The sequence below is a fragment of the Cryptomeria japonica genome, chromosome 3 (assembly GCF_030272615.1).
Source record: "Cryptomeria japonica chromosome 3, Sugi_1.0, whole genome shotgun sequence".
NCBI classification, from domain to species: domain Eukaryota; kingdom Viridiplantae; phylum Streptophyta; class Pinopsida; order Cupressales; family Cupressaceae; genus Cryptomeria; species Cryptomeria japonica.
In genome coordinates, this window is record NC_081407.1 from 32711842 (window position 1) to 32783930 (window position 72089).

Here is a 72089-nt window from a genome sequence, read left to right on the forward strand (position 1 = left end):
ACCATTGGAAACAAATGTACCCCAGGATCTGGATACTGACAAATTCCAAGCCATGGTGGTTCACATGACACGGCCTCATAATCTCACCTTTTCTTAACAGGATAACATTTCATTAAGCCATCCACACAATACTTCGCTCCATGTTGAAGTCTTGGTCTACAAACATCGAGTCAAAAGAGTATTAATAGATAGAGGAGCTGGACTCAATATTTGTAACTTAAAACTTATCTGTTCATTAGGCTTCTCTGAGCAGTCTATTGATCCACGCAAAAAGATCACTACCAAAGCATATGATGATGAAGAAAGATCATCCAAAGGAACAATGGTGTTGCCAATTCAAGTGGGACCAATACAAAAGGACACTATGTGCCAAGTCTTAGACATAGACCTCACATATAATAACTTATTGGGTCGACCTTGGATACATGAAATGCAAGCAGTAACTTCTACTTATCACTAGTGTGTTAAGTTCCCCTACAATGGACAGGAGAATTCTATATCAGCAGATCATAACCCTTTTCAACATTGTAATGCTATGGGGGCAGCCCAAGACAGTTTGGTTCCACATAACAGAGAAAAACAAATTTGCCCAGCACCAGATCTTCAGTGAGAAAAGTCTAAATCGCTATCTATGGATTTCAAACAGAAAATGAAAATCAAAGAACAAGGTATGGGAGAATACTCTTTGGAACCCCTGTGTCTAACCAACTTACCAGCATCGCCTAAATCTCATGGGTTACCTTCAATATCAACACATCAAGCAACACAACCCATCACCAAGTTTGATGGCAAATTCATTCAACTAGGCACACTAGCACATGAATCAGAGGAAAAGGACATCCTTAGTTGGCTATACAAGGATGAGGAAGAAGACAGAGCATCTACTATGGAAGTAGCTATACCGACACAACAGTATGGAAACGGCTACTTAATCATGTAACAAATGGGATACAATGGTAAAGGACCTATCGGCAAGCGTCAGGAAGGCGTCACAGAACCATTAGATCCTCCTTCCCAGTTTTGTAAAGACAAAACAGGATTGGGCTATGAACACACTCTACCACCAAAGAAGACACCAAGAAAATACCAAAAACCTCAATGGAAGGCAAAGAAGAAATACAAGGAGGACTCATGGCAAGAGGCACTATTTGAATCAACAGAGACAATACGCAAGGAATGTGAATACCAGGAAAAAAAGAAACATCAAGAGACATTAGTCATTCAAAAGGCAGAAGCACCTTGTGCAGAAGTACATCATGTTCAAGAACTGGTTTCAAACAAAGAAGAATCACTCCCTGATAACATCATTCCTCCCCGAGGAGAGACAGTATATGAGCAAATTCAAAGAGTGGAAGCAGGATCTGATACAGAATCAGAGAAAACTATCAGACTCATATCAATCATCAAGGACCTGTTTTCACCCTACAACATACAAGTCCATAGCACTACAAGAATCTGGGATAATACCTCAGAAACTGATTCAAATGAATATGAATGGGGCAGTTGTTCCAATGTTACTGAAGATATTGCTGCAAATAACAGTCATACACCCATTTCTCAAGAAGAACAAGGCACAAAACCTAGACTACTTGAATTTGGTCTACAGAATATCTATGACGCCAAGGAAAACTAGTTGCGACATTACGAGCAAATTTACATGGAAGATGATACCATCGAAGACCTTGGCAAAATCATTAAATTATTTAATATCCCAGCCAACCACGATGATACCTCCATCCTAACACTTTCAGCGACTGAACTTGACTCACCCAATGACTCTTTACCACTTATCTTTCCTGGCCTAATAGATTGGGACGAACCTGCAAATCATGACATACAAATTTTTCCAAACGATGATTCTATTATCCATTACTTGTGTACCGTCAACCCGGAAATAAACTCTACTAGTGAACAAAGTAACAACATTTGCAATTAGGGGAGTGTCAAGTCTCTCAGTTGCAAAAATGAACGAAATAAAGGATCTACTGCTGAAAACCAATCAATGGCAGCACTAAATCACAAAAAAAAGTAAAAATAAAGGACGCATCTACAGGTGAAAACCTTTTTAAGGCACCTAAATATGGGAGACTTGACACTCTTCCTAAACACTATCAGGAGCGGTCACCCATATTGATTGATCCCACTCAATCAATCAACATTGGTGCAATAGAAGCAGCAAAACACATACATCTAGCAGAATCTCTGACAGAAGCAAAAAAACAAGAGTTTATCAAAAAAATTAAAGAAAAACAAATCAATTTTGCTTGGTCACACGCAGATATGCCCAGGATTGATCCACATCTCATCATGCATCACTTATCTATTGCTCCAGGAGCTAAGCCAGTTAAGCAAAAACTAAGAATGATGAATCCACATGTAGCACTCATGGTCAAAGCTGAGCTAAAGAAACTATTAGACGTCGGATTTAATCGACCTATCGACTATACTGAATGGATCTCCATCATCATGCCAGTTTCAAAACTAGATGGCACCATCATGATATGCACCGATTTTAGAGATGTCAACAAAACCTGTCCAAAGGATGACTTTCCTTTGCCTAGTATCGACATAATTGTAGACCTCACAGCAGGCCATGCAATGCTATCACTAATGAACGGTTTTTCTGGCTATAATCAAATCAAGATAGCTCCAGAGGATCAAGATAAAACAGCATTTACCTATCCTTGGGGAACATACTATTGGAATGTCATGTCGTTTGGCTTAAAGAATGCTAGAGCAACTTATCGAGCAATGGCAACAATATTTCATGACATGATGCATACCTTCATGGAGGATTATGTAGATGATTTACTAGCTAAATCATTTACTCAAGAAAAACATCTGGGCATCTTAGAAAAGATTTTTGACAGATTGGAAAATTTTCAAGTCAAGCTCAACCCTAAGAAGTGTGTCTTCGGGGTTACATCAGGCAAGTTATTAGGCTACATTATCTTAGAAAAGGGCATTGAAGTAGATCCAGCAAAGGTACAAGCCATCATGGAGATGCCACCACCTAAGAACATCATCCATATCAACATCAGATCATAACAACTTGAAACAATGCAAATCAAATCAAGTTATCTATCAAACATCCATATCAACTTGTAAAACAACTCAAGTTCTGCATTCATATCAACTTGCAAAACAACTCAACTTTCACAGCCATATCAACTTGAAAAACAGTTCAAGTCCCACATTCATATCAACTTGAAACAATGAATATCAAATCAAGTTCATATCAAACATCCATATCAAAATCCACATCATATCAAATCCATATCGACATCAACTTGAAACATTGCAAATCAAATCAAGTTCTCTCCAAAATCCATATCAAAAACACCATATCAGAACTCATATCGGACAATTTATCAAAACAACGACAGCAGACACGTCGACTAACTATCACACCCATCCCGAAAAAACTAGCAAACACCAACCTATCTTTCTTCATCTCATAAATCCTCACCAAATCCTATTTTCCCCAATTTTTTATGCCCATGCACTGAAAACTTTTATCCACGCCCTACACTACTCGACATGCGCTATCCAAAAATCTCCATGTGCTACCGAATTAACCCTAAGCACTAACCTACACCTCTGCGCTACCCTAATCTATCAATGTGCCACCCAAAACACCCTAAGCGCTAAAACTTGGCTTTGCGCTATCCTAATCTGGCCCTACGCTACAAAACTACCTCGATGCGCTAGGTCACACCTACGCACTAGCCTAACCTACCCATGTGACCCCCTGCTAACCCTATGCGCTAGGTCTTCCCGATGCGCTACCCTTTTCCCCCTACATGTTAGCCTACGAACCCGTTACGCTAAAAGACGTCTATGCGCTACCCTAACCCCCCGTTGCGCTACCCAACCCTACTCAGACGCTACCCTAGTTCCTAAAACTCAACACGCTACCCTTTGTTTCATATGTGCTAGGGTACAGACCCTACGCGCTAAACCGCAAAAATCCACGTGAAAACTTGAAAAACATGATCAAAAACGATAAAACAAAAAGAAAAAAGGGGTCAAAATTGATGACGTACCAGTGGTCCATATGTGGCAGGCCTCCGATACCTTCGAACGTGCTCGAAACAATGAGAAGCATGAGGAACCGACATTTTGTCTTCTCTCCAAATGTCACTTTTTCCAAAGTCAACAAACACAAATGATACAAAAGAAATCACTTTTTACCTTTTTATGGGGTAAACGGAAATTAGGGTTACGTGGTGGAACATGTAAATTGCTCATGGTCTCACTTCTAACCCTAACAAACATCATTATCAGGAGATGAATCAAATTACCACATTCAACATAGACAAAATTTTTAAATGCAATCAAATTTATCAACTCAAATCAAATTTTTAAATTTTTTATTCATCTCCCAAGGGGGCATTATCAACATCATTTATCAAATCTGGGGCATCATTTATGAAATCTGGGGCACGACATAAACATCTCGATATGACTTCACACTGATCATAATCAAATTTTGACGACACATCATTTTTCTTTGAATCAACATGTGCACACACGTCACTTCAAAGAGGGGCAAAATGTAGACGTATAAAAATGACCATATTCCTAAATGAATATTTAATGTTCATTTTATTCTCATTCCTCTATTTAGTTAAATCTAATTTAATTAAATCACCCACATTCCTCTATTTTAATTAAATAAATTATTCAATTTATTTATGTAAATTCACTTGAGCCTTTTATATCATTTAATTGAATAAATCATTTTATTTAATTAAATCTCTTCTCTCTACTTTTTAATTAAATTTACACTTAATTAAATAGTTCACCCCAATTAAATAAATCTAATTTATTTAAATCTCCAACTTGCAACCAAAATGAAATAAAGCAATTTATTTTAATTAAATCCTATTATCCCTCACCCACTTGCATTTTCCAACATCTCCCACTTGCCTCCTAACCCTCTTCCTAAATTCTTCTAGAATCCCTCTAATCTTAATCAATTAAGCTAAACCCTTCATTTGTCCCTTTTCCCTAAATTTGAGGAGGTCACTTCTCAAATTTGGAGTAAAGTCTTCCAAAGGCATTAAAGCCTTTATGCCTTCAACAAGCTAACTTGTTCAGTTCCCCCAAATTTGGAAGGACTCTTACAAATTTGTCCCCAAAGTCTTTCAAACCATTAATGGTTAACTAACCCTTAGTGGCATGGCTAGAGACTATTTGCCTAACTCAACCTCATCTAACCCAGGGGTCTCATCAAGCATTCATTGCTTTGACCATGGTTATCTCCTTAACCCTTGCACAAAAGTTTACCCTTTGGGTAAAAGCTTTATCCAATGGGTAATCTAAACCTACCCTTAACCCTTACCTCCTAAGGTAACCATGAGGTCTTCTCAAGCATTTAATGCTTCTTACCTCTCCTCTCAAACAGTCTTATATTGACAATTGTCACCATTTCATTGGTGAGAATTGCAAACATGGATTGATAACTTTCAATCCTGACCTTTGATAAGATCATTCAATCCTGACCATCCATTGCCCTGTTTCTCCTATAAATAGAGCCCCCATCCCTTCATTTTAGGATCCAAGTCTTTAGCATCATAATTATACTCAATTGTAACAAGCATTTAGCCTCTCTTTGCAATAGGAATAAATCTAATAATCATTTTAGAGCATTTCTATTATCTTAGATTAAATCATATAACTAGTATATCATGTTAGGATAGTATTTTTACTAACCTTGTCATCTTATCATCTAGTTTAGTTCATTTGGTAAAATCATGCATAAATAGGATGCATTCATACTAAAATTTGATCAAAAGCATCCCTCGTTCTTGCATTTGTCATCCCTAAGTCACTTTGCTCAGTAATCTGAAAGCAAAGGCATTGGCTTGAGGGACCTTATGAGATAGAGAACCATGGAACACTCCTTGGGAAGTTGAGTTATTCCTCATGGCTCCATAACTTGCACCAAGAGTCCCATGGGTGTGTGGGCAAGTCTTTGACTATTTTCACATTTTAGATTTCATTGAACCGCTTTTCCCGCATACAATATCAAATGCAAAAATCAACAATGCAAACACCATATGAACACAGAGATTTTTCACGTGGAAACCCAACTGGGAAAAACCATGGTGGGAATTAGCACCCACAAAATATTTGCACTCTTTCAGAATGTGCCCGATTAAAAGCCTAGCCCGGTTAAGAGCTTACAATGTGCCTAGTGAAGAGCATACCCTATTAGGAGTCACCTGGTTAAGGGGTTTGCCTCAGCCCTGTTAGGAGTAACCTTGTTAGAGGATTTTAAACTCGAGTTAATGAGCCACCTGGAGAAGGGATTTACAATATAAGACGTTAGGATCTACCCGGTTAAGGGATTTCAAACCGTTGTAACTATTAGGGAACAACAGGGAAAATGATCTTATCACAACACTTCCTTGCTTGCTAGTATAGATCCTTTTCAGCACAACTCTGCTACACACATGCAGACACTTCAATATGGCTCGACAACACCTTCTCAAATCACCAACACAAAATCTCTTCTCCAACTCTCCCTAAATACATTTTTCAGTTAGGTCGGCTACATAACCCTCACTGCATCAACAAGATACAATGAGTTTACATTACAGATCATTACAACAAATTTCTAGACAATTTCCACCGTGGAATGATCACCGCACATCGATTTGATAAGCAATCAAACCCTTTTCACATTCTACTAAGCACTTTGTTGTTTCCCAAGAAATCTGATCCTTGTACGTGTTCAAACACCATCTATCATTACACATAGATTTTGACACGTTATCACTAAGTTATGAACATGATAAGATCCACCACCAAACCTTAAATCATTACCGGTTAAAGATTTGTTACCGGTATACATTCTTCTTCACAGAGTTCACAACAATCAATCATAACTCACTCAATACATTAAATCTGTTGATGCGATTTGGAACATAGGTGCATGTTCATGTCATCAACACTTTACTTCTCCCCCTTTGACAACAATGCCAAAAGTGCAAAGTGTCAAATTCATCTTTTGTTGCTATAGATTTCATCTTTGTTGCTCCCCCTGAGTTATAGCCATTTTCTCATCAATCCCCAATGAAAGATATTCAATTAATCCACTGGATCGATGTTGCAACAACATCTTAGTTGACCTTTTGTAGGGGTATAACCCCTAGCTTGCCTCTAAGATGCTCAAAGGTTGCTTTATGCAATGGCTTAGTGAAGATGTCAGCCAATTGCTCCTTGCTTGACACACGATCCATCCTGACTTTCTTTTCCTGCACTCTTTCTCTCAGAAAATGATACTTCAGTTCAATATGCTTTGTTCTAGCATTCAATATAGGATTATTTGAAATACTTATTGCACTTGTATTATCACAATATATGACCAACGGTTCTATCATAGTCTCCTTGAATCCTTCTAATACATGTGTCATCCATATTTCTTGAGTACAACTCATTGATGCATCTGCATACTCTACTTCTGTTGTAGACTGAGAAATGCAACTTTGTTTCTTACTAGTTCAGGATACCAATCTTCCTCCTAGAAAGAATGCACCACCGGTTGTGCGCTTTCAGTCATCTATATTACCTGCCCAATCAGCATCTGTGAACACCTTCAAAGAGAAGTTTCCTTTGTATGGATACCATAATCCATAATCAATAGTTCCTCTAAGATACTTGAAAATTCCCTTCACTGCCACCATATGAGTCTCTTTAGGATTTTTTCTGAAATCTTGCCACTATACCAACTGCATGAGCAATGTTTGGTCTGCTATGAACAACATAGTGTAGTTTGCCAATCATTGATTTATACTCAGTTTCATTCACTGGATCTGAATCATCTTCCTTGGATAAGCTGTAACCAGTAACCATAGGGGTTCCAACCGATTTAAAGTCTTCCATTCCAAAGGTTTTCAATACCTCCACATATTTGGACTGACTAATAAAGATTCTTCCTTTCATCTATTGCACCTGCAAACCAATGAAAATTTTGATTTCACATATCAAAGACGTTTCAAATTCCTTTTTCATTTCTTTTGCAAAAGTTAAACTCATGTCATCATCTCCTCCAAATATGATATCATCTACAAACACTTATGCAATCAATAACTTGTCTCCTTCTGTCTTCAAGTAAATGTTGTTGTCCTCACTAGTTCTTTGAAATCCAATCTTTATCAGGTGTGAATGGACTCTCTCATACCATGCTCTTGGAGCTTGCTTTAATCCATATAAAGCTTTATGAAGTTTGCACACCATGTCCTTGTCTTTAGTCAATGCAAACCCATCTGGTTGTTCAATGTAAACCTCTTCTTCTAGAATTTCATTCAAAAATGCAGACTTAACATCTATTTGGTAAACCTTGAATCCTTTAAATGCCGCATATGCAAGTAGCATTCTTACTCCTTCAAGTCTAGCAACTGGTGCAAAGGTTTCTCCATAATCCTCACCTTCTTCTTGTGCATATCCTTTGCAAACTAGTCTAGCCTTTTTCCTAACTACTTCACAATCTTCATTCAATTTGTTCTTGAACACCCACTTAGTACCAATTACATTTTTATCAGTTGGTTTGGGGACAAGTGACCAAGTGTTGTTCTTCTCTATTTAATCAAGCTCCTCATTCATAGCTTTTATCCAATCATTATCCTTGAGAGCTTCCCTCACTGTGTTAGGTTCAATTGTGGAAACCAAACAAGCACTTTCTCTGATCTTTCTTCTTGTTTGTACTCCAACATTCCTGTCTCCAATTATCGTATATGCAGAGTGATTCAACTTTACATATCTAGGTATAACATGTTCCAGTATAAAAGTTTCTTGTTCTTCTTCTTCATCTTCATCTTCCGGTTGAACAATATTCTCCACACTATTCTGGTCAGCATCATTTTGAACTTTCGGTTCAATAATCACTATATTTTATTCATCTACTGCATCAGACTTGCTGGTATCATCAGATTTCTTCGCAACTAGGGTTTCCGATCTGAATGCTCTTCCACCAATTCACTTTTCCACAAATCTTCACAATCCGCTATCAACTTTGCCATAGTAAAAGTCAAAAGCTCTTATATGTTTCTATCGCTCTCCAGATGTGCTCTCAAAAATGCTAAGTGAGAAATGAGACCATAAAACACCTTTTTATTTCCCTTTTGCTAAACCGGTTGAACATACCCTAATCAACGTTCAACCATAGAACTTGCTACTAGTTCACATATCACATCTAATTTCCCTGTTTGAAATGTAACCAATTTAGAATCAATTCATAACATCATATTGCATCAAAATATGCAGATTTGACTTACCGCATACCATTTAGGGGGTCTAAAAATGGATCTGACAATATGCTTCCCCTAAGCTTCATACATAGTTTAGCTTTCCGATGAGAGATTCTCTACACCGGGTGAAGAATTGGAGTCCTCCAATGGTTTCTCCTCACTTTTCTTCTTCCATATATTCACTTTTGGTTTCTTCCACATCTACCTTCTTCTTTCCTTTCTAGTCAACAAACTAATTAATAGGTTGGTTCATTCTAGCTCTACAAAACATTGCAATGTGCCCCGGTTAGTGACAGTGGAAGCATGTCATTCCAGATGCTCTTCGGGGTCCAACATTGCCTCTATCAGTTCTTCTCCGACAATTCATAGCTACATGACCATAGTTGTGATAGATTGAACATGTCACATTCCATCTATTCTCCATTTCATATGGACTAGACCGGCTAACATAAGGTCTTTGCCAAGTAGGGCTCCTTTGTTCATTGTAAGATCTCTGCCAAGTAGGGTTCCTTCGGTCATTGTAAGATCTCTGCCATTCACATTAGACCTCTAACCCATGTAAGATCTCTGATTGTTCACTCTTGACCTGCACTCAACAGCTCTATGCCTATACTTTTTGCAATTAAAGCAATAACCATCAAAAGTACTAGACTTATATCCTTCATATGCATTAGGTCTATATTCATTAAAAGTACTGGATCTACTTCTATAAACATTTGCAGTATGACCTACCTTATGACAATTAAAACATACTAGTTTGTAGGTTCTCTTGCCGCTGTTCTTCTTGGTCTTTTGTGCAGATTTGGCTTCATGCATGGTGTCCTTGGTATCATATGGCTCTCCTTGTTTACAGGTTGTCTATTCGAAGTCATGTGTATCTCCTTTCTGACTTTGCGTTTGAATCTGCTCATCAAACATAGCACTGCTCTTGTTGAAGCCAACTCCTTGGTAAGCTCCTCATTCTTCTTTGTGAGACTTTCTCTAAGAGGCATAGCCATGTCCAGATCAACTTGTATTTCCTCTTTTTCCTCTTTTTCCTCACGAAGATGTGCATGCAAGGTACCAATCTCCCTGTTCAGCTTAACGATCTCATGCTCCTTATCTCTTATTGTGTCTTCAATTGTCCTTTTGGCTTCCAACTCTTGGCTCATCCTGATGGTAAGGGCTTCCAACTCTCTCCTCACATTTGTCTTTTCATCATTCAATTTTTCCACCTCATTAGACAAGGCATCAATGTTTGCTTCCTCAGATAAACTGTTTTCACTGAGTTCCAACAACTAGTCAACCAATTTTCTTCTCTTACCTAATGAAGCTTTGTACTTGACCTTTAGTTCACCAAGGGCTTCTTCAGATTCTGCAAGCCTGTGTGAAAGCTCTATGTAGCTCATTGAACCTTCCCCCATGTTAACCTTAGAGATCCTTCCTAAGCGGTTAATCCTTTAAGGGAATTAGGCTCTGATACCAATTGTTATTATGAGGATCTGGTAACTAATGAGAGGGGGGTGAATCAGTAGTAAAACAATTATGCAATACTTCAAAAAACTACACCTGTAACTACTCAAACAATCTTCATAAGAAAATTTACCAAACCATTCACTCAAGTGTTCATCATTATGCAAACAATGTAAAGATATCAAATGCACAAATCAACAATGCAACCACCATATGAACACAGAGATTTTTCACATGGAAACCCAACTGGAAAAAACCACAGTGAGAATTAGCACCCACAAAATATTTGCACTCTTTTGGAATGCTCTGTTAGGAGCTCTACCCTGTTAGGAGTAACCTTGTTAGAGGATTTTAAACTCAAGTTAATGAGCCACCCGGTGAAGGGATTTACAATATAAGACATGTTAGAATCTACCCGGTTAAGGGATTTCAAATTGTTGTAACTGTTAGGGAATAACAGGACAAATGATCTGATCACAACACTTCCTTGCTTGCTAGTACATATCATTTTCAGCGTAAATCTGCTACACAAATGCAGACACTTCAATCTGGTTTGGCAACACCTTCTCAAATCACCAACAAAATCTCTTCTCCAACTCGCCCTAAATACACTTTTCAGATAGGTCGGTTACATTACCCTAACTACATCAACAAGATACAATGAATTTCCACCATCAAATGATCACTGCACATCACCGCACATCGATTTGATAAGCAAGCAAACCCTTGTCACATTCTACTAAGCACTTTGTTGTTTCCCAATAAATCTGATCCTTGTTCGCACTCCAACACCATCTTATCATTACACACGGATTCTAACACATCATCATTAAGTTATGAATATGATAAGATCCACCGCCAAACCTTAAATCATCACTGGTTAAAGATTAGGTACTGGTATACATTCTTCTTCACAAAGTTCACAACAGTCAACATAAGTCACTCAATACACCAAATCTGTTGATGGGGTTTGGAGCATATGTGCATGTTCATGTCTTCAACACTCCTGTAAAACCGCAACGTCTAACTCTTCACCAATCGTCTGTATCGGTCTCTCGATCATCGCTTTGTTCCTGTTTACCTTGTTGTCAACACAAATAAAGTCATCAAACAACTTACAACTATATCATCATCATCTAACAAACAATCTCCATCAACTTTACCAGTCATCTTCATCTCATCAACATCTTCATATGCCAACAATCTCTCCATCACTATCTTCATCAGTTATGCCAACACACAAGACCTTCATTAATGAAGTTATGAGTGGCAACGGTTTTCAATAAGTGTTATTATTTGTTGCCCCTGTAACACACCTCTCACCTTGAATGTAACTACCTTTTGGATACTAGAGAGTTGGACAATGGTACCATCACTCTTTTGTTCCTCTCTGAATGAACTTTCTCAATCATTGCTCTCTGAATTAGATTGCTAATTTGATTTTTCTTATGCAAATTCTTTAGCTGAAAAATACTTCAATTGCTTTGCTTACGCCTCAATGTTGCATTTGTGAGATGGGTCCCAAGGCTCCCTACAATGAAAGCACAATTTATTTCTCTTCAGGTTATTTAGTTGCTCGCTATCCAATTTATTAGATTCATTTCATGATTGGTTCGATCATCTATTAAAATATTTTTTATCCTTATCCTTCTTGTTAAAGAATCCCTTAGATTGAAATTTACTTCTAGAAGTAGAAGCCTCCACATCCCCAACCTTCTTGATGGCTCCCTACAAAGTGGGTGGATCGAGTGTCTTAATCCAACCTCTCAAAGTATTTGTTAGGCCATCCATGAAAAGACAATAAGCCTTTCCTTTGAAATACCTATGACCAATATTAGAAATCTTTACAAATCAGCAACATATGTATCTACAAAACCCCATTGTTTGAGCTAAGCTAACTCCTTGAAATGCAGCAATGGATCTTTCTTGTCAAACCTCTCAATAAGCCTCTTTGTAAACTCGACATAAGAGGTAATCTAATCATGACCCATAATAATCATCCCATGGTGCCACCACTTATGTACAATGTTATCTGGATGTATTGGTGCATACTTGATTGCTTCTTCTTTTGGCATAGGATTAAGTTGAAAATAAGTATCCACTTTTTGTACCCAGGATCTAGCTGAAGTCTTCCTTGGACCATCACAATATGGAAGGGTTAATTTCCCAACTTTTTCCCACAAATAATAGTTATGTGTTCTACCTCCACCACAAGGTTTATGCTTCATTCTAACATCAATATAGTCTCTAAGTGATATGGCAACTTGAAACTCAAGACCTCCATTAATCCAATCATGAATTGATTTTGCAAATCGGCAACCTGGCACTCATTCTCAACCTTAGGTTGAACCTTAGGTGGAGAAACTGGCATAAGAGATTTAGAAGTAAATGTTTGTGTTCACTTATTTGCATTTCCACCATGAATTGATTTTTCTCCTTGGCCATTGTTACCTCCTTGTGGACCATTATTAACTCCATTATTGCCACCCATATTGTTATTATAGTTAATATTCATACCCAATTGATGAGCCATAAGTTTTGCTAGTTGTCCATGGCACTGATTTGTCTCCTATGCTCTCTATTTTGCAGCCTATTGCCCTCTAAGAAGGGCATCCATCATGTTCAAAAACCACTCCTCCCTTGAATCTCTATCACCCATATTTTTTGTTCTATTTGCTCCTACTATTCTTTGTTCTTCTACAACCTAATTAGGATAAGACTTGATTCTATGAGTTTGTAGTTATGTGTATGGTTGATGATCAAACACTATTCTTTGTTCTTCTACAACCTAATTAGAATAAGACTTGTTTCTACGAGATTGTAGTGATGTGTATGGTTGATGATCAAACCCTAACATATCAACACTGTATCATTTTGAACCCTTCAAGATGGCAAGGTACACTTGCTTAGATACCACTATAAAATACACCCTTGGTTTTTTTTGTTTGTTTTCTATTTGTTTATTGTTTTGATGTGTTTGACAAAAGACAAAAGTGCAAAAGTGTAATATATAGATTTATTGCAGCAAATAAACAAGGAAATACTTGCAAATCCAATATTTCAAATGCTCACAACCAGCCATAATCTGAAAGTACAATATAGTAGCAAAACTAGATATACCCAGATGATTAAATCTCATTACATTCAAATATTTAGCATACCCATTTGCTAATTACATAGATATTGAGCAATGACAGCAAAGACCAACAACAAAATGATGACCAAAAAACCTAAGTACCACTATCAAAACCACCAAGAGAGACATCTTGATGTAGGAGGACGTAGCAAGGAAATAGATGCCACAAAATTGCTAATAATCACTTCAAAACCCAAATTGACCTCTCCTCAAACGCTCACGCTCCTTCCAGCAAGTGTACGGCTAGTTAGGAATGGTATGACCAGCCTCGGGGAGGATCTCCTCCAATCTGCTTCCAACAATATCTACTAAATCAATCTCAAGTTCTCTAAAGAACAAAATGAAGATATTAACCAACAACCAAGTCCAATTACAATTCCTATATGAAATCACCAAGTAATCTTCTAGATTGGGTCTTTCACCAATGTAGAAGACGATCCTTGCAAGGGTTTTTGTCCTCACAAAGTGACAAGATGAACAAGTTCATCCAACAAGAGAAATCTCCAAATATCCAAAACCAAGCCTACAAAAAATGAACTCTCAAACTTTGCCTACTCTCCAAAAGCCACAAATAGCCAAGGAGTCTTTTCACTTTAATTTTAAATCTTTCTCCCCAAAATTGGCACTCATCCCAATAAAGCCCCCCATCATTCAACTTCAACTTATGGCGAACTCCATCCTTTGCTAGGGTATAGGTATTAGCATGGCCATGTACAACACACCTATCAAACTGCCATGGCCTCCCTAAAACCATATGACATGCTTCCATGGGTATGATGTCACAAAGTACCTCATCACGATAACTGTCAATCTTGAATTTGAATAAATATTTGCACTCCACTTTATTATTTGGGGCACCCATATAGTTCTCAATTAAATAAATTAAAATAAAGATATAAATATTTTATAACTTATCGGTATCAAAATTAAAAGCACTAGACCAAAACAATATCGAGATAATTGCATCCATCGACAAAACTAAAAACAGTAACATTGACAACTAGCTTAGTTGAAGCCCAAACTGACTTACTAAAAATAGTATGGAAAAACTACCCAAAATCATTCCAAAAAAGGGCATTGTGCAAGTCTCGTCATCATGCATCCCCTAGCCCCAACTCATTATCCTACAAGAACTCATTGGCTAGGCCAATAGTCCATGATGTTGAAGTGCTTAAAAAGGGGACAATACAAAAATGTAGAAATAACACTTCTCAACCAATAACCCAATTGCTCGACAATTTTTTAAATTGTCTGTTATAACGTGCACAATGTTTTTAAGGCTCACTTCCTCAATGGTGGTTATGAAAATTTGCCTACTCTCCAAAAGCCACAAATAGCCAAGGAGTCTTTTCACTTTAATTTTAAATCTTTCTCCCCAAAATTGGCACTCATCCCAATAAAGCCCCCCATCATTCAACTTCAACTTATGGCGAACTCCATCCTTTGCTAGGGTATAGGTATTAGCATGGCCATGTACAACACACCTATCAAACTGCCATGGCCTCCCTAAAACCATATGACATGCTTCCATGGGTATGATGTCACAAAGTACCTCATCACGATAACTGTCAATCTTGAATTTGAATAAATATTTGCACTCCACTTTATTATTTGGGGCACCCATATAGTTCTCAATTAAATAAATTAAAATAAAGATATAAATATTTTATAACTTATCGGTATCAAAATTAAAAGCACTAGACCAAAACAATATCGAGATAATTGCATCCATCGACAAAACTAAAAACAGTAACATTGACAACTAGCTTAGTTGAAGCCCAAACTGACTTACTAAAAATAGTATGGAAAAACTACCCAAAATCATTCCAAAAAAGGGCATTGTGCAAGTCTCGTCATCATGCATCCCCTAGCCCCAACTCATTATCCTACAAGAACTCATTGGCTAGGCCAATAGTCCATGATGTTGAAGTGCTTAAAAAGGGGACAATACAAAAATGTAGAAATAACACTTCTCAACCAATAACCCAATTGCTCGACAATTTTTTAAATTGTCTGTTATAACGTGCACAATGTTTTTAAGGCTCACTTCCTCAATGGTGGTTATGAAAATGTGAGCAATATATGCACCATCATTCACCTCTCCTTCATAAACCACTACACTCAAAAACTTTGCCCCTATAAGGGATATTGCAATAACATTGATCAATGGTTGATTTTAAGTATCTTTTCATCCATTGGAAACAACAGACACCCCATTTCAGCCCACAAATCTCTTATAAATTTCAATCCCTCCTCTACAAACCTCACCTTTTTTTAGCCAATAAGGTGCTATGCACTTTTTCAAAACTTTTGCCCACATACCCTTTTGGAGTCTCATTAATTGCTTTCACTATTTATGGCCAACATGATGAATGAGCACCATTGAATACCAATCCATTCACATAGAGACATGAGCGTTTAGGCTTTTTAGTCAAACTTAGAAATCAATTTTTTTTATAAACCACCAAAATTCATCACCTAGGCATCAATCCCTGCCAAATTTGCTGCAAGTACTTTGAAGTTCATCCTGAACGAACCTACAGGTCTAGGGCAAGACCCGAGACATCCCCGAAGGCATGGACCCATTCAAACTGGTGGGCCCATTTGAGTGAACTGGTAACATAGTATTATTCCTGTAGCAACCACTACAATATGTTTGTGAAGGTGGTGAAAAGACAGGATGGCGAATTCATTGCATGTCATAAGGAGAGACCTGCAATGAAGGCAAAAAAGTCATTCGAAGATTAGGAAGAAAAACATGTGGTCCAATAAGACTACAATATCACAGGCCCTCACAATGGATAACAATGCACCAATAAAGCCCAACAAGCCTGTAGCAGCTAGCAGTGACAGAAAAACATCAATTCTATTCCTCAGTTTCATAGCTTTTTCTCTACTATTCATAAGTTGTCTGCTTACATTCTAACACTGCTTTATCATTTTAGACATGTCAAGGATTCAATTACTTCAACAGCATATATGCAATAATGTTAGCTGGACCTATAGATTGCATTATTTATGAGTTAGCTTTAATTAGCTCTATGGACCTGAAAGAAATAATTTGAGCTCACCAAGTACCAAGTATTTATGGCATCTCTGTTAACATTTGTAGAATGTTAATACAAAAGCTTGTTTCATTCTTTCAAAAGTCAACCTAAAAAGTAGATTAGAGTCGATGCAACTGTCAAACTTGAATGTCTACAGAAAAGGTCAGAAGTTAAATTTATTATCAAGGGCTGCATTACACACTAATTTCAACCTTATGCCTGGGTAACTACAAATTCTACAACTAGCAGTTACCAAACAATAACTTATTAATCAGTCACTGCAATATCTAGCTTAAAACATACTCACAATATTGATTTTATGTTTATATCAGTGTTCTAGATCGTCCGTTTTATCATTGGTTTGATCTGATAACATCATGGTGTTAGCACTCAACTAACAAAGCCAGAAATAAAACCATATTCACAGACAACAGATGATAATTGTTTCACTGAGAAGCATTTAGAGGGTTGGAATAATCCAACTAAAAGTTGACAAAGACATACAGTTAATTGAAAAAATCAGTAAAACTGCAATTGGGTATTATGTAAATGAAAGCAAAGCTTATTTTATGGAATTGCTAACGGTTTTGCATGAATTTTAGGGAACATTCTTGTGAAGCAATGTGGTATGCATACTCTGAAGATTGTTGTGTGGTATCTAAATATTTTATCATAATAGAAATCATTACATTGGCCCAAGATGTCTGCGGAACAAGTGGGATGAGCTAGGTATGAGATTTAGATTGAAATTTAAAATTAATTTTGAAAACTTAATACATAAACTATACCAATTTATATGGTAATGCAACTATATATGCTACATCACTTATAAAGCCTATAAAACTATTATAAAGGGAAAGGAAACAAGTAATAAACTTCATAATCACCCACAAAGGCAGAAAAATAAAATTAACTTTTACCCAGAAGCAAGCATGAACACCACTGTGCCTGAGAAAAGATAATATTTGCTTCTTAAAATGCTAGGAAAAGCACACAATATTCTATCCTATCCAAATGTAGTTCTAGAGATCTATAAACAGAAAAATGCTAGTATTATTACTTACTTTGCCAATTCCAAAGCGGCCTGTCAAACTAGTAAATTGTGTTTGCCAATTCCATGGTGATCTTTGAGATTAACTTGGAACAAAGAAAAGCAATCTTAGAGAACTGGAGCATACTTTACATACAAAATATTTGGAGCATGCAGCGCTTGCCTTTTCAGATATTCAATTATATTTACAAATTTTAACACTGCTTTTCTGTCTGCTGGGAAATCTAAGAAAGCTCCAAAAGTCTTGTCCCGGGAAGCTCCAGAGAATGTAGAAATTTTGGAAATTAGCCACGGCAGCTGAAATCGCTCCGAAGTCCAGTTTACTCCTCAAACTTCTTCATGGAAATAAAACTCCAATTAACTGCCATGCATAGGCTCATCATCAGTCTCAGTCATCAAGTGTCTTACAGGAAAAGAAATACATAGACCTGAATGAATTTACAGTTTAAATTCTTCCATCCAGAAAAAGAAGCGCAGCAATCCATGGCTGCTCATATGGAAATTCACAAAACAAAATCAAATTTGGAAGGTAATGAGGCCCTTACCAGAAAACAACACAATGTTTAAACCATTTTCTCTAAAACTAAAAGGCAAACTTTTAGCACAAAATGGCAATTAGTGATTATCAAGTTATGAGTTGGCACCTCTTTATGTCTGCACAATAATTCAGAAATCTTGTGCTCAGCATAGCAATCTCCAAATCCAAAGATGTCTCTAATATTCTGAATAAAAAACAACAGATATTGTTCCAACTTCAGTACACTCCTTACTTTGAAAGTCCGGAACTGACAAAATACAACAGAATATACTAGTCCTAAATTGCATTGTTTTGGATTAATTAAGTGTTACACAGTAAGTTCCCCCTCAGACCAACGGGAAGCCACAGCTGTAAACAAATGAAAGGCATGTCCATCAAGAGTGAATCAATACAGATTAAATAAAACTGTCCAAGCTATGATCCATCATGGACTTTGAGATACTAGAAAGAGCAATGACGTTAAGGAAACACAAAATGCAAGAGGATTTATATCTGATGGGGAGAAAATACAACTGTCCCTGCAAAGTCAACTAAAGAAGCAACCAGAATTAAGGCAGCCGTGGGGAGCTGTCATTCTTTGGTGGAAAATGATATTTTAACCAAACAAGAAAGAGTTCTAACACTTTTATGATTTTTTTTAATTTTGTTCCAAATAAAGAGATGAAAGTAACAATTACAATGTCTGATCAGGCCACACTTTCACGTCAAGAAGCTGCAACTCTGATTTTAGAAGTTTGATCCCATCTATAACAGCCTTGACACATGTATCAGAAACATTGTGACTCTTTAGCTTGCAAAAAATACAGAAAAGTTTGTCCTAAAAGAAGTTTGTAAAACAATGAGAGCAACATCATATCAACAGTAGACAGAGTCATGAAGCATCCAATAGGTTATAAGGAGGCTGCAAGTTGAACAACTTTTGGCAATTCATTTTCTCCAGGGAAGTATTGTGGTGACACTTGTTAATTTCCACCCCACTGAAAACTTCATAAATTTCAACTAAGATCCATCCATGGAATTAAATGAAATATTATTGGATTTCCCAAGGGCAGTGAATGGTAATATCAAGATAGATTATGAAGTAATAGTTAGGGAACAGAAATTGCAACTGGACAGCTATGATTATTTTCCAGTGTTCCACGTGGATGTGTCCCAGTGGTCCAGGTGATGTCCCCAACGTCCTGGAGACTTGCAGACTTGGAGTTGGCATCCCCTTTTTCCAAGACTGAACGGCCTTCTCTATTAAATGCAAACAAATACAAAAGACAATTTTATTAAGGAAAACTACTTTTTAAAAAAACCTACCAAGCTAAAAAGGTGAGGATTTCATTACTTTCTAAAGTTTTGGCTGCTTTTAATTTGTTCAAATTAATTCAATAGCCATCCCCCTGCTGTTCCTAAAAAAGAAAAAATTTATTGTCCCCAAACTGCATCCTTGCATCCCCATGTCCCCCCATCCAGGAAACTCAGAAAAAACAGTGTTATTTTCTAGTATTAATGTTGTAGATTTAGTAGGGGCAAATGTAGTAGTCATATGACCACAACGGTTCAATGCATTGATGAGACCAATATAGCAGTATGCACCTTGATGGGCTGTTCTTGGCAGTTGATCATAATTAGAGAATCAAAGCCCAATCCAAGTAGGTCAATGCTAGTGAACAAAACAGCCAAACAGCTTGCTATGAGTAAGCTATGTTTTAATTTCATTGTAATTTAATAAAAGGGTATATGCGCAGAGATTAAACAAGACAAAAGGAACTGCAGAGAATGAACGATGAGTTTACAGATGAATTTCAAGATATCCCTCATTTGCTTTCACCAAATTAGGGCAACAGCACAGCTACATTAGAAACATATCCAAAGTAGTCATCTCCTTCCTAAGAGTTACCCAAGCTAATTAATGATTTACCCTTAGGCTATCATTAGAATCACAGAACTCTTCAACAAGCAGACCTCAAATTAAATCAAAGAGCTGTGCAAATGATATTAAAAGATCATGTGATGCTGGTAGTTATGAAAAGAAATGTCAAGAATGAAGTGATGTAGAAAACCAAATTTTATGTTAAAAATTTTATAAGTGGTTAAGCATTCAAATTAGGCGGCATTAAAAGCTATATGCTAGTCTCACAATAAGAGACATCAGGGCTGTTGATTTTAATTAGGGAATGGCGGATTCCAATTGCCTTGGGCAACATTGGAATCCGCCCAAAGGGCTGGCCCCTTTCCTCAAACATGTAGGGCAGGGCCCTATACCTCACAGCAACATTAAACCTCATGCCACACAACTTAAACCCCACGCCACATACTCAACGTGTTGATAAAATAGGGCCGACCCTATTCACAAGGCAATTGCTAAAAGGGAAAAATATAATTAACGATAATTATAAGGAAAGCCGACCTATCTAAAGGCTTCGCTCCAAATATAAGTAGTTGTCAAACCTTATTGTTATTCACTAATCATCTTTCCATGCGAAATATACTTCCATTGACTGCGAAGGTTAAAAAAGCTAACATATCCATACTTCGGTACACTACAGCAAAGCACCTCTAGGTTTGGCGAAGCACATTCAGAAATCTGTGAATCATCATTGGGAGTCAGCAAACTTTTGTGGATGTACAGCGAAATCCTTGAAAGCACAGCAAACCCATCTTGAAGTTCTGCAATCTAGGTTAAAGGGGCAGCAAACATCAACGAAGTGACAGCAACCATCATTCATGTGACAGCAAGCTAATCTTTAAGGCAGCTACCTCAATCTGCTATCCTTCTTGTGACAGCAACGTCTGCATCTTCAAATACTTGAGATAAGTGTTGTAATGATTACATGACTATAATCCATAATCAGATCTGAGGATCTTTTCTGGCTGGGTTTTTCCTCCTTGGAGGTTTTCCCAGGGTAACTGTGTCTTGTTCTCATTTTGTTCATTTCTATGTTGTCACTAATTTCTAAATTCTTTCAGCTAATCAAACTAATTAGAAACTAAATATAAATTCTGAGTTTATATCAATCTAAAAGTGTTAAAATTAACATCGTATCAGAGCTATAGGCTAGATCGACTTTCAGATTTCAGAATTTAGTACTCCTTTATTTCCAGAGTGTTGTCTCATTCACATGTCAGGTCAATGGGGCTGAAAGTTGAAGATAGGCTTGATGGGAATCTCAATTTTACTGCATGGACGGTTCGAATCAGGTTGGCTCTAGAAGAAGAAGATCTTCTTCAATTCATAGAAACGAAAGAGCTAACTGAACCTACGGATGCAGCTGAGCTAAAACAATTCAAAAAGGATGTTGTCAAGGCCAGAAAGATTCTCATTGATTCAATTAAAGACCACCTAGTCACCTCTATTGCTTCATTCACTACTACAAGGGAAATGTTCAGCCATCTACAAAGTACATATGAAATTAACAATCTCAGTAGGGCAATTACTTTAAAGCAGCAACTACTTAATATCAAAATGGCAAAAAAAGATTATGTTATTTCCTACTTTATGAGAATTTCAGAACTAAAGAATCAGCTAGCTTTAATTGGACATAACATGGAAGACAAAGACCTTGTCATGATTGCTCTAAATGGTTTACCCCACTCATGGGAGTCCTTTATTCAAACCATAAGTGGTAGAACTAAGCTACCCACCCTTGATCGCCTTAAGAATGATTGCATTCAAGAAGAGTCTCGCCTGATCACAAGAGGGCAAACCAAAAGTCCTCATGTAGATGACCATCACATGCTTACTGCCCAATGCAAGAAAGGAGGAAATTGGAAGAAGCATTATCCAAAGAGAAATAGGGAATTCAGACCATCTAACTCTCAGCACCCTTGGAAGAAACCTAGAGATTTATCTCGTGTCTGATGTTTCAGATGTGACAAATTTGGTCACTATGCTAAAGAATGTCAGAATGATCCTACTCAAAGAGAAGCCAACCTAAATGAAGTCTCAAAACAAAATGATGACTTCTTATTTATCTCTACCCTGTCAAGCAGCATACCTACAAACTGTAATACGTGGTTGATTGACAGTGGTGCTTCCAGACACATCACAGGCAACCGTGATCATCTTTCAAACTTAGTAAAAGAGGATTCCAGCCTACACGTGGTAATTGGTGATGATGCTCGATATTCAGTAAGAGGTTTTGGCACTACTTCTTTAAATTTAGACTCTAGTATTTCACTGCACCTTAGTGACATCTTGTTTGTTCCTGGAATTAAAAGAAACTTTATTTCCATTTCTGCTCTAGAAGATAAAGGTTATCAAATTGCATTTTCTGAGGGAAAAGTTCTTGCTTGGCCTAAGAAATCTAGTTTTAAATCTGCTCATGTAATCGGTAACAGATATGATAGTCTTTATAAGCTCTCTACTAACCCTGTTCAAGCCCTCATTAATGGGGCTTGCGAATCCTGTGAGCTATGGCATAGAAGACTTGGACACTTACACTATCAAGCTCTTCCCTCTCTTGAAAAGTTAGTCAAAGGTATGCCTAAACTCAATCAAATTCATGATAATACTTGCAAAGGTTGTGCTATAAGTAAAAATGTTAAAAGTCCTTTTCATAAAAGTGAAAATAGAGCTAAAGATAAACTAGAACTTGTTCACTCTGATTTATGTGGTCCTATGTCTATAGCATCTCCTAGTGGATTTCTTTATTACGTAATCTTCATAGATGATTTCTCTAGGAAAACTTGGATCTACTTCTTGAAATCTAAAGAATCTGATGAAGTCTTAAGTAAATTTAAAGAGTTTAAGGCATTAACTGAAAACTCCTCTGGTAAAAGAATTAAATGCTTAAGATCTGACAATGGAGGTGAGTACACCTCCAGTAGCTTTTATGAATTTTGTGTTGAGTCAGGAATTAAGAGGGAGTTTTGTGTTCCATACAATCCTCAGCAAAATGGAGTTGCTGAAAGAAAGAATAGGACTATTGTTGAGGCTGCAAAGGCTATGATTCATGATCCAGATTTGCAGACCTTTCTATGGGCTGAAGCTTCTAGAACAGCTGTATATATCCAAAATAGATGTCCTCGCCATGTTCTAAAGAACACGACCCCTGAAGAAGCTGTCACAGGATCCAAACCGGACATCAATTACCTCAAAAATTTTGGAAGTCCTGTTTATGTTCATGTGCCCAAAGAAAAGAGAACCAAGTTGGAGCCCTTCGAGAAGAAAGGCATGCTAGTCAAATACAGTGAATCCTCCAAGGTCTTCAAGATCTATATCCTTGGTTAACGGTATGTCGAGGTAAGTAGGGATGTTACATTTGAAGAAGATATTGCTTTTAAGAAATCAAAAGGTTCTTGTGTTATTGATGAAGCTAATGACAATCAAGATATGAATGTTGATACTAAACCTGAGATTCAGAGGGAGCCTGTTGAACCTCCACCTCAAGAAGAACATAATGATCCTCCAGAGCCCATGAATCTCACTGATATCCCTAGTGACATTGTTGTTACCAAAAAGAGGCCTCTTTGGGTAAGAAACACCATTCAAGAAGCCGAAAGATTTGCTGCTCCCAATGGCACCTTCCGTGAAACCAAGAGACCTCAAGTATTCTCCAACTACATTGCATTGATGTGCAATCTCATTGAAACTGAACCTTGCAATGTTGAAGAAGCCTTGAACCATCATGCCTGGAAGCTTGCTATGGATGAAGAGTATCAGTCAATCATCAAGAATGATGTTTGGAATATTGTGCCCAGACCCAAAGGTAAATCTATTGTTTGCTCTAAATGGTTATTTAAAATTAAACATAATGCTGATGGTAGTATTGAAAAATATAAGGCTAGATTTGTAGCTCGTGGTTTTTCTCAAAAGGAAGGCATAGACTATGAAGAAACATTTGCTCCTGTTGCTAGATATACTTCTATTAGAACTATAATAGCTATTGTTGTTGCTAGAGGTTGGAAGCTACATCAGATAGATGTTAAGACTGCCTTCCTTAATGGTGTCATTGAGGAAAATGTCTATATTGAACAACCTGAGGGTTATGAGATTCAGGATAGAATAACTCATGTGTGCAGGTTGAAGAAAGCTCTCCATGGCCTTAAACAGGCTCCTCGTGCTTGGTATGAAAGAATTGATAAATACTTGTTAAGTCTAGGTTTTTGTAAAAATGATGTTGACTCTAACATCTACTTTAAGTTATCCAATGATGAAATGCTAATTCTAGTTCTATATGTGGATGATTTACTTCTTACTGGTAAAGATGAACTTATCGTTAGATGCAAGAAAGAACTAGCTTCAGAATTTGAAATGAAAGACTTAGGTCTAATGCATTATTTTCTAGGTCTAGAAGTATGGCAAAGACCTAACGAAATTTTTCTAAGTCAAGGAAAGTATACTATTGATATTTTGAAAAGATTTAGAATGATGGATTGTAAACCTATGTCTACTCCTATGGAATCTAACTTAAAGAAGTTAAATGTTTCTACAGCTAACTCTGATTTTGCAGATCCATCGGAGTACAAGCAATTGATTGGATCACTGATGTATCTAGTTAACACTAGACCAGACATATGCTTTGCAGTGAATGCTCTCAACCAGTTCATGAGCATGCCCAAACATGTTCATCTTGTTGCAGCCAAGCACATTCTAAGATTCTTGTGAGGCACAATTGGTTATGGGCTGAAGTATCCACTTAACACCCCAATAACCTTGGAAGGTTATTCAGATGCAATTGGGCTGGAAGCGTCAAAGACAGGAAAAGCGCTTCTGGCATTTGTTTCAGCTTAAGATCCGCAATGATCCCTTGGGCTTGCAAAAAACAATCCTCAGTGGCACTAAGCACTGCTGAAGCTGAGTATATTGCAGCAAGCGTAGCTTCTAGAGAAGCAGTATGGCTTCATAAGCTTCTTGCTAGGTTGTTTAATCAGCCTTGGGATCCTACAGTTATTCATTGTGATAATTAGAGTTGTATCAAAATGTCTATCAATCCAGTGTTTCATGACAGGTCAAAACATGTGGAAACTCATTATCACTTCATTCGATATATGGTGCAAAGAGGCGCCATTCAGCTGAAGTATGTCAACACTGATGAGCAGGTTGCAAATATTCTTACCAAGCCTCCGTCCAAAGTGAAGTTTGTGTACTTCAGGGACAGACTCGGTATTGTGGAAAATGAAACCCTGATTGAGAGTGAGTCTCAATCTCAGTGATACATTGTGTTGTATCAAACCACCCTCTGCAGGCAATGTAAGGTGGTATTGTAATCTTCTCAAGGAGAAGAGTAATTGTTAACCATCCTTTGCAAACAATGTAAGATGGTATTGTAATCTTCTCAAGGAGAAGAGTAATTGTTAACCATCCTCTGCGGGTAATGTAAGATGGTATTGTAATCTTCTCAGGGAGAAGAGTAATTGTTAACCATCCTCTGCGGGCAATGTAAGATGGTATAAAAGATCCTCTCCACCCTCTGCGGGCAATGTAAGGTGGATCCAGTCTATGCATGTGTGCGAGCTGATTATATTATGTAGTTCCATTGTATGCATGTGTGCAAGATGGAAGACTACAATATTTTGATTATGTAATCCATTCTTTGCTTGTGTGCAAGATGGAAGATTATAGTTATGTTTCTCCTCCCTAATTAAGAGGGAGTGTTGATTTTAATTAGGGAATGGCGGATTCCAATTGCCTTGGGCAACATTGGAATCCGCCCAAAGGGCTGACCCCTTTCCTCAAACGTGTAGGGCAGAGCCCTATACCTCACAGCAACATTAAACCTCATGCCACACAACTTAAACCCCACGCCACATACTCAACATGTTGATAAAATAGGGCCGACCCTATTCACAAGGCAATTGCTAAAAGGGAAAAATATAATTAAAGATAATTATAAGGAAAGCCGAACTATCTAAAGGCTTCGCTCCACATATAAGTAATTGTCAAACCTTATTGTTATTCACTAATCATCTTTCCATGCGAAATATACTTCCATTGACTGCGAAGGTTAAAGAAGCTAACATATCCATACTTTGGTATACTACAACAGAGCACCTCTAGGTTTGGCGAAGCACATTCAGAAATCTGTGAATCATCATTGGGAATCAGCAAACTTTTGTGGATGCACAGCTAATTCCTTGAAAGCACAACAAACCCTTCTTGAAGTTCTGCAATCTAGGTTAAAGGGGCAGCAAACATCAACGAAGTGACAGCAACCATCATTCATGTGACAGCAAGCTAATCTTGAAGGCAGCTACCTCAATCTGCCATCCTTCTTGTGACAGCAGCGTCTGCATCTTCAAATACTTGAGATAAGTGTTGTAATGATTACATGACTATAATCCATAATCAGATCTGAGGATCTTTTCTGGCTGGGTTTTTCCTCCTTGGAGGTTTTCCCAGGGTAACTGTGTCTTGTTCTCATTTTGTTCATTTCTATGTTGTCACTAATTTCTAAATTCTTTCAGCTAATCAAACTAATTAGAAACTAAATATAAATTCTGAGTTTATATCAATCTGAAAGTGTTAAAATTAACAAGGGCATCAGAGCAAATATCTAATAAAATAAAGTTCAGTGCCAAAGGTATTTACCCACATGCAAAAGACAAGTGAGAGTGGGAGAAGAATAAAAATCAACAAGTTTACAAACCTTAGAATAAGATATAGATTTGAAAATTGTTTATGTAAAAAGGATATGAAAAACAGTCCTCTTCCAAGTTCAGCATCCTTACTCCTCTTGAAATCTCTCATAACCTGTGCAGACCTTGGGAAATATGCGTCTTTGTGTTTATTGTCTGCCAAGCACAATAGTAGCATCTTTAGTGCTCTTGAAATCTATTCTAGCATAATTTCAAGTTCAATTTCTAAAAAATTGTGTTTTTAAATTTGGATAACATTTTTAAGAGTTCTATTTGGATATATTTTCTAGATCTCTTAAGAGTTTTCCTCGGCCAATTTTTTAATATTCTAGATCTCTTAAAATTTTCAATGTTCCATCTTTAAAAGAAATAAATGGAGAGAGCTAAGATTTTCTGATATTCTCCATCTCTAGGTTTTGTCCAGCTATAGTAGCAATTTTCAGTCTGGGGACATGAAATAATGATCCATGCAACTCCTGCACATCAGTTCGAACACAAGTTTGTCTCATGCCACATTATTCCCTAGCGCATATAACACTGCACCAAGATACCCTATAAATGCATTAGACACTGGCAGAAACATTTTATTGAATTTTTATTGTTGATTAATACATTGGGTGCAGTGCCTTGGATGCTAGATTATTCCCTAGTACAGTTTTCCCAAGGTAGATCTAGTGTCACTTGTGTTTTGGATGTTTCATTCTTCAATTCTTCTTCTCTCATTGTCTTGTTATCTTTCTAAGTGTTATTTAGATGTTGAAACTCTTATAAAATTTTGCATAGATCAAAAAACTTAGTAACTTTCCTCATTAAATTAACTATGATTTAGAGTGTATTTCATTACATGAAACAGGTTAACGTACTTCCTCCAACTTAACCAAGGCTTTTTGTTATCTCTATCCCTTTTGATCTCCATCCAACCCTAAGATAAACTTAGCAGCCCAAAAATCCTCATAAAAAACTATAAATAAACTTAAGATTTCAATTGCTTTGCACAAATCTAAGCAGGCACTAATTCCAACAGCTCCAAGCAAATCAATGTAAGAACATCACACGCACACCCTTCAATCACTCTTTGCAACTTCAAGAATGTATTTCAGCTTCAACAACAAAATTATCAACTCCTGCATCAACCTACACATGGGCAACACATGCACCTGCACCAATACGTTCAATTCAGATCCATACGCATCTAACACATAGCTGTGTCTATTCCACGTGATTTTGCCAACCAACTGGCACCATATAAGTCTAACATATTGATATGGCACAAACCCATCCATATGGGAAGCACAACACACACACGACACATCACCATATTCTGAAGGGTTAACTAAAAATCTGTAGTATAAATACACCTCATTATACATTTCTATAAACTAGTCAACAAACAAGTAATCCTTGTCACATTTTTCAGCCTAATCTGTTTGTACAGCAAGGTGTTTTGGCAAATCAGATCAACAACTTCCTCCTACCTGATCACAATAACATACTTTCTCACCATCACCTCTATAAGTATTTGTACATTCACACAATATCAATGAAAGAAGTACAACATATTCTTCATGTTTTTTGCTTGCCCTATTTCCTCCACTGTACCACAACCACCACTACTACGTGGGTGATATCTTTGGGATGTCTTCATTTTAAGTGGGGACATTTCTAGGGTGCTGCCCGACAAGGACATTGAAGGGACACTAAGACGTTCCCGACACCCTCAGGAAACTCAACCACATCCCTTGAATGTCTTAGAAACTCAGTCATCCCCCACATCTGGAATTTAAAAAAGGGGCATTTTTAAAAATTTGATCCACTAACCCTAACTTAATATTCTAATGGGCCCCACCACACTCCTAAACACTCAAAAAAGCTATAAAAATAGCCCTCATCATTTAGACCAATCAAATTCTTAAGCTTCACTATTAGTTCTCTAAAGAGTGAAGATTTGGCTAGAAACTAATACAGTGAGGACTTGGTGTCAAAGAAAACATAGTGATAAAATTATGAAATGGCATGTGCCATGAAGGTCTGTGTGGTGTCAAAGGCCTTTATTTGGACTTGGTAGTAGGGATCCGAAACAAGGAAAGAGCAAGGGGTACTGCCCCTAGACCCCATTGGTGGCTCCATCCCGAAAGCCCCACCAACTATCATCTCCTTTAAACCAAGGTCCTTGGTCCCCCTATCCCCAAAACCCATTCCCACAATCCTGGACTCCATGGGACATACCTATTAGTGCTCTTCCATAATTTTGTTGCTACACAAACAAAGTTGTTCTATAATCTCAAACAAAAATTGGAACAAATAATGTCATCATTATTTATATAGCATCACATCAATTTCATCCTGCCTGTCAATGAGATCTCATAATATCAACAATAATAATTAATTTGCAAGCAAGTTCAGTTCTTAGTGTTTGATGCTCACATAGAAACTAATTAACAACTATTTCCTTGTCCTTTCTACAGCACAATTTTTTTATTATCATGGATATATAATATACCTATATCAATGGTTTTTTGGGGGAAGGTCTTGCCATAACTTGTATTAACAATTGTCATATTCCAAACAGAAAAAAATAAAAACATGTGCAACGAATGGCATTTCTCAAAGACCTATTACTTTAACAAATATTTACATGCTTCCATTTCAAACTATCCACTCAAATACCCAGCGAAAACTTAAAGTGGATAAAATCAGAAAAAAATTATATAACTATATTTCATTACCCATTTCCAAGCATCTAGAAAGAATCAGCAATACCTTATAAAGGAGAAAAGCACATAATTTTGATGTTACTTTGTTTCATTACAACATTTCCAAGCATCCAAAAAGAATCAGTAACTGAAACATAAGATACACCTACAGACTAAGAGTTGCAGTGCAAAAAAATAATAAGATACCATCTAAATTTGTAATCTTGACCTGCTGTCCGTGGCATAGCTTCAATACTCCAGTTTGATATCAAGGTTTTAGAACTGATGTCATCTGCCCCATCTGCAGTGTTAGCTGGTCCAGATTCTTATTCGTTCTCCACAAGTTCCCTTTCTCAGATGGACTGTCATCTTCATCCTTACTAACACTCCCCTGACTCTCAGAATCAGCCCCTTCTGTGTCTTCTGCCTCTGGAATCTCAGTAAGAAAACGTTCCCAAAACAAATCATTGATTCTCTTCTTGTTAGACCCACTGCTCATGCCATTATCTGTACCATCTCTGATATTCTCGTGACCTTTGTCATTAGCCATCTTCTCTTCCAACATGACCTTTGATGCATGACCTGGAAATCTTGTCTCCATAGGTATTGCTTCTGAATTTGTCTCTCTGTTATCTGTGTTACGCCGTGCAAAACTTCCATCCTCAAAGTTGCCAGTGACCTTTTCCATGTCATCTGTGGTATTAAATTCAATTGGAGAAGAAAGAGGATTCAAACTTAAGTTACATGAAATATCAGAAGTAATGCATTCTACTGACCCTGTCAATGGTACCATCTCTTTAAGCTTTGACGAACAAGACAATTCTTGTAACTTAAAAGAGGAGTTCTGGTCTGCTAAAGCAGCTCTATGAATATCTGTGAGCTCCAAAGAGATGGGTGTATCAGGGAAACCATGACTTGCCTGAATCTCTGCAATAGTTACTTCTGGCGAGTGATTTGAGAGACTTCCACAATCCTTTGCTTCACAAAGAGTATCACTTGCAACATCATGGAAGAAATTTATTAATGTGTCTGATGATGTCTCAAGCTCTGCAGTCAAATCCTTGTTGTAAATTTGCATAAGCCCAGGCTTTGTAATATCAGTCATATGCGGATTATATTTTATTAATTGGCCATCCTCCCCATCACACACCCCAACGTGCAAGATGTCATCATGCTTTATTATTTGACCATCCTCATCACACTCCCTAATGTGCAAGATGATGTCGTCATGCTTGGGCAGTCGTCTTTTCTTACTAGCTGTAGCAATATCTAAACTCTTCCCATTTTTCTCAGCAAGGTGTGCCATAAATCTAGGATTCTGCATAGCCTTAGCTAAGAATGCCATTAGTCGTTCTTGTCGCTTTTCCATCTGTTGCAAGCGTTCCTCTAATGACTGTAGCCGAACCTCGGTGCCCTGCTGCTGATTCCCAAGCCTCACTAACTCCATCACCAGCATTTGCTTTTCTTGTTTGAGATTTGTAATTTCATCTTCCAATTCATGATTCCTGATCTCAGCATATGCCCCTGAACCTGAACTTTCTGCTAGATGCTGCTGCTGTTGGCTGTGGCTGTGAACAGGCTTGCGCCGGTGAATGTTTTTCAGCAAATGCCTATGACCTCTCGAAAAATCTTCATTTGCAAACTCCCACCGCTCAGGATCAATTTTGCGAAACCCCTATTCGGTTAAAAGAACATCAACAACAATGGGCTTAATTTTAAAGTTAAACTTAAAATAAAACTATGTTTAATATATAATTCAGGCTGACAAAGTATCCTCGGTCTCCAAAAATCACCAATTCATAAAAATTATTCCCCTATTAATAACAAACAAGGTGCACATTTTATGCAACTTTGATGCTGCTGCTGTCAGCAGTGGCCCTCAAAAAAACAAAGAATGTTGGTCAAGCAAATGCCCATGTAACTTTTAAGTGGCTCAGGAACATCAGCCACTCCATAAGTTATTTCTATTGTAAGGCATTATTATCCAGAGATTCCAGACATAACAGCAACTTTGAAACAATAAAACCCCCTTACACTAAGAAAAAGGAATTTCATCAGATTGATTTATTGCACAAACTTAGAAATACAATAAACTATTTGTATTCATATATTCAAAACAAATAAGTGAGTTGATGGACATTTTTTTTATAAAGGTGAATTGACAAAATAAAATATTGCACAGGCTTCGAAATGCCGTAAATCAATCATATTCATGTATTAGAAAAAATTATATCAACTATGGTACAAAATTATTTTGATGGGTGTTATGACACAATAAATTATTGCAAACCTCTAAGAATGCTGTAAATTGTTCATATATGAAAATCAGAACCAAGTTGAAACAATTGAGTGGGTGGAAAGAAAAATAAGCTGGTGAGGCTCAGGGCTCAAACAATAACCTATGTTTTTAGGAGACCCAATTTTAAAGCTTGGAAGCATGGATATTCTCCAGCAGTGGATACATACAGGTTGCAGGAGGAAAGCAATCCTAATGAACCAGGGAAATCACAGGATCAATTTTCCCACCCCCACAAACAGTAAAAACCTAGTCCCAATTCTGCATTAATGACAAGAAAATTTCTCCTAATCTGTTTGTAAAATTAATTACAATGGTGAAAGAACTGAATTTTTAATCATTGTTTATTAAATATGAATTTTAAAAAATTTCTCCTAAGCATGCTATAAGAAATCATATTTAGGAACCGAAACCACCATACCACTAAAGAAAAATTTTCTAATTTTTCTTTTCAAATTGAGCTGATAAGGCTCAGGGCTCACAAGCAACATCTCACATTTTACGGAGACGCGATTTTAAAACTTGGCAGCAGAGAAATTCTCCACTAGTGGATGCAAAGATTGGTGGGGGAAAGCACTTGTGATGAACCAGGGATTACATATAATCAGAGGACCAATTTTCCCAGCCCTGAAAACAATAAAAACCTAGTCTTACTTCTCCATGATGGTCAAGAAAGCTTTCCCTGATCTGTGTAGCTTTGTACAGTAGGTCCAGGGTACCAACCACTCCATAGGTTCTTTATTATCTAATTGCATTATAAGCAGAGCAAACTACCCATACTCAAAAAATTAATTACAATTGTGAAAGAACTGAATTTTTAATCATTGTTTATTAAATATGAATTTTTAAAGAATAAGTAACAGCACAAACTTGAAAAACAATGTAAAACTATTCATTCATAAATGAAAATATAAACAGCAAATTACCAAGCCGATTTTTCCTTAAAATGAGTTTTAATAGAATAAATTATTGCAAATAACTAAGAGTGCTACAAATAATTTGTATTTATAAAATGAAACCACAAAATTAATCGAAACAATATTATGATCAATATGTATTTCACAAATTGAAACCAAAGCATTATTACTTGTACTCCCATCACCACACGTTATTCACATTTAATAATGAAAAAAAAGAATACCAAGGGAAATTCACAATCAAAAATCTATTGGACTTCTCTAATAAAGGGGTTGCGAAAATAATTAGAAAAAAGTTAGGATTTGGAATAGCACTTGTTATGCAGTAATTGCCCAGTATTTAAAAAACACTGCAAATTGGCCTAAAGACCTTAAAAAGCCATCTTATCTTATCTTCAGTTAGTCAAAAACTACAAAACATGAATTTTGACAGTGTAAACAATTGTACAACAATAAAACACTGCAAATTATTCATAGTATAAACAAAATACCAGAAAAATAACTGTTAAAATCATTGCAATTGTGCATGTATTCAGTACTCAACCATTTTACAACATCCAGAATAGATCTAATTACTTGCATTAATTAATTGAAACAATGAAATGAATCGATACAGAATTTTTTCTCCAGACAGGAATTTTGACACAGTATATCAGTGCCCAAAATATAAAAAAGATTACAAATTGACATCTTATTTTATCTTCTGTTAATCACATTGTTAAACTGAATTTTGACATTGTAAACAATTGCGCAACTTTAAGAATACTGCAAATCATCCTTATTAAAAATCAAAATCCAAAAAGCTCTTTCGCAGGCATGCATAAAAGAAATAAGTGAATCAAAGGACGATCTTTTCCTGCAAACGTAAACTATATCACTGAAGAAAATAAAAAAGACACTGCAAGCGTACAGGACCTCGAAACTAATCTTAGCTTATCCTCTTTTGTTTAAAACTTGAAAACCACAAAAAGTGAATTACTCCACTCTTTTTCTAAATATACAGTAAATTGTTGAATGAAACAAAAAAAACGTTGTGAATTTGGCTTAAAAGAGAAACAAAGTCATTGCAGCTTATCTTATCTTAAAATATTGGTACAACCAGAAATTAACTATGAAAGAAATTGCACTCACATATGTATTGAGCTGCCTGATGAAACTGGAAAAATTGTTGTGCTTGAAGTAAGTGGGAAGAAGAACCCTAGAAAATTCAGCCGGATTCCACACCACAAAACTATTATTCCCAGGGCTCCACGACACAATAGAATCCGTCGCCGCATCATCCACCATATCAAATGTTTTCGTCAGAAAAGGAGGAGGCCCACTACCACCACTACTTGACCCCTCCATTCTTCAATATCTTTAGGATTCCAAAGAAGATCAAAACCCTAACATTACCTTACACAAAAGGAAAAAGGGTGCGAAACTTCAAAATCTTTTCACGGGGTCTCCAAATTGATCAGAGGCTCAAAAACCTAACATTATCTTCCCACTGCAAAAGGAATCCAAATTGAACAAAGCTCAGACCCTAATATTATCTAAAGAAACATAGGCTCTCTAATTGAAAATAATAATGAAGACAAAAGAATTAAAAATCAAGGTCAAAACCCCATCTTATTTCACAAAATACGGTGCCTGTAATCCTAATTTGTTTTGTTAAGAAAAAGCAACAGAAGCTGAATTCTCTACCATCAAAAGGATCCTACGATGCCACTTAATTCTATACGGAGAACACAAAACTCTAATTCAAGTTCCCCGGAACCCAAAACCCTGCTAATTTTTACATTAAAAGATTCTACACGGATTTTTTGTATGCTTATTATTCTCAACAGAAGCTCAAAACCCTAATAGTTGAAATTGGCAATTCACAGGCAAACAGTGCGTAGGACTATAAATGGTATTCCAAGGTCGGTTTTTGGGACTCAACAAATTCGGTATCGTTCGGTGGGATTTCGAAGCACAAGACCCATGCAAATCTGATTCGAGGATTTTGCAGAGTGAGACAGACGAATTGAAAATCTCTATTTAATGCTGATTATATTTAATTTTTAATTTGCCACCGCATTTGGTGTGATTTGACTTGAATTTGTTGGACTTCTTGGATTTTTTTTCAAATCCAACGCCTGCAAGAGAATTCTCGTTGACCGGCCATGGCCGCCCTCGCGTCATAATTTTTTTTTTTGAAAAAGTAGACCTTTATGTTTTTCGGCCCGCGTAAATTTGTGGCGGGCCCTCAATCATGTGAACGTAAAGCCGCTATTCCCTGGTTTTGTGGAATATTTTGGATGCACTCAGGGGCATCAACCGGTCGCTAACTGAAAAATGAGATAACACAAAGGTTAAATGGTCCATTAATACAAAAAATTAGTCTGGTTTTTACACTAGGTAGTGCATATTTATACTTATTTGTATGGTTTTTTTCGGTTTTTTTTTTAAGGGTTTTGTTTGTGCTTGGAGGAGTAGGTATATAAGTATATTATGAGGAAGCTGTTAATTTTTACATATAACAAAAATCAGAATCTGTAAAACGCGTCAGATTATTACGATCTTTTCACCATTCCAGTCTTCATAATCTGTTTTTTCAAGTTAAAACCCAAAACATCTAACAAAAAATCATGTGTTATGTGGATTTAAATTTTTGTAGGTGTGTCATTTTGTGTGGAGATTAGCCTATTGCTATTATTTGTGTTTATCAATCAATTCATAATATTACATTTTTCAAAAATTAAGGAAGAATTTTCAATCATTCTCATTAAGGTTAGGATTTATATTGGAAGGTATTTTAATTTATTAAAATTGATTATTATTTATAAAGATATTCATAAAAAACATCATCAGTATTAATCATAAGAAAGATAAATGTTTTTGATGATTGTATAGTTTTTTAATGTTTCATTATGTACTAAAGTACATTAAAAATAGATTATTCTAAGAAATTAGAAGAAAACAGAGGTCCTTTTTGTGATATGTGTTTTGCTAGATTATCACTTATTGAATGCATTTGAAGATTAATAGTTGCTTATTATTAGAATCTACTTTTATGCAATTGCAATTTGTTATGTGCAATAGAAACATTTGATGTATAAAAGTTAACCAAGATAACCAAATAACAAACAAAACATAAAAATAGCAATGCATAATCACTTATTGATTTCATTTGAAGATCAATCGTTGATTATTATCACGATCTTATTTTATGCAATTGCAATGTGTTGTGTACGATAAAAACACTAGATACATAAAAGTTAAGAAATCGTATTGAAAAAATTAGTTGTGCACAATTATGATTAAATAGACATAATTGAAAGAAAAAAAAAAAGGTCAAAAGTACAAAGACAACAACATTGCTATAATAATGTGTCAATTTGTCACAACATATCACAAGCATGTCAAACATGTATTTAATGTTTCCCTTAAAGAGCAATTTTGAGACAAAGACCACAACTAGTTCCCTTTGTTCTCCTTGTTGACATAATTTACATTTTCTATTTTAGAGTATTGTTCAAATGAGAATATTGGTGATATTCTTAATGTTTTGAGAGATCTATTTCAAGACATGGTAAATGACAATGAATGTTAAACCAACCCTCTCTACATCTCCAATGTGTATTGTGGTCCTTTCCAACATTAACCTTTGTAGATTATGTATAATTGACACCCATGTCATTTTAACAAGGATTTTTTAGTGATTACTTTTATAGCTAGTAACCTTGGGTTATTAAATATCCCATGAAATAACCACAAAGTTATCTTATTTCATGATCATACATGATGACAAATCTAGTGGTCAAGTACCTTGATGATAGACTATATTGTTTACAATACCAAGTACCCAATTAACTAAGCCAACATCCACTCATAAGATATCAAAATAATGCATTGACTAACACACGATAGAACCTCTTATTTCCCTCTATCCTCTCATTTGCTCCTTCTCCTTTCCCTTGATTGTTTTTCTCTTTCAATTTTTTTTGTGTCCACCTTGGCATGCCTTGCCTCACCTTCTTATCTTGGTGCCCTCTCAAACTTGTCATTTGTGTTGATATCACAATTCCATGTAATCTCTCTTTCCCTGGCCTTCTCTTTTATTCCTCTTTCTTTTAGGTTTTGATTCTTTTGCAACACCTCGCCCCTTTTTTTTTCCCTTTTTGCTTCTTCTTTCATTGTTTAGATAGGTTTGCGGCATTCTTTGTATTTATTTATTTCTTTGTTTGTATTTTCTTTTTCTTATATATGGGGTGTCACATGTATATGTATATGTATATGTATATGTATATGTATATGTATATGTATATGTATATGTATATGTATATGTATGTGTATATATATATGTGTGTGTACGTGTATGTGTATGTGTATGTGTATGTGTATGTGTATGTGTATGTGTATGTGTATGTGTATGTGTATATGTACATACATATGCACATATATATATACACTCATATATATACATGCATATATACATTCATATATATGCATGCATGCACGTATACACATACATATATATACATACACACACATATATTTATATATGCACATATATAGATATACATATACATATACATATGTATGTATGTATGTATTGTGTCTTCGGACCTATTCGCACTCCAATAGTCAGGGCCTATCCACACATTACACCAAGGAGGTCAAACTAGATCATTCCCAGTGATTGGAATCAGTATTTAAACACATCGTGGAGTATGGGATATCTTCAACAGAGTCGGGGGAAGGGTAGTTAGGGTTAGTAGATGGGGGAAGGGTAATTCAAAAGAATTCTATTTTATTACATACCTTTGTAACAAGCCCATGGTATCCTATGAACTTGCATGTGGGGCTAATGGGTCAAATGTACAAGACATGTGAAGGCTTGTAGACATGTTGTCAATCTATTTTCATCAATAAAGTTATTTTTTCATTCAACATTCAAGTGTGTGTTGTGTTTCAATATTTATTTTTCTTTTATATATGAGGTGCCACATTCATATATATGCATACATACATGCATATGTATGTATGCATGCATGCATATATATATATATAGACACACACACACATATATACATATGTGTATGTATACATACATGACATAAAAGTGTCTCAAAATAACCTAGTTTGAACCCAATTCCAGTAGAGTGTGAGCCTTTGATTAGCATCATGGGGCTTATGGAGTGTGTTGCATGTTTGACATGGGGTCGAGTGACATATAGATAGGCCTGAACCTATTCACACTCTAACAGTCATGACTATCCACACATTGCACCAAGGAGGTTGACATAATTCATTCCTAATGATTAAAATCAATATTTAAACACGCCATGGAGTATGAAAGATCATCAACAAAGTGGGGAGAAGGGTAGTTAGGGGTAGCGGATAGAGGAGGTAATTTAAAAGGCTTCTATTTTATTGTATCTTTGTAATATGCTCATAGCAGCCTATGAGGTTACATTTGGGGCCAACAGGCCAAATGTACGGGACATGTGAAGGCCCAAGGGCATGTTGTTAATCTATTTTCATTAATAAAGTTATTTCATTTCACATTCAATTGTGTATTGTGTTTCAATATTTGTTTGGCTACAAGGTTGGACACTCCATTCTGAACCCTTTAACCTTGATTGCATCAAGTGCAATCAGAGCAAGATTCAAACTTGAGGAAGCAAGAGTTCCAAAGGAGTCATTTTGTGGACAGATCACCGACTGGAGGCCAGTTGCAGGTGTTGTCAATTGATCGTCGAATTGAGGTAGTTTCACCTGGATCAACAGGAAAGATGCCACCAAGAAGGATGCCAACAATGACCAATGTCATTAGAAGAGTGGAAGAGATGATGGACATGATGAGAGTCGTGAAGAATTGATTGGATATAGTGGATGAATATCAGAGAAGGGTGATAAACCCTAGGTCAAAAGAGGAGAGTGATGAGGAAGAGTCGAGAATGCAAGAGAAAGATGAGGAAAGTCGAGAGGAAGAATATTTTGATTAGATCAAGATGATGAAGGCAATTGCCAAGATTCGAAAGAGTCCAAGGATTGAAATTCCTAGTTATGTTGGAAGCTTGAATTTAGAAGAGTTGATTGATTAGATAAATGAAATGGAGTGCTTTGAATTTGAAGAGATTAAAGACTGGGAACGAGTAATTTTTGCCAAAACCAAGTTGAAGGTATATGCTACCATTTGGTAAAAAGAGGTATAGTTGGACCAAAATCAGAGAGGGAAGGAGTGGATCATGAAATGAGATAGGATGGCAATGAAGTTGAAGGGCCAATTCATACTAACCAACTATGAATTAGAGTCGTTAAAGAAGTTCCAAAAATTGCAGTAGAGAGAGAAGATGGTGAAGGAGTACACTGAAGAATTCCAAGATCATCATTAGGGATAGACACAATGAATCTAGAAGATAGAAGGCGGTGAGATACATTAATGGTCTACAAGCTAACATTCAAGAAAACTAAGCCTAGTCTCGATGACCATCATGGAGGAAGCCTACCAATTTGCACTGTGGGTGGAAGAAAAGATAGCCAGGAGGGCAAAGCAAATGTCGAGTAATAGAAACTAAAGAGGTCTAGAGAGATGGACACAACGCACTGAGTAGAAGCCATACACAAAGTGAACTAGAGGAAGGAGCCTTGATCGGAGGAAGAAAGGAAGCCTAGGGAAGATTCATACTATGACTAGAGGGGAAAGGAGGACTATTGTTGGGATAGGGAATGGCAAGGGTTGATGGAAGATTTGAAAGAACATGATTCAAGTGCAAGAAAGTTGAACATCGAGCCTTTAAATCTTGTCAAGTAAGTGCTAGGAAGTTGAGCGATTTTAGAGTGTGGAGCGCCTTATTGCAAATATGAGTATGTGTTGTCATTGATGTCAAACTTGTTGTCATGGGATATTGTTTGTAGTTTGCATCATGTTATCGTTGGTGTCACACTTGTGTGTATTGATAACAAGGACAAAGAGGAAGTTGTGGATGTTCAATTGTGTTTTCATTGTTGTCAGTGTAAATTATGTCTCGTAATTATGCTTTACTTGAGTTGACTTAGGATAATGCATTCGTTGTAGTTTGCATATGAGACACTTAGGAAAGTGTGCATCTAGGGAAGATGGTTGTAGGTGAAATTCCACCTTTTGTGGTGATATGTTGTTGTCACATTCCGCCTTTGGTGGGTGTTCCACCTTTAGTGGAATATTCTATTGTTTCTCCTACCTAGAATTGTATCTCATTGGGCCACATGTCATGATTGTGTGCTCTCATTTCCCTATGGCCTTGCCTTTATAAGCGGGCTCATCTCCATTGTATGGTTTATCTAGTTGATCTTTTTTTGCATCTTGATGAGAATACAATATGTTCTTGTCTATCTTTGTCTCTCTTGTGTTGTACTATTCATTGGGCTCTAGATCTTGGTTATTATTGGCAAATTCTTACATGGTATTAGAGCCATTGGAGCTCCATTGCATAGTCATTTTGGATAGATCTTGGTACATTTAAGATTCTAATATGAGAAGCAACATCAATTGGGAGCATCCTATGCCAAATTCGACATTGACATTGAATCAGGATTTGACATTTCCATAAATTTTGACTATTAATTGGCTATATTTGACCACCAACTTCATTCGCCTCCTACGTGGTATGGTACATATTTTTTTAAAAAAATTAAAAAAGTAAAATATTTTTTGCAAATTTTTGTTTTCAAAATCCTTATTTATTTATTCACAATTTTTATATTTTAATTGTAAAAAGTTTTTATTATCAAAAGTTAAAATAAAAATAAAAATTGGGGGGTCCGTAGACCCCCCTATCAAATCTGTCCATATTAGTGTGTTTTGGTAGGCCCATACTTAGTTCATGGGCCCACCCACCATGCTCCACTATTGGTTCTTGTTGGATATTGATGCTGCTAGGATATGTTATTGTCATTGACGTCAACATATTCTTGTGTTCCTGTGATTCAGTGTTGCAGTGAGTTGTTTTAGTTAGTTTGGTGCAGAGTTGCTTATGTTGATTTATAATGAAGTATCTCTAGTTGATTCAGTGATAATTTCATGATGCTATGTGGTGATTTGATTGAGTTATGGATTTCGGTATGAATATTAGTTTTTCAGTGTTTTCGTTGTGCTTCGAAATGATTATATCTTGAGTTGCGGATTTGGGAGAGTGTTTGGGATGTTCATGCGTATCCTCAATTCAGATGGTTCATGATTTGGTGCTTCGCAAGTTATCTTTCTAGTCCTAGTTGTTTTTGATTGACTGTTCTTGAGTCTCAGCGTGTTGATCGACTAAGATTTGATTAAGTGGTGTTGGTGCAGCTATTGCAGATGGTTCTAACATTCTTGTTGATGTTTCCTAATCGTGTCCTATTTGTTTTGTTGGTCTACATTGATCATTGTGCACATTATTAAAGATCTTATGGGTCCAATGATGTTCTTCATTTGTATTATGCGACATTTTTGGTGGTGTAGCGTGTTGCGGATGATCTTGGCAATATTTCTAGTGGTTTTACGTGTTTGAGGATTTGATTTGGGTCCATGCTATGTCGACAACAATATTGTATTGGTCTAATGGTTGATCCATGTATCGTATGATATAATTTTGTAATTAGGTCTTAAGGGTTGAGTCAACCTTGTAGTCAAGGTTGATGACTTGTATAAATAGGTGTCATATTCATGTAATTTGGAAATCTATGGTGTGTCTGCATTATCAGAGAGTGGTGTATGTGTGAATAAGAGAATTCATCTTTCGGTGTGAAGTGTAGAGTAAAGATTGTTGCAGGGTAGACAAATGTGCTTAACTGGAACTATCATCAGGCATTAGGAGATGTTATTCTTTCAGTTCATCTAAACCGGATTGTTGTCTGAATCTTTGTAAGGTAGTGAGCCTTCCTTAGGGTTGTAGCCTTTAGGGGTATCTTCTTATTTTGAGCAGTGAGCTCTAGGAAGCGTACCTGAATGCATGTGTATTCCCCATTATAATATTATCACATACTACTGCAAAGTATAATCTTATTGTGGGTAGGGTCCCACCGTGGTTTTTCCCTTAATCGGGTTTTCCACATCAAAATCTTGGTGTTATGTGTATTATTGTTATTGTGTTTATCTTTGTTGTTGTTGCAGTTGATCTTATTTGAAATTGTTCTTAAATTATTTCAATTGGTGAAAATTGATTCACCCCCCCACCCCTAAGTTTTCCTTCATTGTTGTTGCCAACAATTGGTATCAGAGCTAGATCCTTCGGAAGAAGCTTGACCTCTTGAGGAGATCCAGGATGGCAACCTATATTTTCAAGAAAGAGAGTTTGAGATTTGATGGAATCAGCTACACTGTATGGAAGGATCAGATGGAGTGTCATTTGAAGTGTCTTGGAGATGATTACTTGAAGGTTACAAAGAATACCTACAATGTTCCTCAAAATGGTCCAGTTACTACAACTGAGATCAAGGATGTTGAACATAATATAAGAGCTAAAGAAGCATTATTGAGTGCCCTGACTGATTCAGAGATGACTAGTGTGATAGGTTTGCAAACTGCACATGAGATCTAGGAAAAGTTAGAGACCTTGTACGAAGGAGATAAACATGTCAAAGTTGCTAAATTGTAGAATTTGAAAGGAAAGTATGAGATGTTGAAGATGAGAGAAGATGAGAACATATCATCCTTTATGGCTAAAGTGAATGAACTTGTCATGAACATCAAATGTGTCGGTGGAACTCTTGAAGAAGATGAGATTGTTGCTGAAGTGCTAAGATCTTTGCCTCTTGCTTACAAATTTAATGTTGTTGCTATTGATGAGATCTGGGCTGTGACCAATGTGACAAGAGACATGTTGGTTGGTAATCTTGTTGCATTTGAGTTGAGTGAATTTGGAGAATCGCATGGTAAATCTGAGACTGCATTTAAAGCCTTTATATCCGGGAAGCAAAAGTATGATCCGGGAGAGAGTTCATCTAGGGTTTCCAAATATGAAAGAGAAATTAGAGATGGAAGAACAAGAAAAAGAGTTGGATGATCTTGAAGCACTTATTGCTCGAAGATTTCCTAAGGGAGCCGATAAGTATGACGGGAAGTTACCGTCAAAATGTTTCTCTTGTAATAAGATAAGACATTTTTCTTCTAGGTGTCCTGAAAGAATGTCAAGATATGATCATCATGATAAATTTGATAAGAATGATAGATAAGAGAAGTATGATGAGTATGATAAGCCCTAAAAGCCTAACTGGAAGTACAGATATCAGAAGAAATATTATTATGCTGTTGATGAAGGTGTGACAGTGGTGCAGGGGCACTTAGCAAATTTTGGTAACTTTGTTTCCAGGATTTTGGAATCACGTTTTTAGTTTTGTAATAAGGACAAGAGGACATTAAGTGTGTACTCAAATGATTGTAAGGGCCCTAAGAGTCTTTGTTTGACCAATGTTGGCTTGTGAGCTCTTAAGGGTGCCAGGTAGAGCACTTAATAGGATAAGTTGTTTTTGGGTTAATGTAGGTTGGTTGATGTTGTTTTGAGTTTGTTAAGGTCATACGAGTCATTTGAAAGTGACCAAGGTTGGGTTTGAGCAAAGTTGCTCACCTATGCAACAAATTGCAAAAGTTGCAAAAGTTGCTCATAGCAACTTTGCAACATTTTCATACACCAATGGCTAGTTGGTTGTCACAGTTGGTTATGAGCATGTGTAAATACCCCAATCCCAGTATAAGGCTTGTAAAGACTGATGATAAATGTTCATTTTTTTTGTTTTTGAATATTTGAAAGCAAATAGACAAGTTTTGGTTTTCCATTTGGAGTTTTTTTCTTGAGTTACCGTTTGTTCTTTGCAAGTTTGTATGACTTGTACGGATTGAGAATTCCAAAACAGGGACATGGATTATTAGTCTAGTGTTTTACCTTTATTTTATTTTTTTTGGATCCTTGAAGTGTTGTAGTTTGTGAATAAACTTCATTTTGTTGCAGGCAGGTCCAAGAGCCCTAAAAACTAGGGTTTTGAGAGCAAAATGGCTCCAACCTAACGTTCCACAGTGGATACTCACTCAGAAACTTTGTGGAATGTTAGGTTGAAATGTATTCTATGTTTTCTTTTTGGTTTTGAGTCGGGGGAAGTCAAAACAAATATTTGCTACCATACCCTAGGCTTGGCACGTTGAGTTGGCAAGCACTAGGAATCATGGATAACAGGCCTCAATTGGGTGAATCCGGTGGGTTGAGGTGAAGTAGGATTGGATTGGAAATCCATATGGAAGTAAAAACATTAAATCAACATCAGTTCACAAGGGTAATCAGACCGGGGAAGGATTTTTAGCCAATCCCTGCTTTTCAAGCCTAGAAAGGGGCAATTAGGCCAAATTTAACCGGTAAGGGTTAGATATGTTAATGACAAAACCCATCTCCGATTTTGATATATTGTATGTAAACCCCAAAAGGGTGTTTAGAATGTAAAATAGTTTATAGGGTTGTTAAGGAAGTTTAGTAGATAAATGTAGAATACCCCACTAACATGGCTACTGGAATTAGGTCTCCAGTTAGGCCCAAAAGTGCAGTTTGTTTGTAAAACATCAAACCGGTAAGTGTCAAAGCTCTTGAGTAAGGAACAGGGTTGGTAATCCTTCCAAAATCATCCATCATAATGTGTGTAGTGTGGGGAATGAAGATCTTGTGGTAGAGGGGTTGAACTCTCCCGGTTGAGTGTGAAAGGGAGTGGGAAAACAAGGTCTCCTAACCAAGAAAATGGAACTCACAAAACAACAAGTGTTTATCTTGGCCTAAGGACCTTAGGAAAGTTAGAGAGGGTAAGTCTTGTAGACCCTTGGAGGGTTTGAGGTGTATAATCACTGGATGGTTCTTGTGTAGCTTGGAGGAGATACCTAGACAAGGTATGACAAACCAATGAGAGTCAATCCACTCTACATCATATTGGTATGAGAGCCAATTGATTGAACAAGGTGGCGTATGTCAGACACAAAGGTAGAGTCAGAATCCAACAACATGCCACCAAAGGCAATGAGCCAAGAGGCCATCAGGAAGTTGGTCCAAGACATGCTTAGTGAAGCTTGAGAGCAAGAAACGAAGAAAGGAAAGGGCAAGGTCGCTGAATGGGGTGATGAAACTAATGATGAAGATGCATATGTGATAGGAGTCATAATAGAAAAGGAGTTGGACAAAGATCAACAGATCTTCTTGGATGCCCTCGAGTCACTCAAAAAAGACAACATATAAGGTTTACCTATCTACAATGGAAGCCTAAATGGAGAAGAGTTATTGGATTGGATAGAAGCCTTGAACAATCGTTTTGAATACAAGGAAGTTGTAGAAGAAAAGAGGGTCAATTTGGCCAAGTCAAAATTGAAGGGATCAACCCTAGTGTGGTGGAACATGATGCAAGAAGAAAGAGAACAAACAAGGAGGAAGAAGATTACCTCTTGGGAGATAATGAAGATCAGGATTAAAACTCAATTCCTACCTATAGATTATGAGGTGCAGATGCACAAGAAGTTGCAGAATTTGAAACAAAGAGAAATGGATGTGAGTACTTATACTGAGGAGCTCAACAAACTTACCATAAGAGCTAGGAAGCAAGAGGAAGAAGTGGAGAAGGTTGCAAGGTACTTAAATGGCCTTAGACAAAACATTCAAGATGAGATCAGCATGTTAGCACCTGACACAGTCCATAAATGCTTTCAGTTAGCCTTGAGAGAAGAAGATAAGATCAAAAGGAAAGGTGAACATAATCAAAGGGGCAAAGGTGGTAGAGGTTTTTGAGGAAGAGGCACCTTTGGAAGGGGCTATAATCCCAACAAGAACGAAGAAAGCAATCAATCAAAGAATGGTGGTCATAATCCTAACAAAGGAGGATAGTTTAGAGGCAACACTAGATGGAGAAATAGCTATAGAGGCATATTTGGTAATTTGGGAAGAGGAACCATAGTCTTCACTAGCAAATGCTACCATTGTCATCAAGTGGGGCATACCACGAGTCGGTGTCCTTAAAAGACTTCAAGACATGGAAGATAGGAGAACTCAGTTGGTGCAAGAAGAAGATTGTCAAAGTGTTACCTCACCAATCAACAAGGAAAGATTAGTCCTAGATGGAGAGAACTTGATGCTAAGAAGGACCTCGTTGAAGGTACCACGGTCCAAAGAACCTAAACAAAGGAAGACACTTTTCAAAACCACTTGCAGATCTCATGGTAAGATTTGTAAAGTTATAGTAGATTCAGGGTCTACAAAGAATATTGTAGCTGTTGAGATGGTAGACAAACTAAAATTAAAAAGGTTGCCACATACCATCCCCTATAAGGTATCTTGGTTGAGTAAAGGTCAACATGTGCTTGTAGATGAGCAAACTTGGGTAGATTTTGAAATAGGAGATTACAACGATAGTGTGCTATGTGACATATTACCCATGGATGCATGTCACTTGTTGTTGGGATTCCCTTGGAAGTATGATGTCAATGCCATACATGATGGGGAGAATAATTCCTATGTTATCACCAAAGAGGGTAGAAAGTTTCAAATGGATCCCTTGATTGATCAGGGTGAAGAAAGACATGTTGGATGAAGTGTTATGTTTCTCAATGGGAAGGAATTATTGAAGTTGTTGAAGCATGAAGGGAACCAAGGATGTTCTCTTATAGTGAAACCCAAAGAAGAGACAAAGACTGAAACCAAACCGATGATACCTCAAGAAGTGCAAACCTTGTGAGACCGGTACAAAGACATAGTTGTCAATGAGATTTCGGATGCCTTACCCCCTATGAGAGATGTTAACCATCAGATAGACCTCATACCTAGTTCAACTTTGCCAAACAAAGCTACTTACAAAATGACACCTACTCAAATGAGGAAATATCAAAGCAAGTGCAGGAATTGCTAGATAAGGGGTCGATAAAGAAGAGTTTAAGTCCATGTGCAGTGCCTATTGTTTTGGCACCTAAGAAAGATGGAAAGTGGAGGATGTGCATTGATTCAAGGGCCATCAACAAAATCACAATTAGATACCGGTTTCCGATGCCAAGGATTGAGGATCTAATGGACTACCTAGGTGGATCTTGCTACTTTTCTAAAGTGGATTTCAAATCAGGTTATCATCAACATAGGATCAGACCTGGTGATGAATGGAAGACAACCATTAAAACAAATGAGGGGCTCTATGAATGGTTGGTGATGCCCTTTGGGCTTACAAATGCACCTAGCACCTTCATGAGACTCATGAATGAGGTTCTTGCAGAGTTCATTGGTAAGTTTTTCATTGTTTATCTTGATGACATTCTGATTTTTAGCAAGTCAAAGGAGGAGCATATCAAATATTTGAATCAATTTTTGAGGAAGCTACATCAAGAGAAGCTGATGATCAACTTGGATAAATGTAATTTTTTCAAAAACAAATTGGCGTATCTTGGTTTTGTAGTTTCTCGAAGTTGTTTAAAAATGGATCCATCAAAAGTGGAAGCAATAGTGAATTGGCCTACTCCTAAGTCAATAGGAGATGTAAGAATTTTCCATGGTTTAGCTTCTTTTTATAGGAAATTCATTAGAGGATTTAGCCATGTGTGTGCACCCATCTCGAACACCATCAAAGGTGGGATAAAATGTTAATTTAAGTGGACTAGTGAAGAAGACAAGGGGTTTGAGTTGTTAAAACAAAAGGTAGCAGAACTCCCTTACCTTAGGCTCCTTGATTTCAATCATCTTTTCACTATGGAGTGTGATGCTAGCAAGTCGGCTATAGGGGCCGTTTTGAGCCAAGAAGGTCACCCGGTTGCATTTTTCTCTAAGAAGCTCAAAGAAGCAAAATAAAAGTATTCTACCTATGATCTAGAGTTATATGCCATGGTGCAAGCACTCAAGAAGTGGTGGCATTATTTGTTACCTAAAGAGTTCATAATCTACACTGATAATCATGCACTTAGTTTTTTGAATGGGCGGGAGAAATTGAATCAAAGACATCTCAAGTGGGTTGAGTATTTACAAGCCTACACCTTTTCCATCAAGCACAAAAAAGGAGTCACCAATAAGGTAGAAGATGCCTTAAGTAGAAGGGTTACAACCATCCAATAAGTGCAGCTACAAAGTGTGGGGTTAAATGACCTCAAAGACCTCTACCAAGGTGACAAAGATTTTGGTGAAGCATATGATGTTTGCTCAAAGTTTGATAATGCTTTTCATGTTGCCTATTCTGATTTTATGTTGCAGGAAGGCTTATTGTTTAAAGAACACCTACTTTGCACACCACAGTGCTCTATGAGAGACAATATCATCAAGGCAGTCTAAGTGGACATTTTGGTCTTGCCAAGACCTTAGAACAGGTTGGTAGGTTCTACCATTGGCCTAAACTACAGTCAGATGTTAGAATATTTGTGGAGTAATGTGCTATTTGTCAGAGGGATAAGGGTACCTCCAACAATGCATGTTATATCAGCCTCTAGCCATACCAACAAGGCCATGGGAGTGTATTAGTATGGACTTTGTTCTTGGTTTACCTAGAACTCCAAGAGGATATGACAGTGTCTATGTTAGAGTGGATAGATTCAACAAGATGACACACTTTGTGCCTTACAAATGCACTAATGATTCTTCCTACATAGAAGGGTCGTTCTTCGAAGAGATTGTAAGGATCCATGGTTTACCTCTTAGCATTGTGAGTGATAGAGACACAAAATTTGTGAGCCACTTTTGACGAACCTTGTGGAAGAAACTTGGTACCAACCTTTCTTTTGCATCTGCATACCATCCACAATCTAATGGTCAAATTGAAGTGGTAAATAGGTCCTTGGGTAATTTACTAAGATGTCTCACCAAACAACATGGTCAAGTTTGGGATCTAGTATTGGGACAAGCAGAGTATGCCTACAATGACTCTGTCAATAGGAGCACAAGCCGGAGTCCATTTGAGATAGTATATGGATGTCATCCAAGAGGTATCTTAGAACTCAGATATCTTAGTTCCATGGACAATAGGAGTGCTCAAGGTGAAAACTTTGCGGAGAATATGAAGGAGATCCATGAACAAGTCAAGAAAACATTGCAATAGAACAATGAGAAATATAAGACACAAGCAAACAAAACAAGAAGAGAAGTACACTACAAGGTAGGTGATCTAGTTATGGCCTATCTCAGAAAGGAGAGACTTCCCAAGGGGCAGCCTAGCAAGCTATGTATGAAGAAGATTGGACCTCTTAAGGTTGTGCATAAGTATGGCAACAATGCCTATGAGGTAGAACTACCACCAAACTTGGGTATATCACCAATCTTTAATGTATGTGATTTGTATCAGTATAAAAGAACCCAGTTAGCTACAAACCAAGAAGAGTCTAATACCACTGAAGATGTAGATAGGATACAAGACCTACCCCCAAGCCAACCAGTGACATTGGAATGCATTCTAGTTTCCAAGATTGTCAAAAGGACTAGAAAAGGAGTGTATAGAGATTACTTGGTTAAATGGACAAGTCTCCCTGAATCTGAAGCTACATGGATGTCTGAAGGAGATATACTACAACATGGAACCACTGTTCAAGCCCTATCCACTCAAGGGACTTGAGTTCTTCCTACCCCGGGAGTATGGTGTAGAGGCACTTAGAAAATTTTGGTAACTTTGTTTCCAGGATGTTGGAATCATTTATTTAATTTTGTAATAATTCCAAGATGCCATTAAGTGTGTGCTCAAATGATTGTAAGGGCCCTAAGAGTCTTTGTTTGACCAATGTTGGCTTGTGAGCTCTTAAAGGTGTCAGGTAGAGCACTTAATAGGATAAGTTGTTTTTGGGTTAATGTAGGTTGGTTGATGTTGTTTTGAGTTTTTTAAGGTCATATGGGTCATTTGAAAGTGACCAAGATTGGGTTTGAGAAAAGTTGCTCACCTATGCAACAAATTGCAAAAGTTGCTCATAGCAACTTTGCAACATTTTCATATACCAACGACTAGTTGGTTGTCACAGTTGGTTATGAGCATGTGTAACTACCCCAAGCCCAGTATAAGGCTTGGAAAGACTGATGATAAATGTTTGTTTTTGTTGTTGTTGAAGATCTGAAAGCAAATAGACAAGTTTTGGTTTCCCATTTGGTGTTTTTTTTCTAAGTTACCTATGTTCTTTGCAAGTTTGTATGGCCTGTACGGATTGAGAATTCCAAAATAGGAACATGGATTATTATTCAGGTGTCTTACCTTTATTTTATTTTTTTTGGATCCTTGAAGTGTTGTAGTTTGTGAATAAACTTCATTTTGTTGCAGGCGGGTCCAAGAGCCCTAAAAACCAGGGTTTTGAGAGCAAAATGGCTCCAACCTAACGTTCCATGGTGGATACTCACTCTGAAATTTTGTAGAATGTTAGGTTGTAATGTATTCTATGTTTTCTTTTTGGTTTTGAGTCAGGGGAAGTCAAAACAAATATTTGCCACTGTGTGTGTGAAAAAGTGAAATAAGGTCTGATAGCTGCAAGCACAACACTTCAATTAAGTCATTACATGTATGGTTAGTAAACCAATAATCAATAAATAATAAACCATAACAAAGCGAATAATTGCCTTCTAAAAGATGCGAGTATAAGATTGCTCTCAGATTTTTATAAGCAATACCAGTGACTAGACTACACCAAGATGAAGGATTTAATCTATATGATATGATATGGATGCAAGATGGATGAATAATTCAAGCAATAAACATTCAAGTAATCATGGATTCAAGCAATCATGAAATTCAAGCGATAATGGATTCAAGCAATAATGAATAAACTAAATATGGATGCAAATAATAATAAAAAACACAATATCTTCCATGACTCCAGAGCAAAATCAACATAATAATAATCTCCAAGGAGTTTCTCAAATATCTTTGGCGTGATTTGAATGAGAAAAGATAAACTGTCCAGCTTGATTTGATGCAATGAAACTAAACACCTGCTTAGATTGAGTTTGTGATCGAAGATACTCTTTAAAACCTTGATTGAGTTTAAACGAATGATCAGCTTGATGAAAAGTGATGAAACTGATTAACGTTAAGAGACTGATTCAGATGAAGACAAATATCAACTTGATTTGAAGTGATGAAACTGATATGCCCCAAGCGATTGATTCGATTCAGATGATCGAGAGATCTCAACTTGATGTGAAGCGATGAAGCTGAGATGCTCCTTAGCAATAAGAATTTGATTTTCTTTATTTGAATTTTTTTTCGCTCAACTTTTGGTAAAGATTTGAAAAATTTCTCGACTTTGAAGATGTGAGTTCATGAGGTCATGAGTATGCCCCCTCGGGAGCGAAATCGAAAGATAGCGAGGGTACATGATTATAGGCAATTTTTGGCAATGATAATTATTTGAGCACAAATTGATTTTGGGGTATTTTTGAAAATTCAGCATTGATTGATAAGAAATTGAGCACAAAGTGATATGTAGAATGAAATTGAGATTCAACGTTGATTCATGAGAAATTGAGCGCAAAGTTGAAGCGAGAATGAGCATCTGATGAAAAAGCGCTAAGTGGTTCAAATTATGAAATTGACTAGGAAAATGATCTCGTATTTCGATTTCGATCCCGAAAATGGAATTAGAATGGTCAGATTAGCTAAGGGTAGAATTTTCATGTCCATCAGAGCAAATTTAAAAATTAGGGTTTTGGCTATATAAGGGGTAAAAGTGTCATTTTCAATTCATTTTAACCCTCCAAGTTTGAAAATTCAAAAAGCCTTATGTGAAGAAAAATGGTGGTTCCCACTAGTGAGCATTGATTCGAGCGCTAGAGATGACATAATCAACCGTGAAACTACGAGCCAGCTGTAAGTGATCTATCTTAAGCCTTTTATTCATTTCAATTTTGAATTTTTTTGTTGATTTTTTCAATTTTTAGCACATTTAAAGTTGACCATTCTCATTTTGTCGTGTGAGACAGGATCCTGTCTCGTACGACAAACTGATGAAGTTTGTTTTGTCATTTAAGCCTACTAGTTTTGTCATTCTATGCCTACCCTTGTATCATACAACAACATTCAAAAGAGCCCCTTTTGTCATCCTAAGTGTAGTCTTGTATCGTATGGGAGTCTTTTGTCGTACGAGGATCATTCCTGACTTGTACGAGTTTTTTCCCTTCTGTGTTTTATCGTTTGGAAAACAGTGAGCTCATTTTTGAAGGTGCAAACTTGAAATTTTGATTTTGCAATTAGCATAGTTGGATTCGTGTGATGTTTTACTTCTCTTATAGGCTTATTTGAAATGTTTCCTGATGCTTCGTTGTTTGATTTTGCAGGTTTGATTTTTTCATGTTCTTTTCAGATGCGTTTATCCACCGACGATGACATTAGTGCGTCAATTGTTAGAGGTTGACTGGGCACATATTGATTTGTGCAGATTGACCCACCTTCTTGATTTACCTGATATCTGTGTGAATCACGGTATGCTCACAACATTAGTTGAGATATTTCACTCTGAGCATAACACATTCCATTTGCCTGTTGGGGAGATGACCATCACTCTCGAGGATGTATACAGGATTCTCCGTATCCCTTTTGTTGGGGGTAAGGTAGATTATGATGCAGCGCAACTTCCTGGATTACAAGTTGTTAGACATGTTTTCAGGGATCCAGATATTTTGACACGTTCTATCAGTTGGGACGTGATGATGAGTAGGTACAATGAGGATTTTCCACTTGCTTGCATCTTGGCAGGGTTTATCGGTTGTTTTCTTATGCCGGATAGGGGACAATAGGGATTTTTGTGTGGATGGGGTAGGATGCTGGAGAGGCTTGTTGAGGCCCCTCAGAGATTAGGCTGGGGTTCTTGTATATTAGCCCACATGTATCGTGAGATGCATGAGATTGTTTGTAGGGAGGGGAAGAGCATGGCTACCGAAGTTTTGATCTTACAGGTATGGGCTTGGGAGCACCTCCCAGTATGCAGGTCGATTATAGATGACGACAGAGATCTTGGTCAGCCTATTGTATATAGATATTTAGGTTATATTACTCAGCCCCATCTAGGCAAGACAAATTTTTGGAGATGACAACTAGATTACTTGATAACTGTTATATGGAGACCTTACAAGGGTTTAGAGCCGTGGGATGATTGGAGGATTGTTTAGAGAGATCTATTTGTTACTCACCCACTCATTGGTAGATCGTAGACTGTGGTTGAGAAATTCATGGTTTCTTGAGTGATGAGGCAGTATGGTAGACCTTAGGGGATCTCACAGGAGTTCATTGCATACGTACAATATGCTGATGAGGAGAGGCAGGGATGGGCATCGAGGTTATCTTATGCCTTGGGTATGCAGGAGTTGACTGTATTACATTGACTCTGGTGGGATTACATGGATGACATTGTAGATGTGGGGGTATTGCCCCAGTACAGGGATTGGTTCCAGCAGCACCATTTCCCTAGATTCACTGATCCACCAGAGAAGGCACCTCGTATTGAGGAGATTGAGGATGATGCCCCCACACAGGGACAGGGACAGAGAGTCGAGGCTCTGAAGTAGATAGGTGGCGATCCTGGTGCTAGCAGCAACAAGTTTCCAGTTGGAGGTAGGCAACAAAGAGGAGAGGGTGGATCCCTTGGGGTAGTGGGTGTGAGACTGAGCGGAGCGAGGGTGCCTGAGGGTGGAGGTGAGGAGGAGAGAGTAGCTCTAAGATAGGTGAGACAAAGATGGGAGGAGCATAGTGGAGCTGGAGGTGATGATGGTGGAGGAGATGGGGGTGGAGAGCTTGCAAGAGAGCAGGGGGCTGATGCAGCATGGTCGATGAGAGCACGCCTAGCGGGTTTGTAGTCACAACTGACAGTGGCACAAAATCAGCTGGCGAAGCGAGACCGATAGCAAGTAGAGCTTAGGGCTGAGAGAGATCGTTAGCTTGTGGAGCTTAGAGTAGAGCGCGATCATCAGGTCAGGACGATGAGGACATAGTGAGACACTCTTCAGTAGGAGGTTTTGCACCAGACCAGTTGGGCGACTTATTATGTTGCAGCTTACAATGTAGTTGTTCCTGTAGCGCAGCAGGTTGTACCCTACTCGCAGTACATGGCACGGTCAGATGGAGCTTGGGCACCTCATTAGGATCCTGGTTAGTAGGCTCCTCCTCCTCCACCACCTGACGATGTGAGAGAGGTCGAGAGCTAGATATCTTTTTGTAGCTCTGAGATTTTTTGTAGACACACCCATTTTTTGTAGCCTTTACAATTCTTGCTCCGATGGGAGTTTGTATATGTCAGTTGACATCATTTTGTACTCTGAGAATTGATGATTATATATATATATATACATATACACATACGAGATCTGATTGGACTTCATAGTACTTGTGTTGATTCATTTTTGAGATGCTTTCTATATTCTTTATTCTATATATATGCATTTCTTATTTAGCATGGATGTATGTAATGCAGATGATTATGAATGTTTGTTTTTGTTTCTCTTCATATGCAAATAAATGATGAAAATGAGTAATGAGCAGAGCAAATATATATATATATATATATAATGCGAATGAGTGATAATGAAATGTATGAATCTATATAAGATGCTTATGTATGCGGCTAACATCTCAATACACAAGTACTCGATCAGAGAAATGATGAAAAAGAGACCACTTAGCTAAGAAATGATGATGCATCCAACTCTCATTCAGAATATAAAGAGATTATTACCATACCGAAATCACTCTAAATTCACAAAATATAGAATGAAATGCAAAATAAAATGCAACCTAAACCTAGTCACTAGATTTAAAATGCTTAAGTTTCATCACTGAGCATAACAAACATAACAGGCAGATTAGAGTTCCTTTCTTTTCATGTGCAATATTAATTATCTTGTCCGCAATGACCCTTTTTTCGTTCATATCCTTGGATAGATTTCGCAGGGACCCAGATTGCGTGATAAAGAAATTCCCTCAAAACAGACAAAGAAATGATGGGAACCTCCCTGTAGCATACAAATAAGCAAAGTTGAGGTATGTGTGGCGATTTCACCTTGATGTGAAGGCTCTTATCACAAACACCCAACTTATTAGATGTTTCCAGATCATCGGAATCATTCCTACAAGCAGAAAACAAAGAAAATATTATGCCCCCAATCCTTGCTCCTCTTAGTCAAGATAGACTTCCTCGAGTTACTCAGAGAGATAATAATCAAAAATAAATATAAAAGATAGCATACAAAGTAATTTTTTCATGCATAGCTCAAACTATTTAGTGATTGTTTTCAATTTTGTTGTTTTTGTTTGTGTACTCAGTGATAAAACTCTTCGATAGTTAGGAGACAGGTAACTGACTTAGAGTGGATGACCAGGTTTCACTAACGGAAAGATGACTTGGTTGATACTGCTTAGGACATGTAAATTGCTTTGTCGATTACCCTGAGACTAGGAATTTAATCAGTTTCAAGCCATGAGGGTTCCAATGAACCAGAATGTCACAAAAGTGACTAAAATATGTACAAGCGATAATAAAGATACATGAAAGCGGGAAATGCCAATGTTGCATTGATAGATGGAGCGTTGAGTACAAGAGGCGCCTGTTTGCCAGGTTTTCACCTACTTGAAAAAAAATTCTTCTTCTTTTTTTACTAAGGTCCCTGTTTACCAGGTTTTCACCAGGGCATTTTTCTTTTTTCTTTTTTTTTTTCAAGACTTTTTATGATTTTAATGAGTTTTTTTTAAGGATATTTTTCAGTTGTACAGGTTGCTAGAGCAAAGAATGCTAAGTGAAGAATTTCTTCAAATGGATGGTGTTAATCGGTTCACGGAGCTGGTCTCCTTCCAATGTTGAGAGCTGATAGGCACTAGAGCCAAATACTGCAATGACGATGTAGGGATCCAGCCAGTTGGGTTCAAACTTCCCTTTGTTATCTTGAAACTGTTGATTTTTAGGATTTTCTCTCAAAAATAGGTCAGCAACCTGAATTTATCTTTGTCGAACCTTCTTGTTATATCCTCTGGACATTCTCTTTTGATACACTTTGAGATAATCAAACATCAATTACCGACATTCATCCAACAATTCGAGTTCTTGGAATCTAGATATTCTATAGTCTTCATCAGTAACAAGACCTTGCAAAGAAACTCTTAGAGATGCTATTTCTACTTCAATAGGTAATACTACTTCAAACCCTTACACCAAAGAGAAAGGTGTAGCCCCAGTAGGTGTTCTGATACTTGTTCTGTAAGCCCATAATGTAGGATTGAGCTGCAAATGCCAATCCTTCCCAGATTTATTTATTGTTCTGTGTAAGATAGTCAACATGTTTTTGTTAGATGCCTTAGCTTGTCCATTACCTTGAGGGTAATATACAGATGACCAGTGTTGTCTAATTTTGAAATTCTCACAGAGCTCATCTAGATCTTTATTCTTGAACTGTCCTCCATTGTCAGTCACAATGGACGAAGGTATCCTATACCTGCAAATGATATGGTTTAGAATGAACAGAGCTACTTGTTTACCGGTTGCTTTGATGAGCGGAACCGCTTCTACCCACTTAGTGAAGTACTCAGTGGCAGTTATGATAAATTTATGTTTGTTAGATGATGCAGGATAGATATGACCAATGAGATCAAATGCCCGTTGCTAGAAAGGCCAATGTATGATGAAGGGTATGAGATCCCTTGTTGGAGCATGCATAATATTTTCATGTAGCTGACATTTCTCACAAGTCTTAGAAAAGTTTATAGCGTCCTTCTCCATGTCTGGCTAGTAGTAGCCAACCCTTAGTAGTTTCTGAGCTAAAGTAAGACCATTTGAATGAGATCCACAAATACCTTCATGGATTTCCGATAATGCACGTTTAGACTCTTTAGTTTCTAGACACCTAAGCAATGTACCATCCAAACCTTGTCTAAATAGATCATTAGCAATGATAACATATTGCGAAGCATTTCAAGTTAGGTTTCTTTTCTCATTACGGGTAAGATTTTCAGGGATAATTTGGTCTCGTAGATAAGAGTAAATGTGGTTATTATCGGGATGAGTCATTTATCTGCTCCTAGAACCCCTCAACAGAATGAAGTTGTTGAAAGGAAGAACATAACTATTTTGGATGCTGCTAGGACTATGCTGATTGAAGGGAATGTTGCGAAGACCTTTTGGAGAGATGTTGTTAGCACTGTTGTATACACATTCAACTGAGTGCATATAGAGGGTGATTTCAGTAAGACTCCTTATGAGTTATCGTTTGGTCATGTTCCTACAGTTGGATATTTCAAAATCTTTGGAAGCAAATGTTATTGTTGGCATGATTGGCATAACTAATGTTGATGGAGAATGTTGATGAACTGGTAAAGGACTGTTGGTAATGATATAGTGATGAAGAGATTGAGATTTTTGGCTTAATGACTTTGATTAGTTATTTGTGTTGTCATTGATGGCAAACTATGTTTTTCATATTTATTTTATCATCTAAGTCTTTTTGGTCTACCAGAAATGCCTTACTGGTAATGAAGATAGTGAACTGGGAATTAGGACCTTAACCGGTAAACGTGGAAATGTTTTGATTGGTTTTGGAGATTGGTGATGAGTCAAGTGTTGAGGTTTGGAACATATATTTGTATCATTGTAATGTAGCTTTGACCAGAACTGCCTCATGCTTTGATTACCGGAAATCGTGTTTATGATTTCTGTTGTATTTTCTGTAGGGTTTAAGAACCGGTATTCAATTCTTATAACCGATAATGATTTTGAGTTCGACGTTGTATTACATTATGTTTGTAAGTTGGTGATGATGTGGCTGAAATTGCGTGAAGTGTTTGAACGATGTTTTGGTGCGATCAAAGAGCAAATTTGTTGGGAATATGTGAAGTGCTTAGCGGTATGAGCTAAGGGTTTGAAAGTGTATCAGATTGAGGTACGGTGATCATTCAATGATTGTAATTGACTGTAATGATTCATTTGATGATCTGTAATGAGTTATAAAGATTTGTGATGATCTATGTTGTAAGTCTTAGGGTTTTGTAACCGACTAAGTTGTAAAAGTTATTTAGGTCGGTATAGTTGATGTTTGTTGTATCGGTGAATTGAGGAAAGAGTGTGAAGTCGAACCAGTGTGGTGTATCTACAAGAGTGTAACAGATTGGAGCTAAATTGGATCTGAACAAGCAAACAATTAGTGCTATTTCTAGATCATTCATATGTTGTTCCCTAACAGTTGCAGCAGTCAAAATCCCTTAACCGGGTAGGTTCTAACAGGCATTAAATTGTAAATCCCTTAACTGGGTAGCTCAACATCTGAGTCTCAAATCCTCTCGTGAGGTTGCTTCTAATAGGGTAAAGCTCCTAACTGGGCTCATCATAGCAATCCCTTAAGTGGGTGACTCATAACAGGGTCTGCTCCTAACAAGAAATCATTGTAAGCTCCTAACCGGGTTAGGCTCCTAACAAGGCGCATTTCGAAAGAGTGCACAATTTTTGTGGGTACCAATTCCTACCGTGGTTTTTCCCTAATTGAGTTTTCACATGAAAATTATGGTGTCGATGTGGTGAATGTTTTTTATGTGTTGATTTTATTTACTTTCAGTTTATGCATGTTGATGAACACTTAATGAGTAGTTCTGATAAATCATTTTAACAGTTGGATATCAGTGATTACTGATAATGGTAAATAGTTTATTACTAGTTTGTGATTGATTTGGTGAAGTTTTAATCAGTTTACGTTTAAGTTGAGAATTGTTGTTAATACTGATTCACCCTCCCCTCTCAATATTAACCGAATCCTCTCAGATTAACAGTTATATCAAAAGAGATGAGGATATAGGAAAGTTTGATGCAAGATGTGATAAAGGATTTTTCTTGGGTTATTCTACTAAGAGAAAGGCCTATCGGTGTTACAATGAGAGGTTAGAAAAGATAGTGGAAAGTGAAAATATGAAGGTTGATGAATATCATGGAAATCAGATCAAAGCATGTGGATACAAGTTTGATGATAAGAACATTATTTCAAAGCAAGTGCAGACTAAGAACCTTAAGTAGAATGATCTGGTAGAGACAGGTAATTCGGATATTGTTGCTATGGGTGAAATAGTTCAAGAATCTGAGAATCAAAATACTCTAAGGTATGTAAGATTAAATCATTCAAAAAATTAGATTAAAGTGATTAAAATAAGGGTGTGATGACTAGAAGAAGAATTGTTGTTGAAGAAGTATGTTCAATTTCCAAGATTGAACCTAAAGATGTTACAGAAGCTTGTAAAGATGAGAATTAGATAAAAGCTATGGAAGAAGAGTTGAATCAGATTGAAAAGAACAATACTGGGAACTGGTTTTGAGACCTAAAGACAAGAATGTGATTGGTACAAAATGGGCATTCTAGAATAAATTGAATGAAGTCGGTGAAGTGGTTAGAAACAAAGCAATAGTGGTATGTAAAGGATGTTCACAGATGGAAGGTATTGATTATGAGGAGACTTTTTCTCTTGTATCTAGAATTAAAGTTGTTAGATTACTTCTTTCATATGTTGCTTATAAGAATTTCAAGGTATATCAGATGGATGTTAAGTCAAACTTTTTGAATGGTGATTTGGAAGAGGAAGTATACATTGAGCAACCATATGGATTTTCATTATCAAATGAAGGAGACATGGTATGCAGATTCAAGAAAGTACTGTATGGACTTAAACAAGCCCCTAGAGCTTGGTATGCTAGATTGGACAGGTATTTGATGAAGTTGGGATTCTGTAAAGGTACTGTTGATAGTGTATACACCTAAAAATGGTCTGGAGATAATTAATTAAATAAGCAATTATTTAATTAATCCCCCTTCCCAATTTAATTAAATTCACTAGCAATTTGATTGAATTTTCCCATTTCACCTTCTTAATAAGCTAATTTAAATAGTCCCATTTGATTAATCAATCTAAATTAATTAATCCTCCCCCCATTTAATTCATTTCTTCTAATCCCCTAATTAATTAAAACAAATCAATTTACGAGTTGTTGAAAGTTAATTATCCTTTTCCTATTATTTGAATTTTTAAATTCAAATTTCCCACATGCCTCCTAACTTTTAATCACCTAACCTAACCACCCCCTAACCTAACCCATTCCACCTAATCCTGGGTTTAACCAACCCTATTCTCTTGCACATCATGACCTCCTTATACTAACCTCTTATGGGTTGGATATTCTCCCCTTGAGACACATGAAACTTATGCCACGTCTCCTCCCTTGGACACTTGCCCTCTTGTGGGAAACATTCCTTGACACTTGTCACCATAGACATGACAAGTGTCCATCCCTCCAACATCTTCTCCAACCTCCTCCAATTTAACCCTTGATATCTTCAGATTCAATCTTGACCATTGATTCCTACCACCTCACCCCTGGCCTTGGAAATCCTATAAATATCCCCCCATCTTGGAGCACAAAGGATCCCATCTCAAGCATTGTTATTATAGGCATATCATTTCTAGCATTCTAATTTAGTATTGTTATCATTTATTGCATCTTAGATCTAGCTTAATTTGATCATCTTCTAGTATAGTTGCTTAATCATATAGCATAATCAATCTCTCATCTAGCTTAATTGCGTCTATCATTTAGCATAATCATGCATATCATTAGCATAATTAGCTTCTTGGATCAATCTATTTAATCATGCATTCATCTAGCTTGCACATCATATCATTTTAAATCCTTTGTCTTGGTGTAGTCAAGTCACTGGGATTTCTCATCTAGATCTAAGAGAAAATCCACACTTGCATCTCTTAGGAGGCGATAGGTTGCTTTGCCATGGTTTATCTTCCATTTGATTTCAATTTTCTAACCATGCTTGTAATGATCTATTGAGTATTTGTGTTGCAGTTGTAGGTACCCTACTTCACACTCACGACATTTTGGCACCCACCGTGGGGCTGTAAATCTAATTTCTTGGCCTCTTGCACCTTCAAATCTTCAATCTCACAGATCTCTAACTACACTGTCTTCAGAATCTCGTACGAGTACCTTTTCAGTACCATACAAGTTTCTTTGTGAACTCATATGGGTATGTGGGAATACTTGTACTGCTAGGTGAGAAAACTCGTACGATTTTTTGTTTCTGTCTTTTCATAAAACAAAGTTCATTTTAGGGTTTTTTTTGCTTAAATTTGGCTATTACTAATGCTAACCCTAGTTTGATTATGAGTTTTCTAGTAGCTTAACTAGTTTGCTGCATAACGTTTGTCCAAGATTACGTGGGCTAAAGAATCAATTACTCAAAACAAATGTGATTACTAATGTATTGGTTTTGCAAGTTGCCTAAGGGAACTCAACCAAACTTTGTGTCTTCTTAAAGTTTTCTAGGCACACTTAATTTGCTAATGGTAAATGAACAATCTTGTTTTCTATGCTTGAGAAGTTGTCTAAAAGGTAGGAGAGTATGGTCTTGTCCATATGAAAAATCAGAAATCTCAACCCTTGAAGCGCTTCTATGTTTGAGGTTTGAATACCTTTAGCGAGCCTATCACAGTGGAAAAAAGTAATCATCCTATGAGAACGACCCAAGTGAGTAAAGCTAGACCTAAGCTTTCTGACTCACTCTAAAAAATAGGCCTCTTAGGATTAAAGTCTCGGAGGATGGGATTATTTGAGTTTTCTCTTTTGGGATTTCTCATATCAGACATTTAGTAAGGCCCTGCGGTCTCAATCACACTTGCATGACTACTTCTTGTTTCAGTACCTTGTTGGTCTATGTATCTAAATCATGCTTGCATGACTACAAGGGGTAATTCCAAATGAAAATCCTTACTACAAACCCTAAGATAGAAGCTACCCGGTTCACCTCCAAAAGGGGGATAATCTTTGTGCAAGAGAGATAGTAACTCTCCCAAGACACTCGCCATATCATTAGCATTTGGAGTCGGATAATGTGGCATTGGGAATCCATTGCGTGAGACTCAAAAACCATATTCTAATTATCTATTGGGTGTGTACCTAAGTTTGCAAACAAAGGTTTTCTCTCTCAGCCAACTTCCTTAGGATTTAGCATGTTGTGCTTGAGGTCGCTTATCATATCGCGTGTTTGTTATGTTTTCATCCTTGGCACTGAAATTGAAACATCTAAAATTGGAAAACATAATCAAAACATCAAACATCATTGGTCAAAAATCTGTCAAAATAAACAATTTGTCTCTGCTCTGTCATAAGTCATACGAGTTTCCTAGTTTGTCATACGAGAAAGCTAGTTCATTATTTTGTTTTGTCTAAATTGTCGTACAAGTTAAATCAGTAGAGGTTCTTTGTTATCAATTTGTCATATAGTGTTCTCTAAATTATCGTACGGGATTCCTAGTTTTTCATATGGGGTTGTCTAAATTTTCGTCTAGGAGTCCTTAGATTGTTGTACGAGGTTTTGTCTCTATCAATCCATAGCTGTCTTTTTGCATGCCTTTTCTAGATCTGTCATGTTTGCTTGGTCAATTCATAGTGAGTGTATACACCTAATATCAATCATTCTATGCTTAGGTTGTCTTCTTGGTTCACTTGGTTAAGTAATCTTTTGTCGAAATAGATTCTAGAATTAGACACCCCAATATTTTCAAGTATTCATCTTCAACAAGTTCAAGATCTAAAATCTCAAAGTGTATCATCACCTTCTTTGGTAAATTGATCACTTAAAACATAGTTTCTCATCAGGATCTATCATCCTCTATCACAAAACTACAACATGTGATCAGGATAAATTCATCCTATATCGTAGGATATATAGTTCCTATTGGACTTGGTCTTATCAAAATCGTCAACATTTCACTCCAACCTAAGATTGAAAAACTTACAAACTTACAAATACTTGAATTATCTTTTCATGTCATATCACTCTATCAAATCTACATTGACAGTTGGTCACTTATCACAACACCTTTTAGATAATCAAATCCTTGCACAATATTCAACACACGTGTATGCCCATTTTAACTAGAGCGCAAAGGCGTAAGATCGAAGAAACATTTGAAATAGCTGAAGATCATAGAAACATGGCATACCAAAGCAAAATACAAGAAGAAGACATAACATATCAACATATCAGGGAAATCAAACAAGATCCTAAATTCGATAAATTTATGGAGAAAATATTGGAGGGAGAAAAAGAAAAATACTTCCTAATGTTAGCAAAATCTGGTGTTACACTCACCCAAGATTTTTATGTGAGCAAGTTAGGACAAAGGAAAAGTGACCCTTTCCATGACAACATACGACATGAGAAGATTTCCAGTCACAAAAAGGATGACACATCAATTCCTGATAACATAAGAACTAATGAGGAAATTTCCGTTCTTAAAAAGGATGACGTAGAAATTCTCAATAATGCCAAATCTAATGAGGACACAATAAAGAGTTAGGATGATATAAGAAGAGATCAAGATCATGCTAGAACACAAACTCATGGTTATGCAAGAATAAATCATGTGGATAATCCTCTCACAACTCTTACACAACAAATACAAACGCTGCAAACATAAATTGAAGATATGCAAAGAGGACCCGTTAGAAGATATTCGCTTCAAGAAATATGTCCTTACCCATTTGACATAAATCTAAACATGATACCATTTCCTACAGGTTGTGAAACTTCTAGATATGATAAATATAATGGAAGCACTTATCCCCAAGATCATATACAAGAATTTTGCATGATGAGTATGGAGTTTGCACATGAGGATACATACCTGATGAGATTATTTCCAAAGAGCTTAAGTGGAATAGCTATGGAATGGTTCTCCAAACTTCCACCCGGAATTAGATCATTCACAGAATTGGTGGATAAGTTTGTTTCACAATACTCTTACAATATACAACATGAGGTCACAATGCTAGACCTATGTAATACTAAACAAAAGAGTGGAGAATCTTTCATGACGTTTCTACAGAGATGGAGACAATTAGCTTCATGATATCTTCGTACGATACTAGAATACAAGAAAATGGATATATTCATTGATAATCTAAACGAACAAATGAGCTATCATCTAAAAATGCAACGTCATCAAAATTTTCAAAAGATGATTGATAATGGAATCAAAATGGAGGAAGCTATGGTAAAGAAGGGTGAGTTGAAGCTATACAAAGATGGAGTTAATACTCCTAACAACAATGCTAACAACAACAATGATAAGCCCAAATTTTGGAATAGAAATCAAAATGTTGTCAACATTGGGATAGTGGATAACAACAATGTAAAACCAAAGCAACCAGTTTTCAATTTATCCAATCACTCAGCAATGGCTCAACAAAACAACAATCACCAAAAATAAACTTTCAACAATTTCTTTTGAAGGAAATTTACAAACATTGGTGAACCACTTGGGTTAGCATTAAAGATGCTTCTTGAAAACAAGTTGATTACCTTTCCAGAAGGAAGAAACTTTGAACCTTAGGTGAAACCCTCTTGGTGGAATGACCACCATTATTGCGATTTTCATTGAAGCAAGGGACACCAAACGGATAATTGTTAGCAGTTGAAACATGTCATCCAAGATTTTATTGATAATGGAATGATAACTGTGGATGACATACGACAAACAAATCTCATACAACTTTCAAAAATCCGCTTCCTAACTATGAAAAGGGTGAATCATAAGCAACACATAATGGTAAGGGTAAATCAAAGGTGAACTATGCTCATGCATATGACAATGTGGTAAATGTGATTGTGGTTAAAGAGAAACAACATCAAGAGCATGTTCATGCTATCACAAGAAGCAAAGCCAAAGTTGTTTTGTCGGGTCCTCCAACTAACATGTCATCAACTTCAAAACAATACAGTCTAGTGGATCAGCTACAGAAAATTCCCGCGCAAATATCCATCTTAGAACTTTTAAGGCTTTCATTTGCACACAAAGAAATTCTTCAAAGAGCATTAGTAGATATGACACTGTCCAAAGATATTGATGAAGATCAATTCCAAACCATGGTGGGACACCTCACAACCCCTCATTGCTTATCATTCACCAAAGAAGATGACATGTCCTTGCAACATCCCCATAATGCTCCCTTGCACATTAAAGTCCTCATTCATAACACACATGTTCAACATGCCCTAATAGATGGGGGAGCTGGCCTAAATATTTGCTCATTAAGTCTTGTTCATGCCCTAGGTTATTTTGAAGATGGAGTTGATCCCTGAAAAAAAATCACAATCAAAGCATATGATGAAGAAGAGCATTCCTCCAAAGGAATTGTGGTATTACTCATCAGAGTGGGACCCTTGCAGAAAGTCACAACATGCCAAGTTCTCGACTTGGATTTATCATACAACATACTTTTGGGAAGACCATGGATACATGAAATACAAGATATTCCATCAACATATCATCAGTGCCTAAATTTTCCATACAATGGACAAGAAATCACAATCTTAGCAAATTCAAATCCATTCCAGTACTGTAGTAATCTAAAACCGGTTCAAGAGGTCATTGTTCCTCATAATAGGGAGGTATCGTCTTTAAACATACAATCCAAAGAAAAATCATCCGCCTCAATTTTGTCAAGTATGGAAAAACAAATGCAGCTAAGAGATTGAGGGAACAAAGAATATTCACTATCACACCATTTTCTTCTAAATCTTATGGAAAACAATCAAACTCTAAACAACAACCAATTGTGAAACATCTTCCAATATTTGATGGAGCATTTTTTAGTGTTGTGACTTTATCAAAGGAAACAAAAGACAAAGATGTGCTACAAAGGCTATATAAGGTTGAAGAAGTCCAACAAAAGATCAATAATATTAGAATACCTACTAAGAAAAATATGGAAAAGGATTTAACATCCTTCAGAAAATGGGATACACTGGAACGGGTTCTATAGGAAAAAGAAAAGAAGGTATCTCAGAACCTATACAACCTCATACTCAGTAGGCTACAGATAAATCAGGCTTAGGGTATGGACAAGTTACTCTACTGGAGAACACTTCTTATAGGAAAACAAAAAAAATGAACATGATAATAGACAAGAGCAACTTGCAATTGAAAGGGAAGAAACATCTCCCAAACAAAAAGCATAAGCAAACATGAAATTGCAAAAGAAGAAAGCTTCTAATCAACAGGAAAAACAAACTAAAGGCACTTCCCAAGCATAGTTAACTCTTAATCAAAACATACAAGAAGCTGGTACAAATCAAGGAGAGCTGATAGCAAGGTTGACAAAATTCAATATTAGTCTAGAGGAAGCTGAATATGAGAGAAGAAAAGATGTAGAAAGAAAAACAAAAGAAGAAAATCAAATGCTATATGAACAAATATGCAGATTGCAAGCTGCAAGTGAGACAGGTTCTAATGAATGGGAATGGGATTTCTATCATTCTGAACAATCAGCTGAAGAAACTTGCTTTGAAGAAGATGTAGGTGTTGATGTAGTTCATGCGTATGTAGGACAAATGTTAGGAACTAGTCACTTGAATTAGAATCACATTCGGTTGACTTGGACTTAATCGGGGACAATTAGGAGCTGCTTGCAAGAGGTCATTTTGAGGAGAGTATCATTCTAGACATTGAAATACATATCGAAAACCTTGACATCTCTATTATGACCCTTAATACATTTGAAGCATCTCAACGTGAGGACCCCTTACCTCTAATCCATCCTGAATTTATTGACTAGAAAATTGAAAGACATACTACCATTGATACCTTTCCTAATGACCATGCCATATCCTTATATCTTAATGCAATTGAACTCGCAACAACTTTCACCAGGGATTTCAACAACGCATCTTCTAGTCAAGTGGGTGCCAAATCTCCCAGTCATAAAAGTAAAAATAAAGAAAACAATATCAGGTCTAATGCTGAAAACCATTTATTGACAACATTAGACCCAGAAAAAGTAAAAAGAAAGGATGCATCTAATAGTGAAAACCTCCTCGAGGTGTCGGAAGATGGGAGATTTGACACCTTACCTGAATACTATCAAGAGAGGTCATCCATATTGATCAAACCAACTGAGGCAGTTAACATTAGGACAACATAGTAACCAAAGATTGTACATCCAACAGCTTCTCTATCATAACAAGAAATGCAACAATATATGGAATTCTTCAAATGACGACAAATCAATTTCACCTGGTCATATGTAGACATGACAGGGTTGGATCCAGATCTTATTATGCATCACTTAGATGTCAGTCCAGGAGACAAACCAGTTAAACATAAATTAAGGAAGATGCATCCTCATATCACTCTTCTTGTCAAAGAAGAAATGAAGAAATTATCGGATGTGGGATTCATTAGACCTATAGCATATCCTTAATGGGTATCAAACATAGTTCCTGTTTCCAAACCAGATAAAAGTATCAGAGTAGGAATGAAATTTAGAGATCTTAATAATGCATTTCCAAGTGATGACTTTCCTTTGCCTAATTTTGACATCATCGTGCATTTAACTGCTGGACATTCCATGTTTTCTCTAATGGACAATTTCTCAGGATATAATCAAATTAAAATAGCTCCAAATGATAAAAAAAGATAGATTTCGCATGTCCATGGGATACTTTCTATTGGAACGTCATGTCATTTGGACTAAAGAATGCATGTGCTACATATTAGAGAGCCATGACAACAATATTCCATGACATGATGCATACATTCATGGAAGACTACGTGGATGACATATTGGCAAAATCATACAACATAGAAGACCATATAGGAATATTGGAAAAGATATTTGACCGGTTAGAACAATACAAACTACGACTCAATCCCAAGAAATGTGCCTTTGGTGTTACTTCAGGTAAGCTATTGGGATACATTGTTTCAGCTAGGGGTATCGAAGTAGATCCAGCTAAGGTCAAAGGAATCATGGAAATGGCATCTCCTAGGAATATCAATCAACTTAGATCACTCCAAGGAAGGCTGTAGTCAATCAGAAGATTTGTTGCTCAGCTAGCAGATAAATGTCAACCATTTACTCATCTGTTGCACAAGAATGATAATTTCAAATAGGATAATAAATGTGAAGAAGCATTCAACAAGATCAAGGAATATCTCATGCAACCACCAGTCCTAATGTCACCAATTCAAGGAAAATCGTTGTTACTATATGTATCAACCACAAAAGTATCATTAAGAGTTATGCTCACACAATAGGATAGTGAATGAAAAGAATGAGATATCTACTACATCAATAGAACATTAGTGGGATACAAACTCAACTATTCACCAACATAAAAAGCATGCTTGGCGGTAGTGTTTGCTTCTCAAAATTTAAGACACTATCTATTATCTCACTCCATCAAGTTGATTGCTAAAGTTGATCCATTAAAGTATTTGCTCAGCAAGGCAACATTAACAAGAAGATTAGCAAAATGGATCATGATCCTAAGTGAGTTTGATATTAAGTATGTGGACATAAAGGCTATCAAGGGGCAAGTCATTGCAGACCAACTAGCAGAGGCACCACTTCAAGATGATCGTTCTTTACACATTGAATTTCCAGATACTGATATCCTAACGGTCACCACAAAGACATGACAATTGTACTTTGATGGTTCATGTACACAACATGGATCAGGAGCAGGTATTCTATTCATCACACCACAAGGTCATACAATTCCAAAGGCGTACAAATTAACCTGTCCATGTACCAATAACACAATAAAATATGAAGCTTTGGTCACAAGAATCAAAATGGCCATAGAATGGAACATTATGTTAGGTCTCGGAGACAACTGAGAGGGGGGGGGGGGGGTGAATCAGTTGTGTAATAAATTCAAACCAAAAACAACTCAACCAACTTAATGCTTAATATTGGTAAACTAGTTAAGTATGCCGCTAGACAGTGTTAACAGTTAATTGCTATACCGGTAAAGATTAATGCATGAAACATAAACACAAAGTCATCCACAACACATAACACCAATATTTGTACGTGGAAACCCTGTAAGGGGAAAAACCACAGTGGGAAACCTTACCCACAATCAGATGATACTACTGCAGATACTAAGTGTACATAAATGGGGTTTGCACATACAGAAAGGCCAACAGCCTAGAGCTCACTACTCAATCACAAAATGGGAGTCACACTGACTACAGTTGGATGGTTAAATCCAATAAGAATGTACTGCACAAAATAGCATCTTCATATGCTGGATTTAGTACCCGTGTAATGTTGATATGCTTCCACAAAAACCTAGCTTCTCCTTCAAATGATGTCTTCATGTATAGCTCTGCTTAATCTCACATATACCTTCTCACAAATCTTTTTTGCATTCCACATTCGATCTTACAAATAAGATCTTACATTTATACCATAACCTAAGACCAAATTTAGTAGGTCGTCTCTACAAGATATTACAAAAAACATTTTACAAACAATATATTATCCGATGCAATTACCAATTAAACATGTCGGCTTAAAGCATTTACAACAATAATAAATCATCTCCATAGCATGCCATGCTGATCTGGAAAAGATAAACCTATCGGTGTAACCCTAGGTAACCCTGCACCTATTTGCCAGTAAAAGCAAATATGCAAATATGAATATACCGATGATTAATTCTTCAAAACAAAGTGTCCACATGATGTCTTCGACATTACCAAGTGTCTTCCATATCATTCCAAGTGTCGGTGATCATTATATCCTGCCGGTGAACCATATACCAGTAACTGTGCAATAGTTACTTGCTTGCTGGTGAATGCTGTTGGATCTCCAGAGTGCTAGTGCTTTAGTAGGCATTGACATCAATGACAAAACCATACCAAAATACCAACAATCTCCCCCTTTGGCATTGATGGCAACACAAGATGGAAAAACCAAAAAAGTGCCAAAATAGAAATGCCAAAAACCAAAAACCAACAATCTCTCCAAAAAGATCATAACCAGAATACAAAGAGTAATAGTCTTTCTCAAACAACAATCTCTCCCCCTTGGAGCAACATGTGTTATTCAAAGTTCTCTTAAAAGATAATGTGTTTTTCCATAGATATCTCTCCCCCTTTGACATCAAATGCCAAAGTTATAATAATACCAAGTTCATATAAAAAATACCAATCAATTCAATATACCAACTACTCCCCCTAAGAAGTAGCTTCCTCATCAAAGACCAGAGTAAAATATTTGTCTTTTACTTTTGCCAGTTGATGACAATCATCAACTGTCTAAGTCTCTAACGGTGGTGGTATGAATCCAAGCTGATATCTGAGATATTCAAAAGTCTCCTTAGGCAAAGGTTTTGTAAAAATATCTGCAAGTTGTTCTTTAGTATTCACATAAACTAGTTTTATCTCTTTTTCTTCAACTTTTTCCTTTAGAAAATTCAGTTTGATAGAAACATGTTTTGTTTTAGAATGTAATACTGGATTCTTAGATATATCAATTGATGTAGTGTTATCACAATATATAGTAATAGGTTCCTTGCATTTTACCTTTATGTCTTTCAACATTTGTTTGAGCCATAGTACTTGTGTACAGTTAGTTGTTGCTGCAACATATTCTGATTCTGCTATTGATAAAGATGTACAACTCTGTTTCTTACTTAACCAAGAGACTAATCTCTTTCCAAGAAAGAATGCTCCGCCAGTGGTGCTTTTTCTATCATCCACATCTCCTACCCAATTTACATCTGTGTATGCACATAGATCAAAATTTTCATCTCTAGGATACCATAATCCAAGATTTGCAGTGCCTTGTAAGTACCGGAAAATCCTTTTTACTGCTGATTCATGATTTTCTCTAGGATTAATTTGAAATCTAGAAACAATACATACTGCATTCATAATATCATGTCTGGTTTGTGTCAAATACAGTAAACCTCCTATCATAGATTTGTATCTAGTTGGATTAACAGGTGTAGATTCATCCCTTTGAGATAATTTGTCATTTGTAGTCATAGGTGTGCTTACCGGTTTAGAGTTCTCCATCCCAAATTTCTTTAGTAACTCTTTCAAGTACTTGGATTGACTCAAAAATATACCTTTGTCAGTCTCTGAAATCTACAATCCTAAAAAGAATTTTATTTCTCCAATCATAGACATTTCAAATTCTTGTTGCATTTTAATAGAAAATTCTTTACATAATCCATCTTCTCCTCCAAAGATTATATCATCAACAAATGCTTCTATAATCAAGATGTCATCATTTGTTATTTTGTAATATAAATTGCTGTCTGCATTTCCTTTAGTAAAACCAATCTTTAAAAGATACTTATCCAACCTTGCATACCAAGCTCTTGGGGCTTGTTTCAATCCATACAGAGCTTTTCTTAACCTCCAAACCATATCATTGTCATCTGTCAAAGAAAATCCATTAGGTTGTTCAATATAGACTTCCTCTTCAAGATCTCCATTCAAGAATGCACATTTAATATCCATTTGATAAACTTTGTAGTTCTTGTGAGTTGCAAAAGCCAAGAATAATCTGACTGCCTCAATTCTAGCTACCGGTGCAAAGGTTTCATTGTAATCAACTCCTTCTTTCTAAGAATATCCCTTACACACTAGTCTTTCTTTATTTCTGACAACCTTACCATCTTCATTAAGTTTGTTTCTAAATACCCATTTGGTTCCAATTATATTTTTATCTTTAGGCCGGGGAACTAATGTCCAAGTATTATTTTTCTCAATTTGTTCTAATTCTTCTTCCATAGCTTTAATCCAAAATTTATCTTCACATGCCTCATTAACAGATGATGGTTCAATTTGAGAAATAAGACATACCTCTTCATTTGCCAATCTTCCTCTTGTCATAACCCCTTTAAATTTGCTTCCAATTATTTGATCTTCAGAATGATTCAATTTTACATACCGGGGTGTCTTAGTTTGTTGTTGTTCTTCAATTACTGTGGAATCCTCTGATGGTACCGGGGTAACTAGATCTTCATTCTGTATCAGTGGATTTAGTGTAGGTTCATTTGTCACAATTTCTATTTCCGGTTCAGAATCTATATACCTTGAAGTTCCTCTGAATTGTTCATCAATTTTTACATTTGTACTCTCAACAATTTTTTGCAATCTCTTATTAAAACATCTATATGCCTTGCTCTTAGATGAATAACCAAGAAATATTGCTTCATCACTTCTAGGATCAAATTTGCCAATATACTCATCTCTTCTAATATAACATTTACTTCCAAAAATTCTGAAATACTTAAAGAGTAGGAGTATTACCAAACCATAGCTCATGAGGGGTCTTACCGGTTTCACCTTTGATGTGAACTTTGTTGAATGTATAGATGACTATGCTGACTGCTTCTCTCCAATATACATGTGGTAAATTT

General features: G+C 36.7%; 1 protein-coding gene across 10 annotated transcripts; it reads right to left on the reverse strand.

Moving 5' to 3' along the window:
* Positions 1-15881: 15881 nt before the first annotated feature.
* On the reverse strand, positions 15882-35232 carry LOC131065987 (heat stress transcription factor A-5). Of its 10 annotated transcripts, none has more exons than XR_009111532.2 (5): positions 34087-35231; positions 29972-31417; positions 18588-18665; positions 17957-18304; positions 15882-16558 (listed from the first exon to the last, which is right to left on the reverse strand). XR_009111532.2 is itself a non-coding variant. In XM_058000643.2 (3 exons), the coding sequence occupies exons 1-2, from the start codon at positions 34300-34302 to the stop codon at positions 30011-30013; spliced, it is 1623 nt and encodes a 540-aa protein (XP_057856626.2). In that variant the 5' UTR covers positions 34303-35232; the 3' UTR covers positions 17926-18304; positions 29972-30010. The 10 variants fall into 10 exon arrangements, 2 of the variants coding, with proteins under 2 accessions (XP_057856626.2, XP_057856627.2); XR_009111536.2 differs by lacking the exon at positions 15882-16558 and adding an exon at positions 18386-18430 and having other exon boundaries at positions 17926-18304; positions 29950-31417; positions 34087-35232; XR_009111535.2 differs by lacking the exon at positions 15882-16558 and having other exon boundaries at positions 17926-18304; positions 34087-34444; positions 34880-35231.
* Between the last annotated feature and the right edge of the window lie 36857 nt (positions 35233-72089).

Bases quoted from the DNA above. Each gene is read 5' to 3' on its own strand.
- LOC131065987 (XM_058000643.2), bottom strand. From the start codon at position 34,302: ATGGAGGGGTCAAGTAGTGGTGGTAGTGGGCCTCCTCCTTTTCTGACG. The intron at 31,418-34,086 runs GTGAGTGCAATT...TTAACCGAATAG, and splicing joins TCAGGCAGCTCAATACATAT to GGGTTTCGCAAAATTGATCC.